Genomic DNA, 72,089 nt, shown 5'->3' on the forward strand with positions numbered 1-72,089 from the left:
TGGCTCTGCCTTGATCTTTAATGTTCTAAGAGCACTCCCAGCTCTGACCTTTAATGTTCTCCATTTTATAGTTTTTTTAAAAGCATCTGATCAAGGGTGGAACCAAGATGGTGGAGGAAAGGCAGTGAGCTCTCGAACTCATGACACAATTGCTCCAAAAAACCTCCAAATAATGACATAGGACAATTCCTGGAGCAGCAAAATCCACAGAAGAATGTGCTGAACTCATTCTCCAACCAAGGACAGCTTGGAGGGTCTGAAGGAGGGAGCTGCTATGCCAAGACAGAAGTAGAGCCCAACCCCCGCAGTCACACTGACACAGATCCAGTCCCAAGAAGGCCTCACCAGAAAAAGAGACCCCCAGAGCCTCTGAATCACTGTCTGGTGAGAGGGCTAAGCCCTTGGCAGGAGGGGAGATTGCAGGGGTCTCTGCTGATGCTGAGGCAGAACTTGGGTTTTTCATTCCTTCTGGGAACTAGGAGTTAGGCTTGAGTAGCAGTGGCCCAGGTGGGGGAAGGGCATAGGCTCATCAGAGCTGACAACCACAGCACACATAGCTGGTTGATTAGCAAGTTGGCATGGGGTCATCTATGGACCAGGGAACAGGCCAGGCAAGTGAAGAACTTGTCCCTCCTTAAATCATATAACCTGGGACCCCCTGAAGCTTGGAACAGTGCAGCCTGGAAACAGTGCCCTACTTTAAGGAGCTGAAAGTCAAGTAAAAGAAATGCAATATGAGCAGACAGAGAAAGGTAAGGACCATAGATAGTTTCTTTAGTGACAAGGAAGATCAAGGCGCACCCGCAGAAGAGGGTAGCAATATTGAGGCCCCTATATCTAAACCTTCCAAGAAAAATATTACTTGGCCTCAGGCCATAGAGGTGCTCAAAAAGGAACTTGAATATAAAGTTGGAAAGGTACAGGAAAAAAGTAGAGAAATGAGGGTGTGATGTAGGAAAGACATGGTAAAAAAGTCAACAGCTTGAAAAGTCAAATGGAAAAGGAAATACAAAAGCTCTCTGATGAAAATAATTGCCTAAGAATTAGGATTGGACAAATGGAAGCTAGTGACTTTATGAGAAACAAAGACACAATAAAGCAAATCCAAATGAATAAAAAAATAGAGGGCAATGTGAAATATCTTCTGGGAAAAACTGCTGACCTGGAAAATAGATCCAGAAGAGATCATTTGAAAATTATTGGTCTACCTAAAAACCATGATAAAAAAGATCTTAGATGTCATCTTCCAAGAAATTGTCAGGGAAAAATTGCCCTGATATTCTAGAAACAGAAGGTAAAATAGAAATTGAAAGAATCCACCAATCACCTCCTGAAAGAGATCCCCAAGTAAAAACTCCCAGGAATATTATAGCCAAATTCCAGAGCTTCCAGGTCAAGGAGAAAATACTGCAAGCAGCCAGAAAGAAACAATTCAAGTACTGTGGAGCCACAGTCAGGATAACACAAGATCTAGCAGCTTATACATTAAAGGACCAGAGGGCATGGAACATGATTTTCTGGAGGGCAAAGGAATTGGGTTTACAATGAAAAATCACCTACCCAGCAAAACTGAGTTTAATCTTTCAGGGAAAAAATGGGACTTCAATGAAAAAGAGGACTTTTAGGCATTTGTGATGATAAGACCTGAACTGAATAGAACATTTGACTTTCAAAGATCATAGAGAACCATAAAAAGTTGGAGTAAGGTGACATGTCTTGTGTCTGATGCTGGATTGGGGCTGGGGTCCTTCTGGGTCCAGGGTGGATACTTTGTCCACTGTGTCACATAGCTACCCATGATGACATCTTCAGGGTAAAATTGAGTGGTGAGAGGAATGTACTGGGGGAGGGGGAAAAGGAGAGGTAGCATGGGGTGAAATCCCACATGAAAGAAACAGGAAAGGGTTTATGGAGTGGGGGAAAAGATGGGGGAGGAGCAGGGCAGTAAATGAACTTTACACTCATCAAAATAGGCTCAAAGACCTTAATCTCATCAGAGTTGGCTCAAGGGGGGGATTAACACACACACACCCAATTGGGTGGAGTAATCTATTTAATCTGGGCAGTAAATGAGCCTAACACTCATCAGAATTGGCTCAAAGACGTTAGTCTCATCAGATTTGGCTCAAGGAGGGAATAACATACATACTCAATTGGGTGGAGTAAACTATCTAACCCTGCAGAAAAATAGGAGGGGAAGGGGATAAAGAGGGAGGAGCAAAAGAAGGGAGGGCAGATTGGGGGAGGGGACAGTCAGAAGCAAACCCCTTTTGAAGAGGGATAGGGTGAAAGAAGATAAATAATAGAGTAAATATCATGGGGAAGGGAATAGGATGGAGGCAAACAGTTAACAATAATAATTGTGAGAAAGAGGGGGAAAAGTTGTACAAAAAATATTTATAGCAACTCTTTGTGGTGGCTAAGAACTGGAAATCAAAGGAATGTCCATCAATTGGGGAATGACTAAAGAAGCTGTGGTATATGATTGTAATGGAGTGTTATTGTGCTGTGAGAAGTGACGGGCAGGATGATTTCAGAAAAACCTGGAGAGACTCATATGAACTGATGTATAGTGAAGTGAACAGAACTGGGAGGACATTGTGCATAGGGACAGCAGTATTGTTCTATGAGCAATTGTGAATGACTTGACTACTTTCAATCCCAAGGGACTAATGATGAAGCACACTATCCACTCCCAGAGAAAGAACTGATATTGATTGAACACAAAGTAAAAAAAAGAGCACTTGTAGATTGTACATGTATAATCTATATCAGTATATCAAATTGGTTGCTGTCTTGTGGAGGGGTGAAGAAAGGGAGGGAGGGAGAAAAATGTGGAACTCTAAATCTTATGAAAATGAATGTTGAAAACTACCCTTACATGTAAATGGAAAAAAATAAAATAAATGGAAATAGAGGGGGAAAGCATCTTTATATCTACTTTCTCATTCAATTCTCATGATAATCTAGAACAGGTACCAGTTATCCCTATCTTACAGAATAAGAAAACTATGGTTCATCAAGATGGAAGTTATTTATCCTATTTAACATGATTAGTTACTGAGACTCTTTTATTTGAAAATCCAATGTTCTTTCCACTATGTCATGGATTGAGAACACCCCTGGGAGAAAGGTAAAAGACCCCTAATTACCTCCCACTAGTCACTGCCTCTTCCCAGTCTGTACTGACAGGTAGTGTGTCTGGAATAAGGAAGGTGACCATTTTACCATACTTTGCCCAGGTAAGACCATGCCTAGAAAACTGTTCTGTCCTTGACACCATATTTTAGGAAGGATATTGCTAAGCTACAGAGAAGACAGAGGAGGACAAACAAGGTGATGGGAGGCCCCTTGATAAAGATCAGAGGAAGAAACCAAAGAAGTTTCACCTGGAGATGAGAAGACTTGAGGGGACAGTGGGGGGACAGGGAGCAGACATAGCACCTGTCTTCCGACATTTGAACAGTTATCACATGGAAGAAGGTTTAGATTTATATTGCTGGGCGGGGGTGGGGGGGAGCAGCTAGGTGGCACAGTGAATAAAGCACTGGCCCTGGATTCAGAAGGACCTGAATTCAAATCCAGCCTTAGACAATTACTAGCTGTGTGACCCTAGGCAAGTCACTTAACCCTCAATCCCCTGCAAAAACAACAACAACAAGAAGATTTATACTGATGGGCTCCCTAGAGCAGAGCTAGGACCAATGAATAGAAGGGACAGTAAAGCAGATTTAGGTTCAATCCCCAGATGTTATGGGCTATACCTCTGGAAGTAATGAGTTCTCCTCCACCACCCAGCCAAGGTACTCATGAGCATTTGTCAGGGATGTTGTGAAGGGGATTCCTACTTAGTTTTCCATAGGGTTAGGTGGCCTTTGAGTGTCCTCTCTGATTTTCTTGTGATTTTGTGATTTATAATTTGGGGGCAGTTGGGTCAAAACCTCTTTTCCTTCCCAGGAGATGCAAAGATGTGTTAGGTGGTATGAACCATTCTGCCCAATTGTTTCTGTGTATTATCAAGCCTTCTTGGGCCACTCACTGTTTCCTAGAAGTTGTGGGATATACTGAAGGATTCTGGGAACCTCATCTGTCAGTCACCAAACCTTTACTAAGAGTTTACTCATCATGCTGGCCCAGAGAGTCTGAGAGAAAGGAAGGAGGGATTCAGGGCATCAGCATAGGGACAGTCAAAAATAATTTGATGACTGAGAGGCCTAGACATGTCAGAGAAGTCGCAGGTGTTTTGGGTGTCCCATTTAGCAAGGCTTTAAGGCACTCCAAATCATAGCTTCTCACAGAATCTCCGTCTGAACAAAACCCCCAATTACCAGAGGTCAGTTACTTGAGCCAACTTGAACATCCACCAAGAAATCTGCACTTCAGCTAAAAGGGCAGTTATTCATGTTTCTGAGAATTTGTTCTTGACATGCTTCAGGGTTTCATAGAGAATGACAGAGGTGTTGGAGAGAAGGCCAGATTCAAATCCATGGTGCTAGAAGGTGCCAGCAGCTAGCAGGAAAGAATGACTAAGCAGCCCCCAAAGGGCTTTGCCGACAAAGAACCAAAGGGACCTTTATGAAGTGTTTCCTTAGTGGGCCAGACCATCTCCACTTGATAGGTTTCAGTTCAGTTGTGTCCAGCTCTTCATGACCCCATTTGGGGTTTTCTTGGCAAAGATAATGGAATAGTTTGCCATTTTTTTTCCATCTCATTTGATAGATGAGGAAACTGAGGCAAACAGGGTTAAGTGTTTTGTCCGGGGGTCACACAACTAGTAAGTATCTGAGTTTGGATTTCAACTCATGAAGATGAGTCTTCCTGATTCCAAGCCCAGTTTAAGCCTATCCTTAAGAAAATAAGTCTTGGGGCAGCTAGGTGGTGCAGTGGATAGAGCATCAGCCCTGGAGTCAGGAGGACCTGAGTTCAAATTTGACCTCAGACACTTGATACTTACTACCTGCGTGACCCTGGGCAAGTCACTTAATTGCCTCACAAAAAAATAAAAAAGGAAAGAAAAAGGGAAAAATTAGAAAATTAGTCTTCAGTTCTTTGTTCTATCACAGTGCACTGACTAAAACTGTGGGTGTCAACAAATTGTAAATAACACCCGATGTTATAGCCAAGAAATCATAGTCACCAGACACCTTCTCCCTCTACCTCTCTCCAGAACCTAGGAACTGGGCCATGTGGTGAGGTGGAAGTCAAGAAAGCAGGACTTCGGGTTTCCCAATCAGATTTGGTAATAACTCCTCCTTCATTCATCTCCTGGTTATTGAGTTCCAGCTGTGTGCACAGGTTAGCTGATTGGAATAGGGGAGAAGGAAGCTTCTAGAAAACAGGTCTACATCTCCTGTGGGAGATGTTTTCTCCAAGCCCACGTTATAGGATATAGACAGGCAAGAAGACAATGGAGCGGGGCAGAGAGTCACTCTTGGTGACTTGGTTCAAGTCAATCTTGATCTGAGGTCAAGGACATAGGGTTTGGCCAGGTTTTGGAGGGCCTTGAAGGCCAGGCTTCGGGGTATGAATTTAATGCTACAGGATAAGATGGTTTCTTCAAAAATACAAAAATGCAGAATCTTAGAGTTGGAAACCTCTGGTTCCCCAGCCCTCTCATTTGACAGAGGAAGAAACTGAAGCTCAATGAGTAAAAATGATTTGGCCGTGGCCATACAGCTAGTTACTGGCTGAGCAGAGACTAGAACTAGGGCCTCCCTAATTCTAAGAGGCAGGATTCAAACCCAAGTCCAGGGTTCCTATTACACCATGCTTTGTTGGTGGGGGGTATTCTTAATACTCATGCAGACCACAAGCCATCTCCAACTTAGTGGATGGTCTGCCAGCATTTCTGTGGTCTCCAATTAATCCGCACTGTGGTACACCTGGTGATGGGGCTCTCCATTTAGTTAGGTTGAGTCCTAACCATCCATCTGTCTCCCAACAGGCACATGATCAGTTAGTACCGATACTCAGTGACTCTGCTGCTGGGCAGGGCCTCCCAAAATTCATGCTCCATGGATATCATTTTCAAGAAACCAATATCACCTCTGTGCCACGATGGGGCTTCAGAGAAAGACTCGAGTAGAAGAAGGTCATATTATTTTCTAAAGAGATTCTTTTGGAGCCGTAGACTCCTCGGATTTGGCATTTCAAGGGACCTTAGATATCATCTAAAGCAATTCCTTCATTTTACAGACGAGGAAACTGAGGCCTGGAAATGTTAAGTCACAGAGCTGAAGTGGGACTCAAGCCCAGGTTTCCTAAGTAAATATAGTTAGTATAGACATACGTACATGTGTGTATACATGTATATATATGTATATATTCATATATACATACATATACGTGTGTGTGTGTGTGTGTATACAGAGAGAGAGAGAGAGAGAAAGAAAGAGAGAGGAGGGGCAGCTAGGTGGCGCAGTGGATAAAGCACCGGCACTGGATTCAGGAGGACCTGAGTTCAAATCCAGCTTCAGACACTTGACACTTACTAGCTGTGTGACCCTGGGCAAGTCACTTAATCCTCACTGACCTGCAAAAAAAAAGAAAAGAAAAAGAAAGAAAGAGAGACAGAGAGAGAAAGACACAGAGGGAGGACTGGGTTTCTCTAATGTCTTGCTCAGGCTGGACATGAAGGAGCCATGCATGGGCTTGATCCCAAAACTGCTCAGTTTTAACCTGCTGTGTTTCCTGGGCCTGGTGACCTGCCTTAAATGACCTGATAAGCCTCCACTTCCAAAGACATTTGCTCAGCTTTAGCCCTATTGCATCACAGAACTCCTGAACTCCAGAGATCTACCAGCCTCAGTCTCCCCTAGTAGCATGAATTATAGATGTGTGCCACTACTATGTCCAGCTCCTCCAGCCCTAAACCCAGGGCTCTTTCTACTATAACCACACCCTTTAGCAAATAGCCTCCTGTAACTCCTTCTTTAGAACCGTGTGAGTTTAGGAAGCTGAGGGCTCAGCTGGGAGCAAGAGTGGACTTTGAGGGTAGCCTGGAAGAGGCTAGGATCTTACTCTGGCCCAACAGTAGACCAGGAAGATCCCTTGATATAACTGGCCCCAGCCTTGACCTGAAAAACCTGTTCTTTTTTCCCCTGGACCCAGTGCCTCCTTCATATACCTGTTGATGATGATGGTGGTGGTGGTGGTGATGGTGGTGGTGATGAGGTTCTTGTTGTCGGTTTGGGGTTTTTTGGGAAGCAATGGGGTTAAGTGACTTGCCCAGGGTCACACAAATATGATATCACAGTGGTCAGATTTGAACTCGGGTCTTCTGGCTCCAGGGCCAGTACTCTATCCACCACAGTACCACCTAGCTGCCCCTACCTGTTTTCCTTGGTTTCTATTTTTAACCCAGCTTAGCCCCAGCCTTAACGATTGGCCCAGACACTAGAAAGCATTCTTTTTAGAGGGTCCTTAGTCCTTTTAATATCAACCAGTCCTGGTCCTGATAATGAGGCCCTTGGTACTCAACAGAGGCCATGATGCCCTTCTGTCCAAAAGACCAGGAGGTGCCTCCCACCAAAAGTAAGGGGATAAGGAAATCAATTTCATCGTTCTCCCTTCCAAAAAACAAAAGCAAATGTAGTGCTCTTCTCTCAATACCATGAAATAACAAAAAGAGAGAGATAGTCAGTGTAGTAGCTGGAATACCTGGATTCAAATCCTACCTGACACATGCTGACTAAGTGACCCTGATCAAATCAATTAACTTCTCAGTGCCCCAGGCAACTTACTAAAACTATCATTTGTAGGGCAGGTGCGGAGATGACTGAAAAACAAGATGACTGCACTTGTAGTCTGGAAGACCGGAGATCAGATCCAGACTCAGCTGCATACAAGCTCTGCAATGCTAAACAAGACCCTTCGCCTCTCTGTTCTTCAGCTTCCTGACCTATAAATTGAAGCAATTAGATTTGAAGACCTCGAAGGTCTAGCTCTAAAATTCTAACTCTCTGATCTGCATTAGTTGAGAATATTTCTTATAACAGTGAAATCTGAGGTCCATTTCTCTGTGTCTGTCCCTTACTCTCCCCACAAAAGAGTCTGGAATTTGGTATCAGAGGACTTTGGTTCTAGAGGTGGCCCAGCTGCTCATCCCCTGTGGGATGAAAGTTTTTCAGCCTCTCTGGGCCTCAGTTTCCCTATCTCTGTCTCAAGGTCCTTGTGTCTTTGACTTGTGGAATCATAGAATGTTAGAATGGAGCCCCAGAGTGGAGGTGACATAGCTCCAGGCTAACAAATTCCTGACTCAATTTGAAAAGATCCCATCCTGACTATGGGATCAAGATTGTTTATAGTGGAGAGGACAAGGAGGAGCTCATCTTCATACCCAAGAAGGATTATCGAAGAGGGAGAAGAGAATAGCTACTTCCATTTTCTGTTTCCCCACAGACCATGTGATAGAGCACATTGAGCGGGGCACACAAATGCTTATTGACTGTTGAGATGGTACACTGGACTTGGAGTCAATAAGACTAAGGTTCAGATCCTGCCTCAGACACTTATTAACTTCATAGTCCTTAACAAATCATCTGATCTCTTTAAACATTTTTCCCCATCTGTGACATGGAGATGATAACAGCACCTATCTATCTTGAAGCAGCTGGACCTGGCACTAGGAAGACTGGAATTCAAATCCTGCCTTAGATACCTCGTGGTGTGTGCCTGGCTATGTAACTACTTGACAAGTCACTTAACCTTCCTCGGCCTCAGTTTTTCTATCTGTAAAATGGGGGTAATAATAACATTTACCTCTCAGGGTTGTTATAAGAATAAAATGAGATGTTTATAAAGCTCTTTGTAAATCTTAAAGCATTATTTAAATGCTGGCTATCTATCATTATTATTATTATTATATCATTATTATTACTACCTATCTGATAGGGTTATAATAAGGATTAAATGACATTATGTATGTATGTATATATATATTTTTTTAATTTTATAAATATGAGCTATTACTACTGAAGACCAGAGGAAAATGGACCAAAATGGACCAAAGCATAAGGTTAACTCTAAGGAAGGTTTTACTAAGATGCCAAATTGAGAACCAAGAAGAGGTCTTCAGACTTTCTTCTTTGGAAATCTTCAGTGAAAAATCAGAGAGATTCCACTCCTATTTTGGATGGATAGCTTCCCAACCTAGATGTTTTTGCAAGGTCCCTTCCAGCCTTAAAAATGTAAGTGGATGGGCAGCTAGGTGGCACAGTGGATAGAGCACCGGCCCTGGAGTCAGGAGTACCTGAGTTCAAATCCAGCCTCAGACACTTAACACTTACTAGCTGTGTGACCCTGGGCAAGTCGCTTAGCCCCAATTGCCTCACTAAAAAAAAAAAAAAAAAAAAAGAATGTAAGTGGAGGGGCAGCTAGGTGACGCACTGGATAGAGTACCGGCTCTGGATTCAGGAGGACCTGAGTTCAAATCCGACCTCAGACACTTTACACTTACTAGCTGTGTGACCCTAGGCAAGTCACTTAACCCCAATTGCCTCACCAAAAAAATTAAAATTTTTTTTTAAAAAGAATGTAAGTGGAAGCAATGCGATGAAAGGAAAAAACAAATAAATCTAGAGTCCATAGAAACAGGGGTTCAAATCCCTCCTCTGACATTGGTGGTGTGACCACGGAAAAATCGCTTGAGCTGTCTGAGCCTCAGTTTCCTCTTCCATAAAGTGATTGGGAAAATGCCCTTAGTAATTGCCTCCTGGGCTTTCTGTGAGGACCAAGTGCGATCATGCATGTAAACACACTTTGTGGACCTAAAAGCCATATATTATCTCAACTATTACTATTGGAATTTGTGGTGAATGGAATAAGGAGAGACTTTCAGGCCAAAGAAAAAAATACTCCATTAAGCAGAATTTTCTCAATTACAATAAAAGTACTTTTTAGCCTCATCTGTGGCCTCTTTTCAAAGCTCTGTGATTATCACAACTATATGTCGACATCATCTATCACCAAAGGAGGAGGAGACTCAAATTCTTATGGGAGGAGTTTTCTAGTTTACTCAGAAGCTCCTCCTGGCTCTAGCAATAATAAAAGACAGATAAAAGCCAGCTCCCCAGCCAGAGTTTGCCTGGATGGACTCTATCATCCCCTTCACTGGTGTTCTACCAACATCAACTGGTCAAATCAGCTTGGTCAAGTCCTCTTTCAATCACTAGGAGAATGTTGCCATTGATGTGGATAAGCTTGTCCATCTGCTTCCCAGCTTTGGGTAAGACCCTTCCATACCTCCCTCAGTCAGATAGGGGAGAGGAAAAAAAAACAAGGCAAATTGCCATCTTGGACCTCTGGGCTTCAGCTTCTTTATCTACAAATTGGGGACATAGGAGATCATTTCTATGTTCTCCAGTTCTGACTTGTGTTCTAACTTTCCATGTTCTAAGGTCCCTTCTAGCTCAGAAATTCTATGTTCTATGCTCCCTCCAGTTCTAACATCTGTTTTCTAATCCTCCTTCCAGTTGTAATTTTCCAAGCTTTGTGCCTCTTCTAGCTCTAACATTCTATGTCCTGATGTTCCTTCCAGCTCTGTGCCTCTTCCTATGTTTGGTGCTTCTTCCATTTCTGACATTTTCTGTTCTAAGATCTCTTCCCAATCTAACATTCTATGTGCTAAATGCCTTTTGGATCTAACATTCTACTTTCTAATACTCCTTCCAGTTCTAACATTCTATGTTTCAAATTCTCTCCCATCTCTGACAATGACTCTGTAACAAAAAAACACAGAAAGCGGTGGCCCATGTTTAACTTCAAGCTTCTGTGGACATTTGGGGGTGGTGCCCAGACAATGAAGCAGGCCACCAGAGCACATTGTCCAAAGAGGAAAGCAACAGAGAAGTTAGGAAAGCCACCCAGAGAAAAAGAGTGACAGCATTTATTGTTCAGCCAGTGGGAGGCATCATGGCAGCTCTGGATACCCCAACTCAAAAGCTATGCCTGGAAGCCCTTGACAATTTAGCAAGAAACCCCCAAAGTTTTTGTTTGGTTGGTTGATGGGCGGGGTTCTTATCATTTAGAAGAAACTTAAAATTGGCTTTTAAGGGCCATTTTAGTTAGGGCTGCTAAATGCCTAATGTTTTAAGTTGTTGGCCACAGGATAGTTCACTTAAAAACTACTAAATCTTTTAGTACTTTACTATTAGTACTTTTTGTGTAAAGGTACTAATTAGTTCTCTAAGAAGGTCTGGAAGGTTCAACCAAATGATCTAATATCAAAAATATCAAGAATTATAGTAGTTTGCAGTGCTATTTGATCATGTACCACTGTGACCTTTATCTCATTTAGTCTTCTCAAAATTCCATGAGGTAAAGAGGGCAGGTATTCCTCTCCCCACTATATGGGAAGCAGGCTCATACAGGGGAATCCATTAACTCCAGATCATCATCCCATTCATGGAGAAAAAACAACCAGAAGGGAATGGGAAAGGAGAGACAGTACATTCAATGTCTCTTGCTCCCTAGTTTCAATTGACCTGCTGGTTCATTTGTAGTTTGTCCTTCCTGGATTTTAGTTCCTGGAAATCGAGTCCCAGAGAGGTCGAAATGACTTGCCCAAAATCATGCAGGTAGTAATTGGGGGCTCAAACTCAGGTCCTCTGGTTCCAAATCCAAGGAAGCTTTCTACTTCAACATGATACATAGATCATAAATACTGTTGTTGAGTCATTTCAATCGGGTCCTACTCTATGACCCATTTGGGATTTTCTTGGCAAAGACACTGAAGTGGTTTGCCATTTCTTTCTCCAGCTCATTTGACAGATGAGGAAACTGAAGCAAACAGGGTGAAGTGACTTGCCCAAGGTCACACAGTTAGGAAGTGTCTGGGGATAAATTTGAACTCAAGAAGATGAGTCTTCCTGCCTCCAGGTCCAGCACTCTATCAACTGTACCCTTATAGGTTATACAGTAGAGAAAAGAGAATGAAATATATAAAAGATGACTCATAGTTTACAAGATAGAGGTGTCAAACACATAGCCCATGGATTTCATGAGGTTCAGAACACTCCCAAGTGAAGCCCAAATCAAATCGAAATCTAATTGGAAAACATTTAACAAAATAAATAAAAATACAATAAAACATAGATAACAACATCTTAAAGCTAAGTCAAGGGGGCGGCTAGGCAGCACAGTGGATAAAGCATTGGCCCTGGATTCAGGAAGACCTGAGTTCAAATCCAGCCTCAGACACTTGACACTAGCTGTGTGACCCTGGGCAAGTACTTAACCCTCATTGCTCTGTCCTTCCCCCCCCCCCCCCGCCCCGAGAAAAAAAAACTAAGTCAATTTTCAGCCCACAAGGATCTTTACATACAGGTTGGTGGCCTTTGTTTCTATTTGACACATGACAACGTTGAATTGTTCAGCTAGAAGGGGAGTGTAGTGTGTAAGCACAACTTGTTCTGACTCCCCTACCATCTTAATAACTCCTCCTGTCCCTGAAGTTTGGCCCTTTCTCTCTACTTTCTGAAAGTTCTCCCAAGAGTAAGGTACTCCTATTTTTAGGATACTTTAAGATTTCTAAATCAATTTCCTTATGACAACCCTATGAAGTAGGTAATATGGGCATAATTGTTGCCATATTACAGATGAAGACTGAGACTGAGAGGTGGAATCACTTACTCGGGGTCACATAGCCAATGGAGAGCCAGGATCTGAACGCAGGTCACAGGATCATAAGTTGTTAGAATTGGGAATCACCGAATCTAACCTAATCTTATGGATAAAGAAACTGAGGCACAGGGGGCGGCTAGGTGTCTCAGTGGATAGAGCACTGGCCCTGGAGTCAGGAGGACCTGAGTTCAAATCTGGCCTCAGACACTTGACAATTACTAGCTGTGTGACCCTGGGCAAGTCACTTAACACCAAATGCCCCCTTAAAAAAAGAAACTGAGGCACAGAGGGAGACATTGACTTACCTAAAGTCATATAGCTAGTAAGTAGCAGAGCAGAAACTAGAACTCACATCTCCAGACAAAAGGCCACAACTTTTCTCTCTTCATCATAGGAATGATTTCATCATGAAATCAGAGAAAAATGGGGGCAGGTAGGTGGCGTAGTGGATAAAAGCACCAGCCCTGGATTCAAGAGGACCTGAGTTCAAATCCAGCCTCAGACACTTGACACTTACTAGCTGTGTGACCCTGAGTAAGTGACTTAACCTTCATTGCTCCACAAAAGAAAAAAGAAAAGAAAAGAAATCAGAGGAAAATGAATCCCAAGAGAACTTTGGACAACCAACTACCATATCAACCAAGGCAGCACCTATGTGGGTAGGGAAGGAGGGAGAGGTCAGTTGTGAGAGATGTTGTAGTAGTAGAAATGGAAAAATTGGATAGCTGGTTAAAAATGTGGGATGAGGAATAGTCAAGGATTCCATCCAGGCTATGACCCTGGGAACCTAGAAGGATAGAGATGTCCTCAATAGAAACTGGGAAGTTGGGTTGAGGGAAATTGCATGGGGATGGGGATGGGCATGGGCAGAAGATAATAGAGCCCTGTTTTGGACATGTTGGGTCTGAGTTGGGTCTGAGTTGTCTCCAGAACATTTAATTTGAAATGAACAATATGCTGTTGATGATTCAGGACTGAAGCTCGGGGAGAGACTGGGGCTAGGGTATATAGATCTGTGAATCATCTGCTTAGAGATGATAATTATACCCATGGGAGCTCATGAGATCACCAAGACAGAGTATACAGAGTTGCCAGATTCTCAGCCTCTTGAGGTATGTGTGACCAGAAAGACTACAGAGTGCTGAATAAGATTAAAATCAAATTTGGATAATGTTCAACATAGATAATGTTTAGTTGTGGTTTCCTAAGTCAATGTGCTGCCACAGGAATCGGTTTCTACTTGAGTCTGACTCCACTGGAGAGAAAAGAGTCCATCCAGGGGACCTAGGACAAAGCCTTGGGATACACCCATGGTTAGGGGCCATGATATGGATGACAAGCCAAGAAAAGGAGACTGAGAAATGGTCAGATAAATGAAAAAAGAACCAGGAGAGAGTAATGTAATGTAATAATGGTGCTTTAAGGTTTGAAAAGTGCTTTACAAATAGCATCTAATTTTTTATTATCACAATAGCCTTGGGAGGCAAGTATACCTATTATTCTCATTTTACAGATGAGGAAACTGAGTCTGAGAGAGGTTCAGTAAATTTCCCAGGGTTACATAGCCAGTAAGTATCTTTGTATCTCAGTTTCCCCATTTGTAAAATCAGGAGAAAAATAGCACCTACCTCAAAAAGTGGTTTATCTAGGGTCACACAGCTAAAGTATCTAAGGCAGGATTTAAACTCAGGTTTTCTTGTTTCCATGTTCAGCAGTCTACCCACTAGAACTAGTGAGTAATTTCATAAAAACACAGGAAACAAAAAAGATCCAGGAGGAGAGGGGTAGTCAACCAGATTCAGGAGGGAGGTCAAGAAGGATGAGAACTGGAAAAAAAGTATATTAAATTTAGGAATTGAGATTATTGATAACTTTGGAGAGAACAGTTTTAATTGAGTGATGAGGTTGGAAGCCAGACTTCAAAGGGTTAAAGAGTTGGTAAAAGGGAAGGAAGTGGAGGTAACAGGTTACTCGCTTTTTTTTTTTTTTTTTTTTGGTGAGGCATTTGGGGTTAAGTGACTTGCCTATGGTCACACAGCTATTAAGTGTCAAGTGTCTGAGGCTGGATTTGAACTCAGATCCTCCTGGATCCAGGGCCAGTGCTTTCTCCACTGTACCACCTAGCTGCCCCATTACTCATCTTTAAAAAAAAACAAATAGGAGTTTGGCTAGGAAATGGAAGAGAGATAGGGGATTGAGGGGATGGCAGGATTCAGTGAAGTTTTGTTTGTTTGTTTTTAAGGATGGAGAAGATGAATATGTTTGAAGGCATTCGATACTGAAGCCTGGGAAAGGTGATTGAGGGCACAATCTGCTAGAGAAGTTGAAAGGGCATGAGATCAAGGTCACACATAGAAGATACAGATTTAGCAAGAAGGGAAGAGGTATGTGAAAGCCAGTTGTTAAATGTTGGGTGTGAGCCCTTAATACCTCAGAAATAGGTAAACTCTAAAAATCAGGGCTTGATTTATTATTTTGTGGATTGTCTAAACTTAAGAAAGCGATGGGTACAATGTTAAGGATGCAGATGAAACTTAAAAGTGTGCCTTGGGTATATTTTCCTCCCTAGAGCTGGTTGTTAAACATTTCCCAGCACCTCCCTGGAGAAGGGCCAGCTTTTTGTCAAAACCTGGAGAAAAGGAGAGAGTGGGATGATGTCATGGGGTTCGAGGTGAGGAAAAAAGAGAAGAGGGAGCTCACAAAAGTAAAGATGGGGCAGCTAGGTGGCGCAGTGGATAGAGCACCGGCCCTGGATTCAGAAGGACCTGAGTTCAAACCAGCCTCAGACACTTGACACTTACTAGCTGTGTGACCCTGGGCAAGTCACTTAACCCTCATTGCCCCACCAAAAAAAAAAAAAAAAAAGTAAAGTAAAGGCAAAGTCCTCAGTGGAGAAGGTAGAGGGAGGGAGAGGAAGGAGAGACTTGAGATTTAGAACTGCTTCAGTGGGGAGCATAGTAGGGAATCAGCTGTGGAAACATGTAAGAAATTACTTGTTTCAGTTTAAATTAGATAACAGAAATGCCAATGGAGGGCAAGGAACATTCTGATTTCCCCTCTGGGGCCAGCATGAATTGGCAGAGGAGAGGGGCACTAGGAAAGGAGGTATAGCCAGTGCTGCAGAGGATGGGCACAGGTATGGAGACATCTGGGGGAAGCCAGGTCTCTGTGAGTGCAAGTCGATGAAAGGATGATGGGAAGAAGAGATCCATCATGACCAGAAGTGTTTTCATCATAGAAAAGGCATTCCAGTGGATCCAATGGAAGGAGTAGCCAGAGTTGGGAAGGGTCACTTTAGGAGGTGAAGAGCTAAAGAAAATGGGGGTTAAGAGCCATCCCCCCCCCCCCCGCAGCCAGCAATGAATTAACAGCAAAAGAGGGAGAGTAGCAGGTGGTGAGAGTTTGGACGCCGTCGGAGTAACAGTGGGTGGCCGATGGATGAGGACACTCACTGCCACCATTGCTCCAGTCACTGGGTGGGGCAATGATATTGCAGAGAAGCCTTGGGGGTGGTGGGGTGCCAAGCTGGAGAGTGTTGGGCCTCGCCGCTTGCTCTTCCTCTCTGATCATATTTCCTTTGGAAAATGAGGATAATGATGCCTGTGTTCTTACTTCCCGGGGTTGTTATAAGAGATAATGTAGAGTACTTGGCAGACTTTAGAGCACCCACATATATGTCGGTTATTTTTAAGACATTGACCAAAGTGAACTCACAGGATTTCAAGCTGGAAGGGACTGTGTATTATGGCACAGTTGGAGGAGTGTTGTCCATGGGGAGACCTGAGCTTTGATCTGAAGCTTATTACTCCCTGTGTGATACTGGGAAGAGATCAAGTTGTTTTCCTGGGCCACATCTGCAAAATGTGCTCAAGATATACTGCACTCACTCAAGAAATGCCTGTTGTTATTGCAAATGGGAAAAGAACCCATTGGGCACCACAACACCTTAGCTTATCTCGCCAGCTCTCTGTTGACTAGCAATGTACAAAGCACAGGCAAATTCTGATCCAAAAGGGAGAAGGAAGGAGGTGTGAGTCTCTGGTGAGAAGAGTAGATCTGGGAGAAGAGCGTCAGGGGTGCCCGTTGCACCTTGGGTGGCCAAGAATGGTCCAAAGCATTTGGAGAGCTATACTTTAGGAACTGATTGGGTGGCATTGTCATCATCACTGACATCTATAAAGCACTTTAAGGTTTGCAAACTGGTCTGCGTCCAAGCTACCCAAAAACCCTGTAAGATAGATAACACAGGTGTTGCCATTCCCATTTTACAGAGTTAGTAAACTGAGGTTCAGAACTGTAAAGAGATTTGCCCACGGTCCCATTACCTGTAAATTCCCAAAGTAGACTCCGAACCCAGGAATCTTCATGATTCCAGGTGCTAACGTGAGGAGGAGTGGAGGCCAATGAAAGCCAACTTAGGCTATTTCACAATATGACTAGAGAGCAAAGATGTATGGGGGCGTGCACATGCAAACACAAATGTATACAGGTGTAAATACATGTGCAAATGCAAACTCCTCCCAAAGCAGCAGAAACAATATTCCACTGCCTTTTACACTGAAAGAACTCTGTGAATCACAAGAGTCAAGTGTAAAAGTTGTGGCGATTTCATTTTTCAGTTGTCTGACTCTTCCTGATCCTATTTGGGGTTTTCTTGGCAGAGATACTGCAGTGCTTTGCTGTTCCTTTCGCCAGCTTACTTTACAGATGAGGAAACTGAGGCAAACAGGGTGAAGTGACTTACCCAGGGTCACATGGCTAGTAAGTGTCTGGGTCCGAATTTGAAAGTCTTTCTGACTCTAGACCAGGCTCTTAGGGCACCACCCAGCTGCCTTAAAAGTAACCTTAGTGGGGGCGGCTAGGTGGCGCAGTGGATAAAGCACTGACCCTGGATTCACGAGGGCCTCAGTTCAAATCTAGCCTCAGACACTTGACACTTACTAGCTCTGTGACCCTGGGCAAATCACTTAACCCTCATTGCCCTGAGGGGGGGAAAAAGTAATGTGAGAAATTATTTAATCCGATTCTTCATTTTATCTTATATAGCACACAACTTAAGCCCAGAGGGTGAGGGCAAATGACTTGTCCAAACTCACAAAGGTAACAATAATTCATATTTCTAGAGTGCTTTAAGGTTTCCAGACCACGAGGTAATATTATTGTTCCCATTTTACAGCTAGGGAAACCAACTTGCCCATGACCCCAACAGCTAGTGGTTGTCCAAGGCAGGATTTGAACCCAGGTCCCCTGACTCCAAGTGCAGCAATCTATTTACTACAGTGTACTACCTCTCCCTCTCCTTGCCTCCCTAGGTAACTCAGGCCGACCCGTGGCAATCACAAAGTATGGCGTCCTCGGAGGAAAGCAGACCCATGTGGGACGAACAGTTGTCAACATTTACCTAGGGGTCCCTTTCGCCAAGCCCCCCGTGGGCAACCTGAGATTTGCTCCCCCGCAGCCTCCTGAGCCTTGGGACGACCTAAGAGATGCAGGCACCTACCCTCCTGCGTGAGATTCTCACCTTTAGCTTTCGGGGGTGTTGAGGAGTGAGACGAAACTAGGAGAGGTCACCTGGCCCCATTCCCCACCTCCAGGCAGAGCTGCTGCTGATAATAATCCACTGGGTATCGAGCTGACTGGGGGAGCTCTGATGAGGGAGATGGCCTGAGAAGTCATGCTGGGTGCTGGGGTGACGAGAGGTTTCCCTGGAGGAGCTGAGCCTGGAGGAGAGGTCGGATTTGAGGGGAGCCGGGTGGGTGGCCATCTTTGCTTCGCCTGGGACTTTTCCCAAGCTGCGTGCTGTGTACGAACACCGCAGTTCTTGGACAGCCAAATGCTTGAGTATCCTTTCTACCATTCAGGTGCCTCCAACAGTCCTGGGGCCAAATCACGAACCTGCACTTTACAAACCAAAGACCCCACGCATGGCTGCAGTTCCGGGAAGATTGCCTGTATCTGAACATATACACACCTGCCCACGCCCAGAGGGGAGGTCGGCTACCGGTGAGTCGCTCTTCACCCCTTCCCAAACTTCCCCAATTCTCTCAGCTCAGGCATCTCCTTCAAGACAGACAGCAGCTTGATGTCCCAGAAAGCGTCCTAGACTTAACAGCCCTTTGAGGTACGTGCTATTTTTAATCCTGATTTTTTAGAGATGGGGAAACTGAGATACAAAGAGCTTGAGTGACTTGCCCAGGGTCACACAGCTAGGCAGTATCTGAGGCAGGATTTGAACTCAGGTCTTCTTGATTCTAAATCCCATATTCTATCCACTGCACCACCTAGCTGTCTAGCTAGCTCTTCTCTTGAAAAGAAGGGGATGGCCCGGAAAATAAGCCTTCCTTCCCATAAGATTTTAGCTGCCATTCATCAATTACAGATCATAGAATGTTTCAGCTGGAAGAGACTTTAGAACATAGTGTTTTAATTTTTTAAGTAATAAACACTTTAATTTATAATTTTGAGTTCCAATTTTTATCCCTCCTTACCTCCCTCCCCTCCCTGAGGCAGTAAGCAAACAGATATGGGTTATACATATACAATTAAGAACATAGTATTTTATATTTATAGCTGCTCTTTTTGTGGTGGCAAAAAATTGGGAATTGAGGAGATGCCCATCAATTGGGGAACAGCTAAACAAGTCGTGGTATATGAATGTAATGGAATACTATTGTATTGTAAGAAATGATAAGTAGGCAGATTTCAGAAAAAAAAAAAAAACCCTGTAAAGACTTACATGAATTGAAGCTGAGTGAAATAAGCAGAACCAGGAGAACATTAAACACAGTATCAACAACATTGTGTGATGATCTTCTGTAATAGACTTAACTCTTCTCAGTAATACAATGATTCTAGATAATTCCAAAGGACTTATGATGGAAAATGCTCTCCACATCCAGAAAAAAAGAACTGTGGAATCTGGATGCGTATTGAATCATACTGTTTCTACTTTTTTAGGTTTTGTTTTTTTTTTTTTTTTAGGTTTTTCTCTTCTGTTCTGATTTTTCTTTCACAACATGAAAGAAAATGCAGAAATATGTTTAATGTGATTGTACATATAAAACCTATATCAGATTGCTTGCCATCTTGGGAAGGGGGGAGGGAAGGAAGGGAAGGAGAAAAATTTGGAATTAGAAATCTTATAAAAACAATTGTTGAAAACTATCTCTACATGTAACTGGAAAATAATAAAATACTTTTATGATTTAAAAAAAGAACATAGTATTTTGAAGCTGGAAGGAACCTCAGAACACAGAATTTAAGACTAAGACACGTTGAAGCATAGAATGGTGGAAAATCTAGTCCAGTCTAGAGGGAAAGTGACCTCAGATAGGAAATCACTTACCTTCCCTCTTCCTCAGTTTTCCTATCTGCAAAATGGGTACAGTACATTGTCCAGTACAGTATAGATGGTCACTCAGGAAATGCCTGTTGTTAAAATGAGGAAGTAGGGGGCAGCTAGGTGGCTCAGTGGATAAAGCACTGGCCCTGGATTCAGGAGGATCTGAGTTCAAATCCAGACTCAGACACTTGACACTTACTAGCTGTGTGACCCTGGGCAAGTCGCTTAACCCACATTGTTCTGCAAAAAAAAAGAAAGAAAGAAAGAAAGAAAGAAAGAAAGAAAGAAAGAAAGAAAGAAAGAAAGAAAGAAAGAAAGAAAGAAAGAAAGAAAGAAAGAAAGAAAGAGGGGCAGCTAGGTGGCGCAATGGATAGAGCACCAGCCCTGGAGTCAGGAATACCTGAGTTCAGATCTGGCCTCAGACACTTAACATTTACTAGCTGTGTGACCCTAGGCAAGTCACTTAACCCCATTTGCCTCACTAAAAAAAAAAGAAAGAAAGAAAGAAAGAGAAAAAAAGAAAAAGAAGAAGAAAACCCCATGGACAGTATTAAAATGATAAAAGATGACACCAGAAGATGAGCCCCTCAGGTCAGAAGGTGTCCAACATAGAAAGAAAGAAAGAAAGAAAGAAAGAAAGAAAGAAAGAAAGAAAGAAAGAAAGAAAGAAAGAAAGAAAGAAAGAAAGAAAGAAAGAAAGAAAGAAAGAAAGAAAGAAAGAAAGAAAGAAAGAAAGAAAGAAAGAGAGAGAGAGAAATGAGGAAGCAACCCAGTAGATGCCAAAACTGGCAGCTCTTTATTCAAAAGTAAAAAAATGAAAGTGACCTTTCTCACAACTTGCCCCCATTCAGCTGGCTGGAGTTCTGTTTCTAGGAGTGTCTTGAATTCTTGTGCCAGCCTCCTCCTTTGTCTTAACAACTCCATGTCTCAAGATCACCTGCCCAAATCTTCCATTTCCCTAGAGTAAGGAATGTTCTTTCCCTTCTCCTCTTCGTATTTGGAAGTTTTAAATAAAATACACACAGAGCTTAGCATTTCTGCAGTCCAATAGAATTTTATGGCAGGTGCATCCAATCTACAGGAAAGACAACAGATTTAAAAAAAAAAAAAAAACAGAAAAGCTACAACCTAGAGAAGCTGGCCAGAAAGGGGAATAGCAGTTTCATTAGGCAATGGAAGAGGTTCTCCAGGTCAGTCCCATACCTCAACCAGGCTATCACTGCCCTGGGGCCACAGATCCTTCTAGCTCTCTCTGGATCATAGTACCAGATCACTACAGACCTTCTTAGAAGCTCTCTCACTGGTCCTCTCTAAGTAGTGGCTCATTTCTATCTCTGCTCTCAAATCCTTTCTCCCTATTTGCTTGCCCAGCTCTCAAGTCTACTCCTTCTGCTTGAGAGTCAAGGTAAGACACCCTCCTGAGGTATTTTTTTTATTTTATTTTATTATTTTCCAGTTACATATTACATATAAGGATAGTTTTCAACATTTGTTTACACTGGGAATTGGGAAAATTGTTTCCAATTTTTTCTTTTCTCCCCACCTCTCTTCCCTCCCTCCTCCCCAAGACAGAAAGCAGTCTGACAAAGGTTGTATATGTACAGTCACATCAAACATATTTCTACATTGGTCATCTTGTGAAAGAAGAATCAGAGCACAAAGGAAAAGCCTCAAACAAGAAGGAAAAAAAAAAACAGTTCAAAAGTAAAAACAGTATGATTCAATCTGCATTCATAACTCACAGTTCTTTTTTCTGGATGTTGAGAATATTTTCTATCATGAGTTCTTTGAAACTGTTTTGGATTGTTGCACTGCTGAGAAGAGCCAAGTCTATCCCCATTGTTCATCAGACAATGTTACTGTTACTGTGTACAATGTTCTTCTTGTTCTGCTCCTCTCAGTCAGCATCATGTAAGTTCTTCCAGGTTTCTCTGAACTCCTCCCGTTCATCATTTCTTACAGCACAATAGTATTCCTTTACATTCATATACCACAATTTGTTTAGCCATTCCCTTATTGATGGGCATTCCCTCAATTTCCAATTCTTTGCCACCACAAAGAGAACTGCTATAAATATTTTTGTACATGTGGGTCCTTTTCCCTTTTCTATGGTCTCTTTGGGATACAGAATTAGAAGTGGTACCACTGGGTCAAAGGGTATGAACAGTCCCATAGCCCTTTGGGCATAGTTCGAAACCTCCTGAGGTCTTGAAATAAATCCTTGTTGGGTTGGTTGAACTGGATTGCTCACTTTGGTTAAGTGCTGATCGCTGCCTGTATCTGATGCAATACGTCTCACTATGGGTTGTGAAGTCCAAAAGAAGCATTCCTTCCATTCTATATGGGACATAACCGGCTGGGTAACCCAGTGAGTTAGTCCATCAGTGCATATATATATATATTGATGATTGGGCCTAATTTGGGGGCTAAAGCTGACTGGAGGACTAATTCGGGGACTTTTGACTATTTGGCTATCTGACTTCGTCAATTGAATGTGGGCAGTTTATAAAGTTCCACCACACTGCTCCACTCCCAAATTGATAAGCAAAATATTAAGAGGCCTCTTAGCGAAATAATCAAAGCAGAGTTTATTTATGAGATACTATTTAAAGTTAAGAATACAGGGAAATAAAATGTACAACCTGACTGCTTTCCTGCGGTCTCTTTCCACTTGTCTCTTTCCCACCTGCTGCTCTCGAACTTTTTGAATTCAATAAGGGCCTTAGCCGCCTCTCGCCTCAGGGCATGTTACACTTTCCCTGCTCAGCTACTTTCTTCTAACTCCTCTTAATCTTCACTTTCTCCAACCTGTGCCCTGTGCTGACCCTTCTGTGCTCTCCGCTGCCTCCTGTTCTGTCTGTCTGTCTGCTCCGTCCTCTGCCGCCTTTGTCGCCCCTCTAATCTTGTCCACCTCTCTTAATCTTGTCCGCCGGCCTTTCCTCCTTGCTCCTAGTCCTGCGTTACTGTTCGTCTCATCCCCCGTCTCCTTGTCCGAACCTCTTCTCAGCCTCTCTCGTCCCTCCTTGTCCACCCCCTGTCTGATTTCTCCAACCTTTGCTGTCTCCTCAGCAGCCTCTTGACCTCTTCTTGTCGTCCGTACTTCTTCTCAGCCTCTCTCGTCCAACCCCTCCTTGTCCTCCCTCCTGAGTCTAACCTCCAGGTCTATATATACCTTTTCTTCTCTCCACTCAAATCTCGGGGCTTTCTGCACCCACACAGACCAAGCTAATCCGCCAGCCAGGGCTGCCGCTGGTGGGGAGGGGGGCTGCGCTTGAGCCTCATGTGCCCCAGCACAGGTCACGACAGAGCCCAGCATCTCTCAGATACCTCCGCTCAGGTCGGAGGGAGCTGGATGCTTCTTCCCCCCAGCTGTCTGACCGGCGTCTTGCACAGCCCACGGGGCTTTCTGGCTCAGCTAAAGCAGAGGAGGTGGGGCACTAGCCCCTCCCACACAGAAGAGACCCCGAGGGCCTAAGGCTTTCCAATCTCAGCCCAAAGGTAGGGTCCCCAAATCAAAATAAATTTCCACTATATATATATATATATATATTCATATTCAATTCATTCAAGCAATCCTTAATAAGAACCTGCTATGAAGACACTGTGCTAAAAGATGGGGATATAAAGAAAAATGAACAGACTTTGCCTTTAAGGAGTTTACCATCAGCTAAGTGGGTACTGCAGATGGGCAATGAGCTGAGATCCAACTTTTTAACACCAGTACTCCCCGGGAATGTTATATGGAATACCCCCAACTCCAAAGAATCAAAACTGGTTGCAGATGATCCCCAAAAGGTAATGGAAAGGTGACCAGTAGGCATAAGAAGACTACAGCTGGTTACATGTGATAACATGGGCATGAGAAGTGATAGAAAAGATATTTTCAAGATCACATATGAAAAGTACGTGGGTCACTCACATAGCAAAAGCAAAGGGATGGCGTTTTCTGCCAAAGATGAAAAGAACCTAAGGAAAGTTTCCAGCAGATTGGCTATATTCTCATTGAAGGATTTATGGAAGGACATGAGCAAGAATCCTATAGAATGAAAAGACATGGGTGGGTTATGATCTAAACCAGGGGACAGAGTGGGTTTCCCTGATAAGATCACAGCTCCACTAGAGTATTGTAATAACAATGATAATAATAACAATAATAGCTTGCATTTATATAGTACTTCATGGTTTTCAAAGCTCTTTACAAATATCGTACCTTATCCTCACAACAACTGTGAGAGGTAAATATTATCATCCCCATTTTACAGAGGAGGAAATAGACAGATGAAAATGAAATTATTTGTTTAGGGTCATATGACTAGTGTCTGAAGCTAGATTTGAACTCAGGTCTTCTTGACTCCTGGTCTAGTGCTCTATCTACTGCACCACCCAGCTGGCTGTATGGTACTGGTTTCATACTTCAATGAAGCTCGTAGATGTAGATACTCCCTCCAAAAGTGCAGATTGAAACCCAGTCATGTCTTCTCATACTGTTCCACTTTTATCCAGGTCTTCCTATAAACCGTCCACAGAGTGGGTCTATGTAACAAGACTGGGAGAACTTCTTCTCAATCTCCTGACATTACATGAATACCAATGGAGCATACAACTTGTTCATTGTTTATCCCTTGCGTTTGATTAGCCCTCCTCCTTTTACTGTCTTACACTTCTCTGATATCTTTTGCACAACTTCTCCTCTGCAATTCTTGGGATTCCATTTGGATAGTAAGGTGCTCTAGTGATACCTGTAGATGACATTTTGCTAGTTGCATCAAACCCTGGAGCACTGCAAAAACTCCTAAAAGAGTTCTATATTCATTCAGAAGAGTTTGGTGTGGCAATCCATAGAAGGAAAACCAAGTGGATGACAATCCCTATTGGGAGAATTACAAAATTCAATCGAATGAACTCATCTCTCTGTACATATATCCTGAAGAGCCACTACAGATGGACAGTGAACTATCTCCCTTCTAGTTCTAAATCTATGGCCCTATGGCTCTTGATAGCACATGGGAACAAATACAATGGGTAGTAGACTTGTCCATTGGACCTAGAGTCGGGAAGACCTGAGTTCAAATCTTCCCTCAGATGTGTGACCCTGAGAAAATCACTTAACCTCCACCTACCTCAATTTTTTCCATCTGTAAAATAGGAATAATAATAGCACAAAAAACCAAGGTTGTTTTGAGGATTAAATGAGACAATAATTTGTAAAGTACTTTGCAAACCTTAAAGAGCTATATAAATGCTAGTGATGATGATGATGAAGAAGAAGAAAAAGAAAAGTTAGTTCTATGCATCAAACACTGTACTAGGTGCTGTGGATACAAGTCCAAATTATGAAACATTCCCTATTCACAATGAGATTATGGCCAAAGCATTTATTAAGCACTCACTGTATGTCAGTCACTGTGCTATACCTTTCTATAATATGAAAATGAGAATGTAATTTGAAGGAGAAGAAAATGAATACACACTCATCAAGAACATAAACTTCATGAGGACAGTCTATTTTCTATTTCTGTCTATGCATCCCCAGTACCTAGCAGTGCCAGGCGTTCTTTAGGTGATTTTGAATTAAATTGGCATAGTTTACAACCCATGTCTCTTGGCTTTTGGACCAGTACTTAAAATTCAGTTCAGTAAATATTTATTAAGTGCCTACTATGTTCTAGGCACTGTGCTAAGCACTGGAGATAGAACTTACGATTGAATAGGGGAAAACAAGACACAAAAGAAAGCTAGAAAGTCACTTTTTAAAAATCCTTCATTTTAGCCTATGATGGACAGGCAGAAAGGTCATAGGGTGGCATATGAGGCAGTGCAAATGGTCAGTATGGCAGAACAGCTGTGTAGGTAGGGGCAACTGCCTGCTTGGCCCTCTGTAGGTGATGGTCTGGTTTCCTGGTGGTGCCTTCCTTGTGGGATCAGCCTCTACCTATGATGGCTCCGTGCTATCTGCCCATGAGGACGTGGTGGTGGTTACCATCCAGAATCGACTTGGCATCCTGGGCTTCCTCAGGTAAGAGTTTGGAGGAATCGCGAAAGAGGGCTGGAAAATTTATATGTGGGACAGGGTCCAACAGAGATGGGCAGCCTGGGACTAAGGGTGGAGCCATGTGGTACATGATCATGTGAGGATGGAGTCATGTAGGGGTGGGGTCATGGGGGCCAACAAAGCTGCAGGACGGTGGTAAAGTTGTACTGGAAGCAGAGGCTGGTCTTCAGTCTCTAAATCCAGTGGATTTTGACTCTCAGTACTGGAGATGCCCATGCCCGAGGGAACTGGGCACTGCTGGACCAGTTAGCAGCTCTGCATTGGATACAAGAGAACATTGCAGTTTTTGGTGGAGACCCCGGCTCTGTGACCCTGTTTGGTCAATCCTCAGGAGCCATATGTATTTCAGGACTGGTGAGTAGGTTAATGGGAAGTAGGCCACAAGGGGGGGATAAAGAGGTTAACTCATTACTTCCAGTTCCTGGGCCCAGTGTGAAATGGTGTAAAGCTCATTGATTCAAGAGTTAGAGGACCCAAGTTCAAATCTCGACTCTGATGCCTATGCTCTGTGTGACTTTGGGCAAGTCATTTAAACTCCTTGATTCTCATTTTCCTTAATCTATAAAATGAGATAGTTGGACTAGAATTCTGTGGTCCCTTCAAAAGTCAATTTATGATCTATAATAGGAATAAACTGGTCAGGGCACCACAGATACCATGGTCAAGTGATTCCCCCCCTTCCCCCAGCCCAGTTGATGAAATTATAGAAGGGGAAGGTAATAGAGATAACAAAGTATTAGGGTCCTCAGCAAAGCACAGATATGCACTCTTTTAACCTTTTTTAAGTTGTGAAGATCTTCAGTCAAGCTTGAAGGTATTAGGGTGAATGACTATTGCTAGGTCAAAGGATTGGCCTTGCCTCTTGAGTCCTTTTAAAAATAAAGCGACTTGGAGCAGCTAGGTGGCACACTGGATAAAGCATCGGCCCTGGATTCAGGAGTTCCTGAGTTCAGATCTGGCCTCAGACACTTGACACTTACTAGCTGTGTGACCCTGGGCAAGTCACTTAACCCCATTGCCCCATTTAAAAAAAAAAACTGTAAAAAAAATAATAATAAATAAATAAATAAAGCGACTTGGGGCAGCTAGGTGGTACAGTGGATAAAGCACCAACCCTGGATTCAGAAGGGCCTGAGTTCAAATCTGGCCTCAGACACTTGACACTTACTAGCTGTGTGACCCTGGGCAAGTCACTTAACCCTCATTACCCCACCAAAAAGAAAAAAAAAAGCAACTCTTTAGGAAACAGAGAGTTCTGAAGAGTGTGAGCTTTGGGAGACAAAAAGAAAGCCTGATGTATAAGAAGAACCCATCTTCTGAAAAGGAATCATTTCTCTCCTGGGGAGGAAGGGGATTTTTCCCTCCTTCTTCCCCCTTCCCCAGTAGGAGATAACCCATTCATCAGGGAGCAGGCCCAGGAAGCCCGGTAGAGCAACATGCCAAGCAGAACAGCAGTGCTGCTTGGATTAATAGGAGGGGATTTGGGGAACAGAAAGAGCATCACATCAGGTACCTGCAGCACTGGAGGCACAAGTTGACTTGGCCCATATATGTTCCCTAAGTAGATGTCTCTCTATTTTTATGCTATGTGTGTGCCTACTCTTCCCACTGATGCTGTGTGTTTTTGTGGTAGAGCGTGTACCAGGTTTATCAGAAAAATATTTTGTAGCTACTGTTTTTACCATAATATGTAGGTAAATGCCTTTGATGTGAGATAATTGTGTCTACTGACCAACTATTAAAAGTAAGTACATGGGGGCAGCTAGGTGGCGCAGTGGATAGAGCACCGGCCCTGGAGTCAGGAGGACCTGAGTTCAAATCCGGCCTCAGACACTTAACACTTACTAGCTGTGTGACCCTGGGCAAGTCACTTAACCCCAATTGCCTCACTAAAATAAAAAAAACAATTAAAAAAAAAAATTTTAAGTAAGTACATGAACAGGGGCTCATGAGTTATCATTGTAAAAGTGTAGGCCCACAGAGCACTTTGAATCTGGGCTAGTATCTACCACTCCCCCTCCCTCAGGAGACCTAACCTGTGAGTTCAAGTTGGAAAGAGGTCATGAGGGGGCCCTACAATCCTATTATGTTTTGAATAGGGAGCACTTATGAACTTCCTTCATGCAGACCCTTCTGAACACTGGCAGGCATTCATAAGGTCAGGCCTGGATGGGCTCCAACTGGAACAAGGAAATAAGCCAACATAGAGAAACAAGCTTGCCCACAGACATGCCGTCCCATAAATATCTTAATATGAACACTCATGCATACCGCCATACCTCCACACTGATGCTTTGGCAGAAATAGCATGGTCAACCTTCTGAAATCACACTTCTATCATGTTCCAACCTCCCAGCTCCTACATAGGATGTATAACTGGAAGGGCCCAACTCCCTAATTTTATTTTATTTTTTGTTTGTATGTTTTTTGAGGCAATTGGGGTTAAGTGACTTGCCCAAGGTCACACAGCTAGTAAGTGTCAAGTATCTGAGGCAGAATTTGAACTCAGGTCCTCCTGACTCCAGGGCCAGTGCTTTATCCACTGTGCCACCTAGCTGCCCCCCAACTCCCTAATTTTAAATGAGAGTCTGGAGATGTTGTTACCAGGGGTCACCTAGATAGTAGTAACAGAGTATAAGTCAAGTACTCTGACTCCAAATTCAGTGATCTTTCTACAATAGCATCCTCCAATGCACACCCCTGCTCTTTACCTGTTGTCTTCTTGGTTTCTGTAGATTCTGTCTCCCTTGTCCAAGGGCCTCTTCCACAGGGCCATCTCTCAGAGTGGAACAGCCCTTATAAAGATCTTCATCTCTTACGAGCCACTGAAGATTGCCAAGGTCAGTACCCTCCATCCCCAGAGTAACTAAGAAGGACCGCCCCTTCTCCTGAAGGAGAGCACCATTGTTAGCCCCAACAGACAGGCTTGGTGACACTTATAGAGCCCCCAGTGTGCAAAAAGAATTGGATGGAAAACAGATCTCTCTGCAGAGATAGACTTCTTTAATTCAATCCCACAAACATTTTAAATTTTTTTCAATTATCGAGCATTTCTTTTTTTTTCTTCCTCCCATCCCCCCATGAAAAAAATAAGATCTTTGTAACAAATATGTATAGTCAAACAAATGTCCATATTGGTCATATCCAAAAAGTATGTGGCAAATATTTTTATGTGCCAACTATGTTCATAGGTATAACTAGGAAAAGGTTGGAGGGAAGGAAGAAGATGTGAAGTTTATCTCCCTGTGGTGTGGTTACAGGATAAGTGGAGAAGAAGGAAAAAAGTTTACCCTAGGACATATTTTCTACATTTTTTTAAAGGATGATGTATTTTCTAAAGGACTAACTGATGCTTGTGGGTAGGGGTAAATGCACCCTAGAATGAGACTGACATCACTAAGGATGGGATTGGGTGAAAAGGATCAAACTTGAGGTGTGGCCCTAGGAGGAAGGAAGAACAGCCCTGAATGTTGCTGTTGGTCATCTTCTAAATTTGAGCACCCCATCTTTAACTAAGGTGGGGCAACCAAGGCTTTGTCCCACCCTAGTCCAGGCTCTCACTATGGGTATGGTCCTGTGCTCAACACTGAGATACAGGGGTGAAAAATAATAAATGCTACCCTCAAAAGGGTTAATCAAAATAAAATAGGAAAAATACAACATGTATGCCAATAATTATACAAAGTAGAATGGTGACAGGCACAAAGTGAGATCCAGGCAAAGTACCCTAGAAAAATATAAGTGGGGAGAGAACATTTTTCCAATGGCAGACTCAAGGAAGGCTTCCTGGAGGAAGTGCCACATACAGGTAATAGGGTGGGATGGGATTTTAACTGAGTCAAGGAAGTCTGGAATCTGGATAATTAGGAGGAGGATGGTGCTGTCAATGGAGCCAGGGGGAATTCATGCCAGTAGGGGAATAGGGAGTGACAAGTTTAGTAAGGAAGATGACTAGTTTGGACATCTTGAATAGATGATGGTACCTGTAGAATACTATTCTGCCCTAGATTAGTCTGAATCCCAACAATACACTGGACTGGGAGCTCCTCCCAGCCCTCTGATGATTAACAGCCAAACCCAGAGCTACTTTGGACTGCCAGAGACATCTCTACTTAGATGTCCTCATTAGTAATTATGAATAGTTCACATTTTAAGTGTTCAGCTCACTACAATCTGGTGAGGCTGGTCTTATTAATATTCCTATCCCTACTTCACAGATGAAGAAACAAATTGAGAAGCTTAGTGACTAGTTTGTTACACAAATACTGCAAATACTTAGGGGTCTCCTCAGGACTTGGGGAGGCACAAAGTTTACAAAAGAGATAATCCCTACCCAAAAGCAATCTAGGCATATCTAGGCCAAGATTCTAATCTAAGTGTCCTGATTGTGTACTGTTCTTTACATTAAATCACACTTCCTTTCATTAGAAAACAAGACCTCAGCTTCATAGAAGAGATCCTGGCCCCCTGCACAGGATAGGGGTAAAGGCTGGAAGAACTCAGGGCCTCAGCCCTACCACCAGCCCAATTTGGGGCTGTCCGTCCCAAAGAATTGGGATGTAGATGGGGATAAAGAGAATGGGACTATTCCATAGATTCAAGGACACCTCTTTTCCAGGAAGAGAGCTGTCCCCGGGGTCACAAAAATTGAGTTCACAGACCAAGCAGCTGCCCTGGAAGGAGCCATTGGAGCCAGAGATAACTAGGGGTAGGTGAGTAAAACCAGGGGCACGTATTGATGACTTCTTGTTCCCTCTACCTACAGAGAATTGCTAAAGCAGCCAATTGTGATACCAACAGTACCCAGGCCCTGGTGCAGTGCCTCAGATCAAAGACGGAGCAGGAGATCCAGAAGGTATCTGATGAGATGGTAGGTGGTCCTGTAAAGAGAGGAAAACAATGTCTCTAGTTAAGCAGGGGCTGACTCTGAACTGATGCCCCAACCCTTGTCACATGACTCACAAAAGTTTGACTTTAGCCTGGCCCCCTTCCACCTTCCTGGGACATCAAGAAATCCATGGTTCCCTTGGACATAGTTTTCCTACTGTTCCCCCAAAGACCTCCTAAGATTTAGAGCATTTATTTATTCATTCATCCATTCACTCATCCATTCATTCATTTATTTATTTATTTATCTAGCGATCGATTGATTGATTTGTTTATTCATTTATTTGTTTGTCCATTCATTCATCATTCATTTGCTTTTATTTGTTTGTTTGTTTATTCATTTATTTGGACCTCATAAATTTAGAGCATTTATTTACTAAGCACTTGCTGTGTACCGGGCACTATACACTGGGGGTACAAAGAGGCAGTCTCTGTTCTCGAGGAAGGACATTAGAGATCACGTAGATCAAATCCCTCATTTTACAGCTTAGGACCCAGCTAAGGCCAGAGGTCAAATGACTTGACCAAGGTGACGCAAGTACAATTGGGATCTCACCGGGTCCTCTAAACTCCATTCCAAACCTCCTCTTCCATGATTCTGTGTCATCTCAGAATCATCCTGTGTCTCTGAGAACTGAATCCCCCTCGATGCCCCGCCCCAGCGTCCTGGCTGTCAGGTCCCCTCATTGTGGAAAGGAAGAACATCATCCCTCTCCCCCAGGGCCTCCTGCACCACTTCCAGAGGTAGCACTGCCCACAGGATTTGTAGCCAAAGGATCCGGGTTCGAGTTCCCATTCTGCCCATATGTATGCTGTGTACCCTACAGCATCTCTCATTCCATCCCTGACCCTTTCAACGTCATTATTTGTAAAATGAGGAGAATGGACTAAATCTCATGACAGCCACTCCTCCCTTTGTCCATTCCACGATGCCCAAAGGTGGCACTTCCCCTGCCCTTGGCAGGGTTCCTGAATTGGGAGCATATGGCCCCTGCCTACCACTCCCTCTCCATAGAGCCCACCATCCCCCATCTTTGGGATTCATTTGCTCCCCAAGAAGATAAGGCCAGTGGTTTCTGGGGATGACTGATCACTAAGGTTAAAGAGGGCTCCCTGTCTGACTTTGGCTTCATCCTGACCCCTGCCTTGGTCTGGGGACCCCAACACAGATTCCAACATGGAGAAGGCCTTAGAATTTGGTCTTTGGATTGCGTTTTCAATTTGTATCTATTAGCTTCTCCGGGTCTCCTTCCTTCTCCTTCTTTTCTGTTACTCTCCTCTCTCCCTTTTTCCTAGAGTCTAAGGGTTAGAGGGGACCTTTAAGACCTCTGTCCTTCTGAGTCTGTCCCTCAGTCTCTGTCTGCCTCTACCTGGTGCCTCTTTCTACATCTCTCTTTATGTGTTCATTCACCTACCTCTATATGTCTCCATATGGGGGGCAGCTAGGTGGCGCAGTGGATAAAGCACTGGCCCTGGATTCAGGAGGACCTGAGTTCAAATCCAGCCTCAGACACTTGACACTTACTAGCTGTGTGACCCTAGGCAAGTCACTTAACCCACATTGCCTGGCCAAAAAACAACAAAAATATATGTCTCCATATGTCCCTGTTTCTGTCTGTCTTTCTGCCCTCTAGTTTGTGTGTGTCCCCCACTTCAGTTTATATTTCTATCCCTCCATGTGCCAATCTTTCACCCCTCATTTCCCCCTCCCCCCTTCTGTCCCTTTCCCCTCTCACTCTCTTTTTCTCTTCCCCCTCTGGTTGCTCAGAAACTAAGTATCCCCAACCCCAACAACCCACCCTTCCCCCAGTACTCATATTACCCATAATTCATCCAGAGTGAATGTACTAAACCCAAACCTGTGCCACAGGAAGTCTTCCCCCTCCCATATAGGGTAAATGAACTGTCCTGCTTCTTTGTCTCAGGCTAGTCCCCAAACCTGTTCATAACCTACTTCAACCTCTCCACCTTGTCTTCTTTTCACCCACAGAAATTCTTCAAACTGAACCCCAACAATAACCCTCTGGAGGTACGTTGGCTGTGATTTACAGACCTTAAGGTGACTCCTGGGCTTGCCCAGGTTGTCCGTATTATCTGGCTCAGTGGAGGTGAGGCAGAGACCAGATGCAAAAATTACCTCTTTGCGGAGATTCCTACATAGGCCTGGGGGAAGGAGCTCAGTTCAGATCCTAGGTGTGACTCCGGGAGGTTCTACCATTAAAAGGCTGCTGCTGGGGGCGGCTAGGTGGCACAGTGGATAGAGCACCGGCCCTGAATTCAGGAGTACCTGAGTTCAAATCCGGCCTCAGACACTTGACACTTACTAACTGTGTGACCCTGGGCAAGTCACTTAACCCCTATTGCCTCACCAAAACAAAACAAAACAAAAAGGCTGGTGCTGGCTTGACTAGAGAATGTTTATATATCTGTCTATCTAAATAGCTATAGCTATAGATATATACACATATATGTATGTGTATATAATTACATGTGTGTGTTTTGTTGTTCAGTCATTTTCAATTGTATCCAATGTTTTATGACCCCATCTGGGAATTTCTTGGCAAAGATACTGGAGTGGTTTGCCATTTCCTTCTCCAGCTCATTTTACATATGAGGAAACTGAGGCAAACAGGGTGAAGTGACTTGTCCAGGGTCACACAGCTAGTAAGTGTCTGAGGTTTTCCTGGCTCCAGGACTGGCATTCTATCCACTGTGTCCCTGGCTGTTCTTACATATGTATATACACATGTATACATGTATCTATATGTGTATATGTACATATGGGTATATAAGCACTTATGGGCATATACATGTGTGTATATGAGTATATCTATATGTGTATATGTACATATTTACTTATGGGTATATATCTTTATGTGTATATATAACCAGTATATATATACATATATATACATGTATATATATACATGTATGTGTGCAATATACACATGTAGATAGATAGGTAATGGGTATACATAATTGTATACACATATGCCTACATCTATATGTATATTTATTCATGTATACTCATGTATATGTACACTTGTGTATATATGTATTTTGCACATATGCACTTTATCTCTACATATGTATGTATATACATAGGCATACTATGTATATAACAAGGGTGGATTGGCCTACAAAGGGCTAGTGCTTGAAGCATGCATGCACAGATATTCCCTGCCGAGTGTCAATCCAAGAGATTATGTAAAAGCCTGGAGTAAACCTGTTTCTGGCCATGCATTCCTGAGGAGTTGTTACAGTGTGATTATGAAAAATTTTCTAATTGGCTGCAGAGTTGGAAGACAGGATGACTCAGTGGTCAGGCATACAAAATGGGTGAATTCCACTGCCATTGACCACATCCGCTCTGATGACCACATCTACTAACTTCCATTCAGTTTCATTCAGTGATGGGACCTGTGGTTGTCCCAGACTCACAAGGTCATCTAGAAACTTCCCTTGCAGGGGAAAAAAAAAAAAAAAGAGCAATCAAAAAGGCCAGGTGGGGCAGCTAGATGGCGCAATGGATAGAGCACCGGCCCTGGAGTCAGGAGTACCTGAGTTCAAATCCAGCCTCAGACACTTAACACTTACTAGCTGTGTGACCCTGGGCAAGTCACTTAACCCCAATTGCCTCACTAAAAACAAAAACAACAACAAAAAAAAAAGGCCAGGCTACTGTCCCTCCTTGAACCCTCAGGAGCAGATCTAAGTAGTCTTGCCTTAAAGCCACAAAGGAAAAGAGAACTATTAGGGGGGTGCTGCCCCCCTTTTTTATGCTGGCTCCACAATCCCTGGATCATCCACTCTTCTGGTGGTGCCATAACTTTTTGTCATCTCTTAGGGTGTACCCCTAAGCTGTCACATGACCGCTTGGACTGAAACCAGGCAGGGATCACCTGCACAGGCTTCAGGGACCTCTCCCCCCTCCCCTGGGCCAGTTCCCTCACGCTCTACCCACTACCTGCGTTTCTTTGGGCCAGCCACATGTCCTCCTCACTGGGTTTGTATTTCTTACTCTGTAAAATGAGAGGAGGGGAGAAGCAGATGAGGGCCTGTTAGGTCTAGATTTCACTATCTTATGTTGACCACTTCAGGCGGAAGGGGTAGAGGAGATATTGGGAGGTGGGTACAGGGAACACTGAAGGGTAGGGGGACTCTCACCACTCACTTGACAGAGCAGCCTGTGTCCACCAGAGGGCACTAGCGGCCTGCAGACCCAAGACCCGAGGCTAGCCCCGCTCAGTCTGACCAGAATGATTTAGGAAAACTGTAGCAGCATTTTATCTCTGCCTTTAGTCCGGGACTAAACTTGAGTTGTCTCCTAGACCATCTGGTTTGTACCTGCTGTGGTGGATGGTATAGTTTTCACTGACAGCCCTGAAGCGCTTCTGGCCCAAGGGGAAGTCCAGCAGATCCCCTACCTCCTGGGTGTGAACAGGATAGAATTCAACTGGCTTCTTCCTTTTGTAAGAGACTGAGGTGGGGGGGGTGGGGAGTGAAGGGGATGGGGAGGGAAGGGAGAGGAAAGGGAGAGGGGAAGGGGGGCTCCCAGGCTCCTCAGCCTTCACAACTGAGCCTAGCTCATAACACAGACATGGGGGTTATTAAGAAAATAGCAAGGGGGCAGCTAGGTAGCGCAGTAGATAAAGCACCGGCCCTGGATTCAGGAGTACCTGGGTTCAAATGTGACCTCAGACACTTGACACTTACTAGCTGTGTGACCCTGGGCAAGTCACTTAACCCTCTGTTGCCCTGCCAAAAACAAAACAAAACAAAAAAAAAGAAAGTAGCAATATGGACAGAGTCCCCTCCAACGTCAGAGGCTCACCAGGTACTAAGTTGCTGAAGGTACCATGGTCCAGTGGAAAGCCAATTCAGACTGTCAGGAGGCCTGAGTCCAAGTCCCTAATCTGCTACTTACTAATTGTGTGGTATTGGGTAAATTACTTCCTGTCTTTGAGCCTCAGTTCCTTCATGTGTCAACTGAGAGGATTATACTAGGTGAGCTCTAAGGTCTCTTCCTGATCTCACATTCTCTATTCTAAAGTTTCTTCTAGATCTGACTTTCTGTATTCGAAAGTCCCTTGCCTCTCTCGCATTCTGTGTTCTAAAGTCCCCTGTGTCCCTAATGTTCCATGTTCTAAGCTTCCCTGTGTCTCTGACATTCTATGTTCTAAGCTTCCCTGTGTTTCTGATATTCTATGTTCTAAGCTTCCCTGTGTCTCTGACATTCCATGTTCTAAGCTTCCTCGTATTTCTGACATTCCACGTTCTAAAGTCCCCTGTGTCTGACATTCCATGTTCTAAAACTCCCCTGTATCTCTGACATTCCATGTTCTAAGCTTCCCTGTGTCTCTGATATTCCATGTTCTAAGCTTTCCTGTGTCTCTGACATTGTTCTAAGCTTCGCTGTGTCTCTGACATTCCATGTTCTAAGGTTCCTTACCTCTCTGACATGCTGTGTTCTAAAGTCCCCTACATCCCTGACGTTGTATTCTAAGCTCCCTTGCCTTTTCTATGATCTGGACCAGAAATTCCTGAGGGGAGAGGGAGTGACTGGAGTTTACCTTAATGTTAGATCTATCCAGCCTGGTCAGCTGCTGTCCACATTGTAAAATTGGCCCCAATGCCCCCTTTCTGTGCCCTTCTCAGCCTCTCCAGTATCCTCCCCCTCTATAATGAAAGGCCCATCTATGTCCCCCCACACCCCAGGACTGATGAACCAAAATAACGCAAGTTTCCTCTTCTATAATATAGCAGAGTGTACAAAACTCATTACACTATTTGATTTGGTCTATGCAACAGCATTATTATAATTCATTATTATCGACATTTTATGGATGAGAGAACTAGAGACTCAGGAAGAAGTGATTTATCCAAGGTCACACAACTAATGATTAAAGAGCAAAGACTTGGACCCTAGTCTAGTATTCTTTCCACTCCCCTCTTTTTATATTTTAGGTCGATTGAATGCCAGTGTTCTCCCTTCCAAGGGGAACTTTGTTCCTGATATCCTCCCTCACTATGAAACATAAGGCATTGTCTTTTGAGGGAAGTATTCCAGACACCAACAGGCAGCTAGGAGAGGCATTGTAAAAGCACACAGGCCTACAGGGAACCCCTTCCCTGGGCTCTCCTCATAGGTGCTTCCAGGCGATAAGAGTCAAGCCCATTTCCCTCATGTTGATCCGGCAATGCTTCTCCAAGAGTGGCATGAGGCACTTTCTGAGAGTAAAAGCGTGTCACAATGGAAAGAGTCCGGGGCTTGAATCCAGCCTCAGTCATTTTTGACCATGGGCAAGTCATCTGTAAAATGGGAGTCATAATCCTTGCCCTACTTTCTTCCCAGTTGTAGTGAGGAAAAGTGTTGAAATATGAGCTTTTGCAAGACAGCAAACGCACCTGGCCTTTGTCCCTGGAAATCCCTAGAAATGTGTGCTTATAGACAGGGAGGGGCTGGGGCCAGCCCCAGAGCCCATTGTTAAAATTTCAGTGTAAGCCCTTAGACTTCTGAAATTAGCAAATGCTCCAAATTAGGGCTTGATTTATTGTTCGTTGATCCATCTAGATTTATGAAAGTGATGAAGAAACTGTTGATAATGCAAATTAAACTTAAAAATTGGTCTTATGTGCTGTTTTGTTTTTTTCTGGAAAGCCAGTTGTTAAACATTTACCAAAGCACCTCTGCTTATAGGGCAAGGTGTGTGTCTGTCTGTGTATGTGTATTGGGAGTGGAGTAGGCATTGACTATGTTCTTACTACTGGTAGAAACTTAGATCAATCATGGCCCCCTTGGACCTCTTTTCTGTTCTGTAAAATGAAGGGGTCAGACTGCATGATCTTATCCTATCACTATAAAACCTCCCCCAGCTCTATTCTAAACCCAGAAAACTGAATTCCAGCAGGGTTTTAAAAAAAAAAAAAACAGGCTACCTCCTATATCTCTTTGACTTCACCATCATTACATGCATATGCATTCATACCATATCTGGTCACCTTAGAGATTCTGTTTCATTCTCAGATCATGAACGTTCCTCTCAGCCCTCTGATAATAACTAGATCCAAAATCATTGACCTGCTATGGGAGTTCTGCTTGATACTGGTAAGAAGCCATGTTATGGGGCAGGGAGATAAGACGGGGCAGGGGGGGGGGCATCCAGGGGCCACTGATGGAGTATCCCATGAGATGGGCTCCTACAACGTAGTGAGCATAAGACTGTCTGGAAACTTGAGTCAAATTGCTTTCTTTCTGGAGCTAAGTAGCTAAGTTTAGAGGCCTTCTACTTCTCGGGGCCTCACTTCGCAGAGGCTCACCTGCTTCTGTTTGGTAGGGTAAAAGGGACCCTGGATTTAGAGTCAGAGGACTGAGGGGTTTGGGACAAATCATTTCCCCTCTCTAGGCCCCCATTTCTCATCTGTAAATTGAAGAAGTTGAACGGGATGGTATCTCAGATCCCTTCCAACACTAAATGCTAAGAGCTTTCTTCAGGGCTTCCCAAACAATCCTAGGCTGTGTCAAGGCTGGACTTAATCTGGGTGTTGCTACAATTAAGAAGGAGTTTAGGCGGTGATTGGCATAAGGAAGTGACAGGGGGAAGGCAGAGAAGACTTCAGCACCAACTTAATGGGTTTTTTACCCCCATTCATTTTTTCCCCTTTAAGGATCAAATGAGATATTTGTAAAACAGCTTAGCACCGTGCCTGGCACTAGTAGGTGCCTAATTAATGTTTGTTCCCTTCTCCTTTACCCCTCTGGTCATTATAACTAAATTCAATAACCATCAGAGATGCTGCATATACAGCTAGGTGCTAGTTTGTGAAGTGGATGCATATATTTGAATTCACACTATTCCAAATTATAATTACATAAAATATGGTCAGTGGCTCTAACCCAATGGAACTATGCAGTGTAAATTTGAATTATGGGCCCACTTTAGGGGATTCCTTATTTGCTACAATTGGAACCTAGATAATGTGGTGGGGAGGGGGAAGCATAGGATTTGGAGTCAAGAGGGCCTTGGTTTGGACCATAACTCTTCTTCCTATCTACATGACCTTGGTCATTGAGCCTCTGGAACCCTGTTTGTTTGGACTGGATGACCTCTAAGGCCGCCGGCTTCCAGCTAGGAACATGTATTAGCGTTCTGTTCTGCTCAGCGTTCTGTACTGAGTGCTAGAGGAGATAACAATTTTAGATAAAATAATCCCTGTCCGTGCAAAGCTCTGTGCCCATCAGATAGTGAGAGGCTTCAGCGCTTGGAGGAACCATGATTTCACGGATGTGCTTACTCATATTGTGTGATCCCTGTCCATGGCCTTCAGTAAATCCTTCATAGAAAATGTAACCAATGTGTTGGAGCCTCTCTCTAGGTCCTCCTCTTATCTTTCATGAAACAGATAACAGCAGAAGGCAATAATATGTGATGAATGCGGGTTTAAAGAGGTGCCCCCAAAAAGGGCTGGATGAGGAAAAGGTTATTTCCAACCAGAAAGATTGAGAAAAAAGATCCCGGAGGAAGTGGCCCTTCAGTTGGGCTTTAAAAGCTAGCCAGGGGGCAGCTAGGTAGCGCAGTGGATAAAGCACCAGCCCTGGATTCAGAAGGACCTGAGTTCAAATCCAGCTTCAGACATTTGACACTTACCAGCTGTGTGACCTTGGGCAAGTCACTTAACACTCGTTGCCCTGCAAAGAAAAATAAAAATTTAAAAAACTGTAAAGGGGGGCAGCTAGGTGGCGCAGTGCATAAAGCACTGGCCCTGGATTCAGGAGGACCTGAATTCAAATCCAGCCTCAGACACTTGACCCTTACTAGCTGTATTACCCTGGGCAAGTCACTTAACCCTCATTGCCCCACAAAGAAAAGAAAAAAGAAAAAAAAGCTAGCCAGAAATTAGTGAGTAAAAAAGAGGAAGGAAGGCAGTCTAGGCATAGGAAATATCATTTTTAAAGCACAGAGGTGGGGAAATTCAGGGCACATTGAGGAGAAAGAGTAGAACCCAGCTCACCTGTACATTAGAGTATTGAGAAAGGAATGGCATAAGATCAGACTGGAAAGATGGGGCAGTGCCACATTGTGGAGGGCTTTGAATGCCAGGTAAGAAGTTTGAGTTTTACTTAGTTGGCAGTTGAGAGCCAGTGAAGATTTCTGAGAAAAGGATTGATATAACCATCCATGCATAAGGTCGATTATTCTTACAATGAATGGTCTAAGACATGGTTTGCAGGAGGGATAAAATGGAGGTGGGAAGGAGGTAGTCCTGGGCTGTCTTAACCCCATTCTCTTCATTTGTCCTTCCAGAACATCACCAAAGACCAAATCCCTCTGGTGATGAAAAAATACATAGGAGACCTTAAGGACCAAGGAGGAAACTTTGGGCAACAGGTCCTGATGCGAAACTGTGTCCTGGAGCTGGCTGGAGATGCAACTTTTGTGACATCGGCTATTCAGACAGCACGTCATCACAGAGGTGATCATGCATCCCCAAAACAACGAGGCCCAAAGTGGATCACTTCAGGCACCGGATACTCTTACTGAGCACAAAACCCAATGCTTGGCACTGGTGCGGGGGGAGGAACATAGAAATTAGCAAAAAGAGTCTCTGTTGAGAGGGAAGGAGCTAGGGAGACAAGACATACACACACGTGTGTGTGTCATGCATGGCATATATGGTATGTGTGTCATAAACACACATGAATGTATGTGACTATTTCTATTTATAAAGTATATCTCATTATCTATGTGTATATATAGTATATATAGTAGTAATGATATATAGATATAGGTATAGGTGTAGCTATAGATATAGTATAGTGTATAGTACAGATTTGGATATCGATATGGACGGTCCCCTCTACATGTCATAATCTATGGTCTAATAGTCTCTGTCTGTTCTTAGGTCTCATCCAAAGTTCTACATACTAATGTTCTCTACATGAAGATCCCTTCCAGATCTAACATTCTATGCTTAGGGTCCTCCTCATACTGATACTCTACCTTCTAACACTCTAGGATCCATGGTCCCTTCTAACTCTCATGCTCTGTGTTCTAATTTCATTCCAAAGCCCCTCCCAACTTGAATTCTAGTGATCCAAGATCTCTCCCAGTTCTAACAGTGCTTTTTTCCACGTTCTGACATTTGGTGTTCTAAGGCTCTGTCCAGCTTTGATATGTGATAAGTTCTATATGCAGGGTTCATGGGGTGTTATTGGAGATGTAAGCAGAGATCGTCATCAGAGGCACAGAAGGGAGCTTGAGTTGGGCTTTGAAAGAGGATTGGGTGTCACAGGTGGAAAAGGTCAACAGGTATGACTGTAGAACCTCTCTGATGGGAAAGCCACCCATGCCGCTGGGCCCCTGGCTCCAAGAGGCATTGTGCTTCAGTGGAAAGAACGTTAGATTTGCAATCAGAGGAGACTGGTTCAAACCCTAACTCCAACATTTACTCACTGTGTGGCCCAAGCAAATCAAGTAGCTTTATCTCTTAACCTAGGTGAATTTAAGTTTCTTTCTCTGAGATGGGAATAATATTTATACCACTTAGATTCCTGCCTTCATGTAATATGCACTTATTAAGCCCCTACTGTGTGCTTAAAAGTTAGAAAGTGTTAAAAGGGGGAAAAAACTCAAACAGTATCTGTCCTTATGGCGCTTACCTTCTACTGGGAGGAAATAACATGAACACAGATAAGTAAATACAAAATATATTATTGTTGCTGTTCAGTCATTTTTCAGCCATATTTGACTCTTTGTGACCCCATTTGAGTTATTCTTTGCAAAGATACTGGAGTGGTTTGCCCTTTCCTTCTCCAGCTCATTTTATAGATGAGGAAACTGAGGCAAACAGGGTTAAGTGACTTGCCCAGGGTCACCCAGCTAGTCAGTGTTTGAGGCCAGATTTGAGCTGAGGTCTTCCTGATTCCAGGCTCAGCACAGTGTGCACTGGGCCACCTAGCTACCCACAAAACATATACAAGGTAATTTTGGGCAGGGAGAGCACCAACAACTGGGGTGATCAGGAAAGGCCTCTTGTGGCTGATGACTATACTTTAAAGGAGCTAAGCACCCCAAGGACAGCTAAGTGGTTCAGTAGTTAGGGTGCTGGTGGGGCCTGGACTCAGGAAGACTTGCATTCAAATCCAGCCTCAGACTCTTGCTAGCTGTGTGACCTTGGACAAACCATTTAACTTGTATACCTCAGTTTCCTCATCTGTAAATTGAGGATAATAATAGCACCTACCTTGCAGAGTTGTTGTGAGGATCAAATAAGATAATAATTTTAAAGCACTTAACACAGTTCTTGGCACATAGTAAGCACTAACCAAAAGTTACCTATTATTTTTTTTTTCCTAAGAGGTGGAGATAAGGAGGGGAGTGTATTCCAGGCCTGTACAAAGACCCAGAGGCAGGAAATAGAATCTTATGCACGGGGAACAGCAAGTTGGGCCAGTTTAGCCAGAACTGCATGAAGGGAAATAATATGAAGCCAACAGAAAAATGGATTTGAGCCACATTGTAAGGAACTTAAATGGCAAACGGGAGAGCTGTCTTCAAAGCACCAGGAAACCTCTGGTGTCTGCTGAGCACAATGACACGGACGGAGCTGGGCCTTAGGAATATGAATTTAGCTGCGAGGTGGAGGTCCTGCAGCAGGCTGGTGGCTACATGAGAGGGGAGGGAGGAAAGGACCTTAGAGGAGGGGTAGGTATAATCAGTGACACTTGGCAATGGATTGGATGTGGTTGGTGAAGGTGGATGAGACTTGAGGATGACTTTGCAGTTCTGAACCCGAGTTACTGGAAGGACTAGTGCTTACTCACAGGGTCGTTGTGGGTAAACATACTGTAAACTTTAAAGGCATCACGAGATGTAAGAGATTCTCATTTGGTCTTGTATCCGGGCAGATGCCGGCCTTCCTGTCTACTTTTACGAGTTCCAGCATCATGCCAGCTCGGGGATCATCAGCAAAACCCATACTGATGTGGCCGACCACGGTGATGAAATTATCTTCATTCTTGGGACTCCGTTCACTAAAGGTTGAATGTCCTTCCTGCCCAGTCCCTCAAGTAATAAAGACCTCTGGCCATTTGGCTGGAAGGGATGGGGGCTTGCTTGAGTAGTGGGCATTGTGGTAAGAAGAAGACTGGGGTGGGGGGGGCAGCTAGGTGGTGCGGTGGATAAAGCACCAGCCCTGGAGTCAGGAGGACCTGAGTTCAAATCTGGTCTCAAACACTTGACACTAGCTGTGTGACCTCAGGCAAGTCACTTAACCCCCCATTGCCCTGCAAAAAAACAAACAAACAAACAAAGAAGAAGACTGGGCACCCGGTATCCAGGTACCTTCTGTACTGTCGCTATGAGTTAGTGAAGAGACCCGCAATTAAACAAAGTCCTCAAAAGAGAACACGACAAATCTAGAGCCATTGATCTCAAAGCCATCCCTACAGACTCAGCTGGGGAGTGGCTTAGAGGGGTAGCCGAGAGGAGAGAAGGAAGCAGCCGTAACAGCTGATCTTAAGGGAGGAAGGAGGCACAGGGCACGATTTTCTCCCCTGTCCATCCTCCAACAAGAACAGAATGTTGTATCACAGAATGTTAGCCCTTAAGGGATCACAGAGCATAGACTGTCAGAGCAGGAGGGACTTTAGAACAGAGAATGATAGAGCTGGAGGGAACCTTAGAACACAGACTGTTCTTGGAGGGGCCTCAAAAATTATTTAATCTAGTCCTTTCATTGGACAGATAAAGCAGCTGAGGCCCAGAGTGAAAAGCTGAGTAGTCAGTTAGTCAGTTAGTATCTATTAAATGCCTGCTGTGTACCAGGCATTGTGCTAAGTACTCAGGGTACAAAGAAAGGCAAAAGATAAGAGTCTGCTCTCCTGAAGCTCACACTCCAATGGGGAAAACAACATGAGAAATATTATATACAAATAAGATAGAGATATGGGCGAAATCGGGCATGATCTCAGAGGGAAGGCTCTAGCATTAAGGGCGATCAGGAAAGGCTTCCTATGGACAATGGAATCTGAGCTGTGAGATGAGGGAAGCCAGCAAGCAGAGATGGGAAGGGAGAATGTTCAGGCATGAGGAAAAACAAGCTCGGTCACTGTGTAATCAGTAAAATGAGGTAGACTAGGGCACCTCTAAAGTCATCCTTCCAACTCTCAATTCCATGATCCTCGGGGAAATGACTGACCCAAGGTCACAAAGTTACTCGGTGGGATAGCTACTCTTGAATTTCAGTTTCCCAATAAGTCCAGTGCTTTTTTTCCCAAGTCAGGCGAAGTTTTTTCTTTTGTCCTCTCACCTTCCCTGCCACTGAAGACCTAACACCCTATAACTATACTCCCAGTTACTCAAGGCACCCCATCCCTAGCCTGCTCACTCAGGCTCACCTATGTCCCAGATGTGCCCTTTAGCCAGCCTGGTTCAAAGCCCTCAAAGTCAGGCTGTCTAAGTCTCCCCCTGACCCCAGCCCTCAGGAGATCAGTCAATCTGATTAATTGTTCCACAATAAGATGGCAGAGGGTGCTAAGATGAGTCAATGAGACATAAATCCAATGTGATATTGGGAGGCAGAGTAAGAGAAGCAACAATTCCACCATACTCTACCTGGTCAAACCCTTGGATCACCAGTACCAAGTGAGCTCTCTCTCTCTCTCTCTCTCTCTCTCTCTCTCTCTCTCTCTCTCTCTCTCTCTCTGTCTCTCTCTCTCTGTCTCTCTCTGTCTCTCTCTCTCTGTCTCTCTCTCTGTCTCTCTCTCTCTCTCTCTCTATATATATATATATACATACATACACACACACACATACATATACATATACATATATATATATATATGTACACATACATATACATAGGCAGCCAGGTGGTACAGGAGAGTCAGGAAGACTCATCTTTCAGAGTTCAAATCCAGCTCCTGATGCTTACTAGCTGTGTGATCCTGGACAAGTCACTTCACCCTATTTGCCTCAGTTTCCTCATCTGTAAAATGAGCTGAAGAAGGAAATGGTAAACCCCTCCAGTATCTCTGCCAAGAAAACCCCAAATGGGGTCCTGGAGAGTCTGACACTTCTGAAAAAGGACCCCGACAACAAAGATAAATGTTTCGAAATATATATTAAATGGGATATGATCTCAGCAGGAAGGCACTAACAGCTGGGGACAGGGAGAAGAAGGATGGCAGAGTCTTCCTGTGCAAGGGGAGGTCTAGAAAATGTACTTACTGTACAAGAATCAGTTGAAGACACTGGGTGGGATGTTTGGTCTCAAGAAGAAAGGATTTAGGAAGGGACACAGTTGCTCCTTCAGAGATAAGAAGACGTATCAGACGGGAAAGGAATTTGTTTTATTTTTTCTGCTCAGGTTGAGAGGAGGAAGGGGTGGAAGCTGGAAAGACACAGATTTCAGCACCTAACAATTAGAGCAATATGAAAATAAAAATGGGCTGCCTTTCGCCGCTAGGTGGCGCCATAGTGCATAGAGCGCTGGGCTGGAGACAGGAAGACTCAGACCTTGCTTATTAGCTGTGTGGCTCTGGGCAAGTCACTTAGCTGCTATCTGCCTCAGTTTCCTCGTCTGTAAAACAAGAATGATAATAATAGTGCCTACCACTCTGGGTTGTTGTGAGGACTAGGTAATATTTTTTTAAGTATTTTGCAAACCTCCAAAACTATTGTTATTGAAAGGTAGTAAAAAAAAAAAAAGAAAAAGAAAAAGAAAAAATTTAAATTAAAAAATAATAAATAATTTAAAAATTAAATTTTTTTTTAAAGTAAAGTAGTGGGAGGGCAGCTAGATGGCGCAGTGGATAGAGCACCGGCCCTGGAGTCAGGAGGACCTGAGTTCAAATCCGGCCTCAGACACTTAACACTTACTAGCTATGTGACTCTGGGCAAGTCACTTAACCCCAATTGCCTCACAAAAAAAAAAAAAAGTAAAGTAGTGGGGCAGCTAGATGGTGCAGTGGATAGAGCACCAGCCCTGGAGTCAGGAGTACCTGAGTTCAAATCCAGCCTCAGACACTTAACACTTACTAGCTGTGTGACCCTGGGCAAGTCATTTAAACCCAATTGCCTCACTTGAAAAAAGAAAAAGAAAAAGAAAAGTAGTAAGTTCCCCATCTCTGGGCTTACTGAAGTGAAGGCCAGAAAAATCATCTGTCAAGCATGTGAGTCCTAAGTTCATGTGCTCCAGATGGTACTAGGACTAGAGAGGCAACGTAATACAGTAGATAGAGAGGTGAACGTGGAGTCGACAAGACCTAGGTGCAAATCCTGACTCATAAACTAGCTGTGTGACCCTGGGCAAGTCCCTTCATCTCCCCATGCCTCAGTTTCCCCATCTGTAAAACAACCTCTCTGGTCTCTTCCAACTCTAAATCCATGATCCAACTCTCCCTTCCCACTCGAGAGTCTGTAATTCTATAATTCTAAAGGAGTTCCTCTCCCAGGTCACACATTTTCATTTTAATGTGGACCTTTTCTGGAGACAAGTGCTTTAGACCAGAGGCATGATTCCATACCTGAGGGGTGGGAGGGAGGAGGCCGCGTGCAGATTTAATGGGCTACTTCCTCTCAACTAACACGTCACAGGGCCCCCTATTCCTGCCCTGATGTGTCATGTGAATCTGGCTGGGTCATCAGCCTCAGAGCACCGGCTGGAGCTGGACCCATTCCTTCCTCCTGCCTCTAACCAGACTTCATTGTCCTCTATGCCTCTCTTTGCTCTTTCCTCAGGGCTCGCTACCATAGAAGAGAAAAAACTTAGCAGAAACATGATGAAATACTGGGCCAACTTTGCCCGCACAGGGTGAGTGCAAAATCTGGGCACAGAAGGGATGGGGCTGGTGAGAAAGGGCTTCTCTAATGTTTCATGGCGCTCTCTCCCACTTCCAGGGATCCCAACGGCTGCGGCCTGCCAGAATGGCCACGCTATGAAAAGGAAGAGAAGTACCTTCAGCTGGATTTAGAACAGAGGGTGGGAATAAAACTGAAGGAGAAAGAGGTGGCTTTTTGGACGAGGATCCAGAGCCAGCACCACAAACAAGACCAGCACGGAGGGGAGGCCTGAATCTGGTGGTGCCGCTGACCCTGGCTTAAGCCTAAACTATAAACAATATTTTTCTAGCAACCAACCAACAAGCACTTATTAAGCACCTTTGGTATGTACCAGACTGGGCACTCATTTATGCTGGGATACAAAAACAACAAATAGAACCAGGCCAGCTTGAGTTTATATTCTACAGCCAGGATGTATATCAGTACGTACAGTATAAATATAAAGAGACTAAATATCAAAAAGTTCAATTGAAGGCAATTTGAAAGGGAGGTCACTAGCAGCTGAGGGGAAGGAGGGAAATATCAAGAACGGCATCACGAGTCTTGAAGGAAGGGGGGGAGTACAGCGACAGCCAGTGAACAAAGACATGGAGGTGGGAAAGACTTGCCATCCATGAGGAACAGGGAGAAGGTCAGTTTAGTTTGATTGCAGAGTACAGGCAGTGAAGCAACAGCATTTGTATTTACAAGATCCTTAGAAGCAAAACCCTATTGGAAAGGGTCCTGGAAACCACAGAGGAGACAGTATGGAAAACATTGCAGAAATATGTCCTGGCTGTGTGACCCTGGACAGGTCTCCTTACCCCTCTGAGTCACCAGTTTCCTCATCTATACAAGGCAAGGATTATCATACTTGCACTACCTCTGTTGAAGGATTGTTGCAACGTCTCATAGGGTTGTTGTGGGAATTAAATGTCAGGGCAGCTAGATGGTAGAATAGAGCACCGGCCCTGGAGTCAGGAGTACCTGAGTTCAAATCCAGCCTCAGACACTTAACACTTACTAGCTGTGTGACCCTGGGCAAGTCACTTAACCCCAATTGCCTCACCAAAGAAAAGGAAAAAAAGAGAATTAAACGTCAAAATATGTCTAAGGCACTTTGCAAACCTTTCAGTGCCACATAAACGTCAGCTATTGTTTTTTAATAACAATAATCCCTGGGGTACTATAAAAATGTGATTCATAACAATCACAGAATGTTAAGATCAAAAGAGCTCTTAGAACATAACTTTATAGTGCATTGGACAGTTGTTCCCAACCAATGGGATTCATACTCCTGAAGACCACAGGTTGGGGCAGGGGGACAGAAAGGGCCAGATAATCCCCACCCCCACCACGTAACATGAGAGTTATAAGGGGTTCAAAAAGATTTACCCCAAATATGTACCCCAAGCACTGTCATTTTTTATCTTTAGCTCTAATGGATATATATGTATTACTGTTAGTCAAATGTATTTAGATAATGTTATGATTAATAAAATATTAATTCATTTAAAAGCATTATGCATGTAGAGTATCTTTTTCATTCCGTGTTTTCTTAATCAACAAATGCTAATAGTACAATTATCATCATGTGGATCTACCAAATAAATTATTGGGGGAGGGATCCCCAAATGGCTGAACAAATTGTAGCATATGAATGTCATAGAAAACTATTGTGCTGGGGGAAGCCAGGTGGCATAGTGGATAAAGCACTGACCCTGGATTCAGGAGGACCTGAGTTCAAATCCAGCCTCAGACACTTGACCCTTACTAGCTATGTGCTCCTGGGCAAGTCACTTAACCCTCATTGCCCTGCCAAAAAAAAAAAAAAGAAAGAAAGAAAACTATTGTGCTTTATAAAATCAAGAATATAAGGATTCAGAAAAACATGAGAAGACGTATAAATTGATACAGGGTGAAGAACCAGTAGGACAACAATAATATAAACAAAACCCCAAAAGGCATTTGCACTCAGATTAATTGCAATCAATAATCCTGTTCCCATCAGATCAACTTATATAATATTTGTAAAAAAAAAACTCATAGCAAAGTAACAGGTGCTGTATAAGTGTTTATGCCCTTCCTTATCCTTCTCTTCCCTCTATAGTGAAGCTGATGAAACTTCTAGGTGGTCCTTGGGCTCAGGAAGTATGGGAAGGTGTATAGGTGGACCTCGAATCGGGAAAGCCTCAATGTTCAAATGTTGCCTCAGAGACTTAGCAGCTGTGTGACCCTGAGCAAGTCACTTAACCCTGTTTGCCTCAATTTCCTCATCAGAGAACAATATGAGGATAATAATAGAAAGAGGATATAAAATGAAGATAATAAGAGCACCTACCTCCCAGAGTTCTTATGAGGACCAAATGAAATATTTGCAAACTATATATATAGAAAGAGAGACACACATACACATTATATTTACACACATATATAGATATATATGCATATGCATATGTATATACACATATATGCATATATATATTTGTATGTATGTATGTATTATATTAGGGCAGCTAGATGGCATAATGGATAGTGCACTGTTCTTAGGATCAAGAAGACTCATCTTCCTAAGTTCAAATCCAGACTCAGATACTTACTAGCTATGTGACCCTGGACTAGTCACTTAACCCTATTTGCCTTAGTTTCCTCAACTGTAAAATAAGACAGAGAAAGAAATGGCAAACCACTCCAATGTCTTTGCCAAGAAAATCCCAAATGGGGTAACAGAGAGTAGAACATAACTGAAAAATGACCAAACAACAAAATTATTATTTTTTATGTTCCCTCCTCTCAGAAGAGAAACAGTAGGTTATATTGCATAAATTACCAGATAAGAATGTTTTGTTGTTTTGTTGGGTTGTTAGGTTGGGGTTGTTTTTTTGTTTTGTTTTGTTTTGTTTTGTTTGCCTATTTTTATTTATTATAAGGGAGAATCTAATGGCTATGGGGGAATATACTGGGAAATTATGATGAAATTATATAGACTGGCAACTCATCCTTAAATCAATAAGAGACAATGTCAACATAATTTGAAGGGGGGGAAGAGCTTTTAAAATAACAAATATTAAAATAATAACAAAAAGGCATTGCATTCATTCCTCTCCTACCAAAAAAAAAAACAACACCAGGGTCTTCATATTTGTAAAAGTTACCTAATCCCTGAGCTGACATCTTTTCTTTATCCTACTGTATATCAGATTTAGTTGTATATATCACATGACCCCTTTGTAAATGATGTGCTTGGTAGGTGTTTAACAACTATCTTCATATATGTGTATATGAGTATATATTATATTTCTATATAGTATATGTATATTTATAAATAGTGTATATACATTTATATATAGTGTATATATATTTATAGTATATGTATATATTCATATATATATATATATATATATATATACACACACACACACACACACGTATATTTATGCACCATATACTGGGGGTGGGCAATCAGGGATAAGTGACTTGCACAGAGTCATACAGCTAGTGTCTGAGGTGAGATTTGAACTCAAGCCCGCCTGACTTCAGTGCAGGTGCTCTATCCACTGTGCCACCTAGTTGCCCTAACGTGTACTTCTATATTTAATTTACATAACATTTTTCTCCATCACACTGTTATGTTTAGATAATCAACAAAACAGTAAAATCAAACCCTAATTTGTAGTGTGCCATTTCCTTAGGCATAAATACTCACATTGAAAACTGAACAATTGATCCTCACAAGTTGCTCCAAGCTTGCCCTTAGTGGATTGTAAAGTCCTTGAGGGCAGGGGCTACGTAATTTTTCATCTTTGCAACCTTAGTGCCTTTCCCATGGTAGGGCTTCAATAAATATCAGTTGAATCGAACTGAATGGACTCTTGGAGCTCAAGGCAACCCTAGACTGCCAAATATTAAAACAGAACACAGAATATTGGGTCTAGAAGAGACCTTGGAAAATAGAACATTAGAGGGGGCAGCTAGATGGTGCAGTTGTTAAAGCACTGGCCCTAGATTCAGGAGGACCTGAGTTCAAATCCAGCCTCAGACACTTGACACTTACTAGCTGTGTGACCCTGGGCAAGTCACTTAACCCCCATTGCCTGCCAAAAAAAAAAAAAAAACAGAGAAAGAAAATAGAACATTAGAACATGGATTCTAATTTTAATTTAGAATTTTTTCCAAATTACATGTAAAAACAAATTTTGACATTAATTTTTTAAAATTTCGTGTTCCAAATTCTCTTCCTCCCTCCCTCCTCACCCCACCCCCCGAGCATAAATTCTAAAACCGTGAGAGAGCTTTAAAAATCTTCGAGTCTAAGACCCTCATTTTACAAGCAAAGAAACAGACCCAGGGAGGAGGAATGACCTGCCCAGGACACCCAGCTAGTAAAGGGCAGTAAGAACTGGACTCTATATTCCAACTCCTCTTTATGCTATACCATGCTTATCATTCAGTTCTTGAGAGATAGCATAAGGCAGTGGATACCATGACTTTGAGCCTGGTAGTGGTCATGGTCTGGGTTTGTCTGACATAGTATATGCTTAATAGATGCTTGGGGGGTTTTGGTTTATTTTGTTTTGCTGGGCAATTGGGGTTAAGTGACTTGCCCAGGGTCACACAGCTAGTAAGTGTCAAGTGTCTGAGGCCAGATTTGAACTCATATCCTCCTGAATCCAGGGCTGGCACTTTATCCACTGTGCTACCTAGCTTCCCCTGCCCCACCTAGCTGCCCCCTTAATAAATGCTTGTTGACAATAATGCTTGTTGCCTTAAATTCCTTTCTCTGAAGCATCCTAATATATGATCATGGATAATCACTTAACCCCTCAGTGCCCTGGGCAATTCTCTAAGACTATGAATTAAAGATGAGTCTCCAGTCTATATCAGTAAAAGGATGGGCCACTTCCAATAGGTTGATCACATATCCATTGGGACCATTCCACAGCCTCCACTTTGAAGAATATTAATGAAGTCCAACCCCTCCATAAATTTTTTACTGTTTAATTTTTTTTCTTATTTTAATTCATTTTCAATGAACAAACATTTATTTTCTGAAGAAGAAAAAACCCTGTAACTAATATGCATAGACAAACAGAACAAATTCCACATTGCCCTGTCCAAAAAGGGTTGTTTCATTCTGAATCTTAAATCTACCACCTCTCTGTCAGGATGTGGGTAGTCTATTTCATCATTGTTCCTCTGGTTGGAATCATAGCTGTTCGTTGCATCGATCAGAGTTCTTAAGTCTTTCAAAGTTGTTTATTTTGATAATGTTGTAATTACTTTATACTTTGTTTTTTTGGTTCTGCCTGCTTCACTCTGCATCCATTCATACAATTTTCCCAGCTTTCTCCAAATCCATCCCTTTCATAATTTCTTATGGCATAATAGCATTTCACTACACTCATATGGGGCAGCCAGGGAATACAATGGTTAGAATAGTGGGTCTGGAGTCAAGAAGACTCATCTTAGGGGCAGCTAGGTGGCGCAGTGGATAGAGCACCGGCCCTGGAGTCAGGAGTACCTGAGTTCAAATCCGGTCTCAGACACTTAACACACACTTACTAGCTGTGTGACCCTGGGCAAGTCACTTAACTCCAATTGCCTCACTAAAAAAAAAAAAAGAAGAAGAAGAAGACTCATCTTTCTGAGTTCAAATCTGGCATTAGACACTTACTAGTGTGGTAAAAATTATTTGTGGCATAGGCAGCTTTTGAAGGACCTCCCCTTTTGGGGGAGAAAAGATTGAACACTCTGAAGGGAGGTTAGAGGGCACTTCTGGAACGCTAGCTCTAGAGTCACTTCCGGAATGCTAGTTCACTCTCTTGGGGTGGCGACTGCTGTCCTGGTGGCCTGTGCTGGTTCTCAATCTGGCAGGCTGTTGAGATGTTTGGTGAGTTAATGATGGAAAACCCTAAATTCCTTTGAACTAGCTTAATTGGAAAACAGTCTGGGGATTGCATAGGCTAAGTTTAGAGTCAATAATATTTATCTGTATTTCTATTTTCCTATTTCCTTATCTTTGGTTTTTATTAGTTTCACCTTTGTTGTTTAATTAATTTCCAAGTAATAAAATCTGATCCTTTTGTGAACTAAAGCTTAGAGGCTCCTTTCTTATTGGCCTGGGACAAATATTTAAAAAGGGCAGTTCAGAGGGGAGGGTAAACCTTAAAGGTCCCTCATATTTCCGGGACCCCAATATTAAGGCCAGTCACCCAAATAATGCTCCTCATATCAAATTTTGGCCCTCACACTAGCCATGTGACCCTGGGCAAGTCATTTCACCCTGTTTGCCTCAGTTCCTCATCTGTCAAATGAGCTGGAAAAGGAAATAGCAAACCACTCCTGTATCTCTACCAGAAAACCCCAAATGGGGTCATGAAGAGTCAGACACATAACTGAACTGGACAATCTTATAGCATAATTTCCCCAATTGATAGGCACCCTCCTTGGTTTCCACTTCTTCACCACTACAAAAAGTACTGCTATAAATATTTTTGTACACATACAACCCACTCTAATTTTACAGAGGAGGAAACTGAGGCCCACAGAGGTTGAGTGGACTGCCCAAGACCAGAGAACATTAAGTAGGAGAGCCATGGTCTGACAATAGTTATTGGGACTCCAAGTTGGCAATTTCTCCTGCCCCGATGATGTCTTGTAGTCAAGATGTGCACAGTCTGATGGGTTGGCACAGTGCTTAAAAATGTAATGGAAATAGCTATTATAGGCTAGAAGCCTGAGTTAAAGACATAAAGATGACATAATGGATGATAATAGCGATGATAGCAGCCAGCATTTATATAGCACGTTAAGGTTGGCAAAGCGCTTTATATGTGTCATCTCACAACAACCTGTGTAGACCCAAATTGGCAGTGAAATATGGCAGAGAGCAGTGATGTCAAATTCAAATGGAAAGATCCCTACAAACTGCATACTGACTCAGAAAACCAGAAATTAACATTATGCTGTATATATGTATGTATTTTTATTTATTTTGTAAAAAAAAAATCCCAATTACATTTTAATCTGGTTAGGGCTGCCCTCTAACAAGGAATTTAAACGCCTCTGGAAAGAACACTCTGGAGAGAGAATTTAGAGTGGACATGGAGTCGAATTCCAGCTCTGATATTATATTTTGAGGCTTTTGACAAGTCATTTCCTCTTTTTGTGACTCAGTGTCTTCATCTGTAAAATGAGAGGGTTGGACTAGAAAATCATAACTAGAATTCTTATACCACTTTAAGGTTTATCAAGGACCATATATATAATGTGTTTATGTGTATATATATACACACACACACATATATACATTTGTATGTTTATACATGAACATACATATACAAATGTGTATGCACATATGTGTATGTGCACATATACATATCTTACACATATACATATACTTACGATTTCATTTGATCCTTGAGACAATTCTATGAACTAGGTGCTATTAGTACCCCCACTTTACTGATCAGGAAACTGAGGCTGAGCATTATTAAATGACTTGTTCAATGTCATGTACCAAGTGTCTGAGGGAGGATTTGAACTTGGGTCTGTCCTGGATCCAAGTCCAGAGCTCTATGCATTATGCCACCTACATGCTACCTAAGGTCCCTCCCATTTCTAAATGGATGTTCCGAAGTAAAGGACTTAGTAAAGGAACAAGTAAAGTCCCTTCCAGCTCTGAATTCTATAACTTCAGGGCAGGACTGTCCTAAAGGTTCGGTCAATCAGCCATTGGAACACTGGAGAGTCAAATCAAGAAGCATTTATTAAGCTCCTGTTGTCGATCAGTCGTGTCTGACTCTTCGTGACCCCATTTGGTAAAGATACTGGAGTGGTTTGCCATTTCCTTTTCCTGCTCTTTTTACAGATGAAGAAACTGAGGCAAACAGGCTTAAGATCTTAAGGGACTGAGGCTAGATTTAAAGTCAGGACCATGAGTCTTCCAGACCCAGCACTCTATCCGCTGCACCACCTGGCTGCCCTATTTATGTGTAATTCACTGTGCTAAGCATTAGGAATACTAAAGCAAAAACCCAAAAACCCAATTCCTGTTCACAAGGCATTGTCTACTAGGTAAGACACATGCAAACAACTAGACGCAAACAAGCTTCATACGGGATAAATTAGAGATAATTAACAGAGGGAAGGCATTCAGATGGAGGACTGGAAAAGGGTTCTCGCAGAAGACGGGACTTCAGCTGAGACCTGAAAGAAGCCAAGAGGCAGCAATGAGGAGGGAGAGAGCTGCAGGCATGGGGGAGAGCCAGAGAAAATGCTCCAAGTTAGGAGACAGGTGAAAGTGGCCTCAGCCGCTGATGTTAAACACATGCCAAAGGGTCATAGACACCCTCCCTGGCAAGAAGTCAGTATCCCCGGTCTAGGCACAGTCTGACGAATAGTTATAACAACGTTAGCATCCTAAGATCGTGTGGGATCGTAGAAAGAGGGGTGAATTTGGATCTAGATTTGAATCTCGGCTTTGCCACTTACAATTTCTATGAGCTGGGGGACCATGTCATAAAAACCACTCAGAGCCTCAATTTTCCTTGTCTGTAAAATGGGGGAAACAATACTTGCACTAACTACCTCCCCAGATTGTTACAAGGAAAGCACTTTGTAAACACAAGACCACCCCTAATAAAGTGTGACCTTGGACAAGTTGCTCCCCACCGCCAGGGCTCAGTTTCCACATCTGTAAAATGAGGTCTGATCATGTCTAAAATCTCTTGTAGCCCCACACTCTCTCAGGGGTGGCCCTCAGCCATGTACCTCCTAGAGACAATTCTGGATCCCACACACCCCAAGGGAGACTGAGCTGTTCCCAAAAAGCCCTCTGGCCATAGGTCCCCTCAACTTTGCGGGCAGAAGACGTGTCCTTTTGGGAAGGAGCCTGTGTTAAATGAAGCCCCACCATGTCCCTGGCCCAGTCTCCCACTCCTGAGCCCCCAATTTCCCTCACACCCTGCTCCGCATGGTACAACTCACTCTCTCCTCGTATGTGGTTTTCATCCCCTATAGGGCCAGCATGGGATACTAATAAGCCGGCTTTTTACTGAAGCTCCCGCCCAGAGCCAGCCCTTAGAGAGAATGGGGTCTGATGTAAGAAGCTTAATGGACTCTAGTTGTTGTCTTTCCTGAAACCCAGAAAGGCTTCGGGGAATCCATTTACCTGAAATGGCTCAACCCATCAGGCTCCGGGCCCACCCACCCTCCTGCCTGCCTGCCTGCCTGCCTGCCTGCCTGCCTGCTTCCATGGCTGGGATGGCACCTCCCTAAGAAGGCTGGTGACCTATGGAAGTTATACAGCCTCATCTGACACCCTCCCCCTCAGACGGAGAAGCCTTGAGCTCTTTATCTCACAGCTCGAAAAACTCTTTCTTGCTTTGCTTGCCCAAGACGAGCCTTTCAGAATGGGTTCAGGACCTCTCCAATCTGAGTCTTCATTAATTCCATGTGGATGGTGTCAGTGCTAATTAGCTGGTCCACCCAGTCCTCTCAGGCACCTCCTGGCTGACTTTGGGGCTTCTGTGATGTTTCCTGTTCCCTTTCATCCTCTCATTGGCCATTCTGCTCACTTGTCTTTCAGACGGCCTCCTCCAGAGGCCTAGGCTCGGGTCCTTACGCCTCTCATTATCTTGTACTGCTGAACAAGGCAAGAAACACCAAGGTCTTTCCTAAAGTTTAGTATCTAAGTCACTTCTCTTTTCTGGCCCTCAATTTCTCCATCCCTAAAATGAGAAGGAAAGGAGAGATGGTCTCTAAGGTCCCCTTCCAGCTTTAAACTTCTTTCTTTATTCTACCATTCTGTATTCTAAGCTTCCTTACCATTCTGTGTTCTAAGCTTCTTTAGTCTACCATTCTGTGTTCTAAGGTTCTTTATTCTATGTCCTAAGCTTCTAGCTCTGACGGTCTAAATCCTATCATTCTATGTCTTGAGAGCCTTTCTGTTTCTAATTAGCAACATTCTTAACATTTTAAGTTCTAAATATTCTATGTTCCAAGGTCCCTTCCAGTTCTAATATCCTAGGTTTCCATGAGTCTATTTCTTTGAAGAAAAGAAGCACACATCCACTGACCCACACATAGTCTGCACCAGCTGCAGTCCTGAGCCACATTGTAATAATAACTCACCTCTCCATAGCACTGGAGCAAGTACCAGCTATGGAGTTGGGAAGACCCGAATTCAAATCCAGCCTCAGAAACTTCCTGTGTGACCCTATGTGATATATGACATTTAAGCCCTGCCTGCCTCAGTTTCTTTAACTGTAAAATGGGGAATGATAATAATACCTACTTTCCAGTGTTCTTGTGAGGATTAAATGAGATCATATTTCTAAAGTGCTTAGTGCCTGGTACATAGTTGGTGCTTAATAAATGCTCATTTCCTTCCTTCTTTTCTTCCTTCCTTCTTCCCTCCCTCTCCCTCCTTCCTTCTTTCCTTCCTTCCTTCCATATTTAGGATTCTTGTCACTTTACTATGCTCCCTTATCATAGCCTCATGAGGTAGGATGTGACAAATAAGGAAAGTGACTCTCAAAGGAGTAGAAGCAATTTGCCCAAGGTCACACAGCTGGCAAGGGACAGAATGAGGATTCCAACCCTATCCTAATTCCAAGGCCAACCCTCTCCACACTATGAAACCAGCAAACAAACACAAACACACACACCTTCTGAGATAATAATAGCCAGCATTTATGTGAAACTTTCATGATTTCAAAGCATTTTACATACATTATCTCAATCTTTACAATGGCCCTAGGAGGCCCAGAATTCGAGTGTTGTCCCCATTTTACAGATAAAGAAACTAGGATCCAAAGAGATCATTACCCCCCTGAAGGGCACACAATGAGTTAGTGGCCCCTTCACACACCCCTCTTCATGCCTGCTTGCCCATTTTTGCCCAACAAGGGCTGAGCTCTGCCCTCTGACGTCAAAGAACACTTTGATTCCCAGAGGCCAGTGTCAGGCAGGCACTGGGAAAAGTGCCTCCTGCCCTCCCCTCTCTCTGGCTGCTGTAATTATCCATGCCTGGGAGAGAGGAGAGGAGGCTCCGGGAAGGTCCAATTAGACCAAATGTAGACTATGAGCTGTCATTCCATTAGTAACCCAGGGAGGGGAAACAAACCACACTGCTGGCTGCTCAGGGCTACTCAGGGCTGCTCATTCCACTAGCGTCAATTTGATAAATCTCAAGGCTCTTAATGAGACACTTGGGGAGAAGGGTAGGGAGAGGGAGTTGGCAAAAAAAAAAAAAATTAAATAAAAATAAAAACCAAGAGGTGGATATTCATCAGAGCTGGCCTCCTTGCCAATGGCAGATGGATCATGGGTTCCCAGATCGGACCTTGGTCAATGGAAGATGGTCACCCTGGGGATGCTGTCACTGGCCTCATTCAACTTTAAATGATTAGTCCTAGTTTGCCAGCAACCCAGCAATCCCACCTGCAAAAGAAATCAGCCCCTAATTGGCTGTGGACTTTAGCCAAGTAATTTCACACACACACACACACACACACACACACACACACACACACACACACACACCCCTCAGGACCTCAGTTTCCTCATCTGTCAACAGAGAGGATGACAGAATGTCAAAACGAGAAGAGACAGTAGAGGTCATCTAACTCATCACGTGTCCTGTTTTATAATGTGAAAATGGGAGTTTAAAAGTGATTTGCCGGGGGCAGCTAGATGGCGCAGTGGTTAAGCACCGGCCCTGGATTCAGGAGTACCTGAGTTCAAATCCGGCCTCAGACACTTGACACTTACTAGCTGTGTGACTCTGGGCAAGTCACTTTACCCCCGTTGCCTGCAAAAAAAAAAAAAAAAAAAAGTGATTTGCCCAAACTAATAGGTGGAAATGTCAGGTCTTAGATCCAGAATCACAGACTGTAACCAGTTATTTGTTCAATTCACAGTAAGATTTAACAATTCAATGGCACTTGTATCCCTGCTTTTCCCCAAAAAATAAATGGACTTTTTAAGGAGGGTCTTCCACAGGAAAAACCAGAGCAGTGACTAATGGGAGAGAATAGCTTTGGGTAGAAGACAGAATTGGGGGGGTGGACTCTAACTGGAAAATTGTCTTCCTACAGTTTCTAACTGGAAAACACCTAGGTGCTTCCTCCATCACCATCCTTATCTCTAACTGAGCACCTGTGTAATGGGGAGGGGATGATTTTCAGGACCTCAAGCAGGGGAGTTACTTGAGAGAAAAGTGAGCAAACTCCTAACTTAATTGCTTGAGAAGAAATTAATCTGGTGAAAAGAACTCTTGGCTTAGAGTCCAAGACCTTAGTCCAAATCCAGTCTCCAGTTGTTGGCTCCGACTCTGACATGCCCTGTCCCTTCTCCACTGACTACATCTCGTGCTTAGAACACTATCCCACTGTCCATCCACTTCACTTTCCTGACTTCCTTCAAGACTCACTTCAAATTGTTGAGATAGAGAAGGCCAGTTACAAAATGGAGTTGGTTTGGTATGGGAATCAAGAGAACCAACCAGGTTCTATCTCATGCACACTAACTCCATCGTGTGCTGCCACGTGTATTCTCCTCTATCTTGTTGCTTTTTCTGCAAATCATCTGAGGGGGAAACTAGATGGCATAAACCTTCTATTGTTTCATAAATGCAGGTGGATGCAATTAATCACCATCTCTCAATTCTGGGAATAGAAAGACACCGAAACCTACTCCCAGCTCCACAAAACTCATTCTTTCCTCCTTCCAACTCGGAAAGCCCCTAATCTTTCCTCCAATTAGAAATGAGATTACCTAATTTTGTATTCTGGTTTGTATCCTGGCTGGTTGTTTTCTTATAATTAATTGGTTTTATTTGATTAGTTGTTTTTAATACACAAAAATCTGTCTTGGTATTCAGGGTCTTTGGACTGACTGGGGAGTCCGCTGACCTGTTTATTATGCCTGCCATGATAAAAAAAATTATATTGCCCAGACTATTTCCTCAGTTATTATTAATTAACCACCACAAAATCCCACCTTCATCAGGAGGCCTTTCCCATTTCCCTCAATGACTAGTATCTCTGAGAATACTCTCCATTTCCTGTGTGTGTATCTTATATGTACCTATTTTTTTTTAAAGCACCTGCAGGGGGCAGCTAGGTGGCCCAGTGGATAAGGCACTGGCCCTGGATTCAGGAGGACCTGAGTTCAAATCCAGCCTCAGACACTTGGCACTTACTAGCTGTGTGACCCTGGGCAAGTCACTTAACCCCCATTGCCCCACCAAAAAAAAAAAAAAGCACCTGCAAGGGGCAGCTAGGTGGCACAGTGGATAGAGCACTGGTCCTAGAGTCAGGAGGACCTGAGTTCAAATCTGGCCTCAGACACTTAACACTTACTAGCTGTGTGACCCTGGGCAAGTCACTTAACCCCAATTGCCTCACTAAAAAAAAAAAAAGCACCTACAAAATTTAATTTTTTTTTTTTGCGGGGCAATAAGGGTTAAGTGACTTGCCCAGGGTCATACAGCTAGTAAGTGTCAAGTGTCTGAGGCCAGATTTGAACTCAGATCCTCCTTAATCCGGAGCTGGTACTTTATCCACTGTGCCACCTAGCTGCCCCTAAAAAAAATTTTTAAATAAAAAAACAAAAAATAAAATAAAATAAAAAACAAAACAAAAAGCATCTGCTATGTGCTAGGCCCTGTGCTAAGCACTTTACAAATATTATCTTATTTGATTCTCACAACAACTCTGTGAAGTAGGTGTTATTATTCGACTTACCTTTTTTGAGGCAGAAAGAGGTTAAGTGACTCATCCAGGTTCACCCAGCTAATAAGGACCTGATGGGAGATGAGATCTTCCTGCCTCCTGCACACTTTATTGTCTCCTCCATTAGAATGAAGTTCTTAGAGGCAGGGACTCTTTGGGGATTTATTTATATTTCCAGCGTTTAGCTTGATGCCTCAACACCCACTCAATACCCATTTAATAAATCCCTTTTAAAACTATATTTAACTACTTTGCATATATTTGCATTTATTAACTTTATATTGGTGTCCATTTTTATTTGCTTGCTTATTCATTTTACATGTCCTTTTTGTCTCCCCAGTTAGAACACAAGCCCCTTGTGAGTAAGGATTACTTCATTCTTTAGGTTTCGCAATGGATATCATACTAGATCCGGAGTCAGAAAGACCTAAGTTCAAATCTAGCCTCAGACTCACTGAGTGACCCTGGGCAAATCACTTCATCTCTGAGCCTCAGATTCCTCATCTGTGTAATGGGGACAAAATTAACACCTATGTCCAAGGGTTGTTGTGAGGAACAAATGAGACAAGATTTGCAAAAATGCTTTGTAAACTTAGGGCTATGTGAACTCTTGCTGTTATCATTATTTTTTGTATTTCTATCTGAAGTCTTCACTTACCCTTATTCAGTCTCCTAACATGGCACTTGGCTTGATCAATATTTGTTGATGGGTATATAGACTAACTGACTAACTTTCTGAACCTCAAGACAGATATTCTGCCTCCACGTCCATTGATCTTTCCCCTCTCCTCCTGTACAAAATCTTACTTGCCTGGAGATGTGGATTTGACCCCTGGCCCTTACCCTCCCTTACCAGCTGTGAGCAAGTCACCTTCATCTACAAAATGGAGATCATAGTATCTCTCTGTTCGTTACCTCACGGGGTTGTTTTGAAAGATGTGTTTTATACAACTTAATTAATCACTAAGGTCATTCTTTAAAGGCTCAGAGGTTGGCAAATAGATTCAAGGGTTCTTGACCCATGAGAGTTTCTTACTAAAGGTCATGGAGGAAGAAGCATTGATTTTGGGAATGGAAAGACCTGAGCTTCTAAATTCAGGTTAAATTCACATTTAGCTATGTGAGCTTCAGTTTTCTCATCTGTAAAATGGTGATAATAATATAGTATTTGTACAACCTCACTCACAAGGGTAGATTTTAAGAAAATCAATGGAGGACAATCTGATACAGAAAGGTCTCCCTTCCTGCTTCTCAATTCTGGCTCCAATTCAGTCTTCATCTGAAGTACCCAAACTAACTTTATAGGCTGGAGACAGATTTACTTGTAGCTTAGGTTTAGGCTCAGTTTCAGGAATTCCCCCCAAAAGGAAGAGAAGAAATATATTTAATGTATAAGATCAATCATTTATGAGATAGGTAGTTTATTACTACACACTCACAAAAAATGCTAAACATAAAATCAAGACTCACATTAAAAGAATGATTTAAAACAGTATTCAGTATTTTTTTTTTGCGGGGCAATGGGGGTTAAGTGACTTGCCCAGGGTCACACAGCTAATAAGTGCATATTCAGTAATTTAATTTATAGCTACTACTAAAAAATATCCTGGGAAGCTAATCTTTAAACCTCATCAGAACATATAATGATTTGCAGAACTGCTAACTAGGCATTTCACATTTTACCTTGGCTCTGTACTGATCCAACAACTGCTGGTAGAACCCCCAGCTTGAGCTAATCCTTTTCTTGACCACCATTCTCTCCAAGAGCATTCAGATAGTTCCCAGGGACTGAGCCTTTTGCTGTTATTCAACACCAATTAGATGGGACTGAGGACTTCCATATCCCTCACATGGTCTTTTCCAAGTCTGAACACGTCCAACTCAAGCATAGAAAATTGTATATACAAAAGAGGAAGCCCAAACCCACACTCAGACTTAGTTTATTCCATGTTGGATGAGAAAGCTCCTTCCCCTACCTCCTCTTGCATGGAGTTTAAAAATAGAACCCATGGGGGGCAGCTAGATGGCACAGTGGTTAAAGCACTGATCCTGGATTCAGGAGTACCTGAGTTCAAATCTGGCCTCAGACACTGGACACTTACTAGCTGTGTGACTGTGGGCAAGTCACTTAACCCCCATTGCCTAAAGAAAAAAAAATAGAACCCATTACTTGCCCCATTGGAGATTTGAAGCAGAAAGATGCAGCCAGGAACTATCTCTTCTTTTACTCGATGTGGTATCCTACCTTCCTACCACCATCAAGAGGCCACTCAAGGTTTGCAATGTCCTACCAGTCAGCCATGTGGAACACACTGTGTTAAGCACTGGGTATTCAAACACAAAAGAGAAAGACAGTCGCTGCCCTCAAGAAGCTTATAATGTAATGGGGGAAGACAACACACAAAAGATAACCTAAAATATGGGAAGGGGAAGATACCTGGTTCGAGGACATAATGGAGAAGTCCAATGGAGGGCAGCTAGGTTGGACACCATAAATCCAGAAACAAGCAGCAAAACTTCCACACACTAATCCAGAACCAGGAATCATGATTCTGAAGATACTCCAAGAAATGGCTCTGTTTACAACAAGATAAATCATCCGAGGCCCATATATATGACTGAAAAAGGAGGTGAACCTGTTAGAGCACTGGCTAGCTCTCTAAAGGATTTATGGAAAGACATGTCTAAGACATGAATATGGGCAAGATCTGTTGTAATACGTGGGCAAGGCTTTCACAAGATTAGAAGAAATTTATGAGTCGAAACCTGCATTGGTGGGAGAGTTGCCATATCATCGAGATTATTGGGCCATTGTTGTATTAATAAAGTAATTGGTTTAAAGCCAAAGTGCTAAGTAAATGTCAGCTCTTATTATTATTTTTTAAAATCCTCATCTTGTATTTGATGGCATCCAGATAGAAATGGTCCAGGGATAAGCCATCATCTTACTTATTGTTCTTGTTTAATAAGTGGATAAAATGACTGTTTTGTGATTGCATCAAAATGTTGTCAGCCCAAATTTTGTAGGCTCACTGAAAACATCCATATAAAAACACACACATATGCACATATCTTATATATAGAATCATCTCCTTTGTTTTCTGTAGTCTCACTGAAAACATTTCCAAGACAACTCCAGTAACACTCTGTATCCATATCCATCTATCCATGTATGTATGTATGTATGTATGTATTTTTTTTTTTAGTGAGGCAATTGGGGTTAAGTGACTTACCCAGGGTCACACAGCTAGTAAGTATTAAGTGTCTGAGGCCGGATTTGAACTCAGGTACTCCTGAATCCAGGGCCGGTGCTTTATCCACTGCGCCACCTAGCCGCCCCTGTATGTATGTATTTGTCTAAAAATATTCCCTTTGTCTCATTATCACCCATTTCATTGGCTCCATAACATCAACATCATTATCAAAATTTATTATCTTGAATAAGATAATAATATTCAATGGAGTTCAGATAGAAATTGTCTTGTAAGAAGCAGCTGTCATGTTATTATTATTCTTTTCATACTTAATATGCACATATATGTATAATCTTGTTCCATCCTGATATTGACATCTTCCACGAGGTCTCTATATTCTGAAGGCTTTCCATTCCTATCCTTTGGAGGATATGAGTATTTGGCATAGTGAAATCTTTTTAAAATTTTGTTCTTAAATTTTACAGAAAAATGTTATGTCCAGGCATTATTATCAATACTTCTTGTTCATGATAACACTCTCATATTCTAGTACAATTTACTTGGTCAATTCTCAAGGATATTTTGAGTTTAGTCTTTGTAGTATGGGGAGTTGCTGGCTGTTGTTCTGTGAAGGATGGAGAGTTTCCAATGTATATTTTTGGACATATAATCAGGTCTTGCTTAGTATTTGGTAGGTGCTAAATTACTGTAACCTGCAGTACTATAGTTTCTCCACAAAATTGATGTCATCGGTCCTCTTCAAAAACAAAGGACAAGGTGCAGCTAAGTGGTGCAGTGGATAAAGTGCCAGCTTTATTTATTTATTTATTCAGGAGGACCTGAGTTCAAATCCGGCCTCCGACACTTAACAATTTCTAGCTATGTGGCCCTGGGCAAGTCACTTAACCCCAATTGCCTCACCAAAAAAAAAAAGGACAAACAACAACCATTTTTTTTTAAAGTCCAAGTTCCTTCAGAACAACTTTTCTGTAATAGCAATAACCTAGTACCCTATCACTATCATAAGCCACTATGTTTACATAATCAAATTCATGTTTTAATCATTTGTTCATTTTGTTTATTGCTTCTTCACCCAAGTATTATTGGTTGAATTTATTCTGACCCATAGAAGTCAGCTCTGTTCTTAGATTTTCACCCATTTCATTGGCTCCATAACATCATCATTGTCATCGTCGTCATCATCAAAAGTCATTTTAATCATCTTGTTCATTGAGCTCAGAGATAAAAGTAGCTGTCATATTATTATTCTTTCATATTTAATATTTTATAGACTATCACACTGTGGTAAAAAATGAAAGTTTTTAACTAAAATTTAACCGCCAGTTTTTGAAGGACCGCCCTTTTGGGGAGGAGACCATGACAAACAGCCGTGCGCCTGCTGCTGCTCGGGAGAGCGTGGCCAAGCACGCCACTTCCAGGGCGCGAGCTTAAAAATGAGGAGAGAATGGAAGTGGTCTCTCTCGCTCCCGCTCTCAGCACACACACGCTGGCTCAGGTTTGACAGCGTGTTTGGGTAATAGGCTCTGGTCCTCGGTGGCAGCACGTGCTTGACACTGTTTCTCAGCCTGAGAGGTAGCTTTGGGATTCGGTGAGTTTTATAAAAGAATATGGACTAAGCTTAGATCTAAGACTATTCATTTGCATTTCTACTTTCCTATTTCCCTAATCAGTATCACCTGTTTGTTGGCTAATTAATTCCCAAACAATAAAAGCTAAGTAATCCATCTCTAATTAAAGCTCAGAGGTTCCTTTCTCTTACTGGTCTGGGAGATATATAAGAGAAAGGTTAAAAGGGAGTTTAATGCTCTTATATCTAATTTTAAATCTCACAACACTATCCGATGATAAAATGGCTGCTTTTTTGTAGTTGCATAGAAGTGTTAGGATGGTAGACTCATCATCTGTGGCTCACTTGAACACTTCTTTGGTACAATTCCAGTAGCCGACAGAATTATGTGGATGATAGGGACCTCATACCATTCTCATGTTATGTTGATCTTTTATGCCAGATCTCTTTATATTGAAAGGGGTTTTTTTGTGTGTTTGATACAGTTTGGAGACTATAAGTAATAGATATAACAGCAACTATTAAGCTGTTTTTTATTGAGGTTTTTGTGGGTCATCATTATTTCGAGACAATTAGGGGCAATAGTATGATCAGTGATAATAATTCAATTTCAATATAGTTTATTGATAGAGTTCCTGAGGATATTTTGAGGTACATATCTATAATATGGGGGTTTATAGTCTATCAGTCCATGCAAAATAGCTGGTTTCTGATGTGTAATTCTAGACACCTACTTCATATCCTCCTTGGTAATTTTTGCTGCCCACATTTATGTTTTGCAAAGGTTTTACTATTTCTTTGTATAATCTGCTTTACTCACCTAATTCAAGCTCCTTTAAGATAACTTTTATATAAATTCAACTGGTGATGACCTAGTCCTTAATAACCACCATTGATTCCTCCATTTACAGAAATAAATCTGAATGACTTGGTCATTTGTTCAATGCTTCTTTATCAGCATGTTGTTATCTGAGCTCATGCAGACATTGCCCACAGAGGGCCTTTTGATTCTATTCTTGTATCTTAACCATTTCATAGGTTCTATCCAAAGATAAATCTTTAAGTTACATTCAACGAGTTCAATGTCATGTACCTATTATCATATCAGCCTTTATTATTGCTTGGTAAAGTGATATCTGTTGGTTGCAATAAGTATTTCTGTAGATTTCTGACCTGTTTATTATGTGTTCTAAGAAAGCTTATCACTCCTCTTCTTTTTGGAAAGTATTCATACTTCTATGGCTGTTTTAGGCTGATATAGGTACAATGTTTTATTTAGAATTTTTATTTTCCAAATTACATGTAAAATACAAATTTTGACATCAATTTTTAAAAAAATTTTGTGTTCCAAATTCTCTTCCTCCCTTCCTCCCTCCCCGCCAAGAAATCAAACAATTCAATACAAGCAACATATGAGCAGTCATGCAAAACATTTCCACATTGGCCAGTTTGTGAAAGAAAACAGACAAAAACAAAACTTCAGATAAAGGAACTAATAAAAAAAATTATGCTTCAATCTGTATTCAAATACCGTAAGTTCTCTCTTTGTAGATGAACTGCATTTTTCATAAGACCTTCAGAGTAGTCTTGGATCATTGCATTGCTGAAAATAACCAATTCATCCACAACAGATCATCTCACAATATTGCTGTTGTTTTGTATACAGTACATTTCCCTTTGCATCAGCTCATGCAGGTCCTTCCAAATCTTTCTGATAGCATCCTGCTCATCAATTTTTTATAGCAAACTACATTCATATAGTACTTTTTAAAGAGAGATTTCCTTACAATAAACACATGAGGTTGATTATTGCAACAACAGGAATACATAACATTTATATAGTACCTTATACCTGACAAAGAATTTTCTTCACAATAGCCCAGCAAAGTACCATACGTTTTGCCATCATTGTCAATCAATCCTCATCTTCTTCATTCAATCCAACGCTTTATTAATCTTATATGTTGTTTTGTTTTTTAGGATATTTTCTAGATCTGTATTATAGTACCAAAGAAACACATTAATACTGATATCGCATAAGTGCTAGTTAGTTTCAGTTCTTCCACTTGGAATTCAGGATGTCAATAAGCCTCTTAATAAATTCTATGACATCTTTCTCCTTTGGGTTGGATGTGTCTTGCTTAAAGGAGACCAAATAATTTGTAGATACTACCACCATCTGCAGGTTCATTATAACCTCTAGGTTCAAATTCAAAAGTCTTCAGACTCTCTTTTTCCCTGGTGCACATTAAAATTCTTATACTTATGGAGTCCAAATAATAGCTTTATATCATTGGAGATGAAGATGAGCTGTTCGTGTTTTGGGGGGAGCCATGCTTTACTCACCAGACTTGGCCACCAGGCTTTGGCGGTCTTCTCCCTCTGCCTCTATAGCCCCCTTCTCCCATTGGTGAGTTCCTCCTAGAACCTCCATTCTGAGGAAGGGCCCAGATTAGGCACGTGTCACACTCTAGGTTTGGCCATCATGCCTTGGCATGAATACCTTTCCTCTTTGTCCCCTTTCATCCCCCTTTTATCTTTTATTTTACTCCCATTGGAATATAGGCTCCAGAGATCAGGGACTGTCTTTCTATTTTGCCTGTATTTAAATTCTCAGCACTTAGCACAGTTCCTGGCACATAGATGTTTGTTAATTTGACTTGACTTGAGCCATATGACTTGATGTCATCCCTGTACATCAAGTGGTTAATAAGATGTTTTGGTTCAACTCCTTTAATTTTATAGGCATATATTGTTCTCTTTAGGAGAGAAAATAATGGATTTCAGGTTATGCAGAACCACAATGCGCTTAAACTGTCTCCCCGAAAAATACCATGTTTTGTATCAATTACTCTTGACATTATCTTGCGGGTGGTCTGTTTAAATTAAAGGAAAGTTTTCCATGTGGACATCAAATACTCTAGCATTCTCACTAGTCCAGTATATTTTACACATTTACAGTATGTGAATAAGCCATGAGTGTGGAACTTAATGAACAGAACTTAATCAAAATAATTGACAGAGGTAATGTAAACTCCACAGCAATTTAGAACAGCTTGTTCAATAATTACTGAACCAATAATAAGTTGCTCTTAATAGTCCTGGATATTTTAGCATATGCTTTTTGTTTACATATTGTTTTCCTGTGTTATAGGGGCTTTTTTAAAGGGAGACAAGCTATGAATGCTTGATTTAAATTGCATAATGAATACGTAATTGCTCAATATTCGGAGAGGCCACTGGTGTTCTCATCATTTGGTAATAAATATGTGACACCTTCTGTTAAGAAAAGCAGTATCATAATCCACTGTTGGTGGAGTTCTGAACAGATTCAACCATTCTGGATAGCAATTTGGAATTATGCCCAAAGGGCTATCAAACTGTGCATAACCTTCAATCCAGCAATACTACTCCTAGGTTTATATCTCAAAGACATCCCCAAAAGGAGAAAAAGACATATTTATACAAAAATATTTATAGTAGCTCTATTTTTTGTGGGGCAATGAGGGTTAAGTGACTTGTCCAGGGTCACACAGCTAGTAGATGTCAAGTGTCTGAGGCCGGATTTGAACTCAGGTACTCACAGGGCTGGTGCTTTATCCACTGTGCCACCTAGCTGCCCCTGTTTAAATTTTTAATAAATAATTTGGAAAATGATATATATGTCATCACCAAATTTTCAGATGACACAAAATTGGGAGAAATAGCTAACATACTACATGACAGGGTAAGAATATTAAAATAACTTTTAGGGGGTTTGGGGGGGTTGGTTTTTTGTGTGTTTTTATAAAAACAATTTGACTCATCAAAAAAAATTTTTTTTAATAACTTGACTGTCTAGAGCATAGAGCTAAAGCTAATATGAAATTCAATCATTTTAAATGTAAGGTTTTACAACTAGGGTTCAAAAAGTTAACTTCACAAGGATAGCAGAGAAATGGTTAGGCAGTAATCCTATAGCTATAAGTTAGCCCATAACAGAGCTGTGAATAAATTCCCTGCAGGAAATATTCTTCTAGCAACTATAAATGAGCAGGAAAGTCTCAGAGGACAGCACAATCTGGATACTCTCTCCTCCCTTGGTGGACATGTCAATCCTCTCTCTGAGTTTGCCTCCTATAACTGTCTGACTGGTGCTACTCAGTTTTCTCCTGCTTTCAACACACTAAATGTAGTTATCTCCCAAGAAGGCAGCCCAGCAACTGACATTAGCAGCACTATGGAACCTAGCAAGAGGCAGCTTCAGAGACAAATGTTTCAACTGGAACACAGCCTTGGGATGGTGAATTATCTGGGTTACACATAGTCCATTTCCTTCAGATAGTGTGAAAATCTATGGAAGAGTAGGCATTTGCATATGGGAGATTTTGCTTATTATTTGCTTTGCTGATCTGTTTTAATTAAATACATTTTGCTTTGAATTGCTGTGTGATGTTTTTGACCAGTAAAAGGAATGTATCAGTAGGAGCACATGAGATAGATTTGAATAAAACACCCAAAAAATACCTGGTTACAGCTTGCAGGGGCCCATGTTGAGAAGATCAGGATTATATGGATTATAAATTAGAGAGCCAGGCACGTACACCAGTCAAGTGGTGTATGGCTGGAATCTGTGTTACCGTGGAGGCTGAAACTAGTGGATCACTGAAGCTCTGGAGTTCTGAGAATCAATGGGCTAAGCCAATCTGGCTTCTGTACTCTCTGGCACCAGACTGGTAACACTTCCCCACCCCGAAGCAGGGATAGAGCCACCAGACTGCCCAAGAAGGGGTGAACTGGCCTAGAGCATAACAAAGTTCCCATGCCAATCAATAATAGGCCCATTAGTGGCCACTTCACTTGCAGCCTAGGTAAACTAGGGAGATACAGTCTCAAAAAACAAAATGTCGTTAAACAAAACAAAACAAAATTTTACAATTCCCTTAAAGAAGTACTAATAAAGTGCAATGTGAGCTTCCAGTGTGATGGTTATCAACAAGAGGAAAGGCTTCCTAGAGGAGGTAACATTGCAGTTGGGCTTTAAAGGTAGAAATTTAACAGATAAAGAGGTGGGGCAGTTAGGTGGCACAGTGGATAGATCACTGGCCCTGGATTCAGGAGTACCTGAGTTCAAATCCGGCTTCAGACCCTTGACACTTACTAGCTGTGTGAACCTGGGCAAGTCACTTAACCCCAATTGCCTCACCAAAAAACAAAACAACAAAAAAAAAAAACAACAACAACAAAAAACAGATAAAAAGGTGGAAATTGGGCATTCCAGGCACTGAAAATAACAAAACAAAAAAAAACTGAAGGAAAAGAGATGAGTTCAGGTCAAAGTGTAGCATAGTACCTCTCACACATGGGACCCCCCAGAATAACCACCCTAAGTTTTAGGAACTCCATAGACTTGAATCCATTCCAAACCATACCTCCTGAGTCCCTACTTAATGACTCCTCTTCAAGCAGAAAATACAATTAGTTCAAAGACATTTAAGGAAATAAGTGAGAAGTTACAATAAAACATTTCCTGGGGCACACTCTCCCATAAATACACCAGCCATAAATGGAAAGGGTGGATAGCCTTAGTGATCACATAAAAGGAACACATGTCGCATACCTATAGGTAAGCAACTTATCTTCCAACCCTGAAGGATCATTTATGTCTTCTGTTGATGTCATCTTATTGCTCTCACCAGGCCTCCTTTTTACCATATGGGTGCTGTTTGGCACAGTAATCTGCTAGATTTTATTGGATGCTATCAGATGATCTCATGGTAGCTTCTAGGCATCTTTGGAAAATTTCCCCCTCTGGGTTTCTTCTCTTCAGGTCTACCTGAAGGACATCTCATTTCCAGCCTGCTGGTTTACAGTGGCTAAAACCAATTCCTTCTTAAGATAGGTTGACACCTCAATTCACAACACCCACACCCAGTTAACAAAAGCCAGGAAGAATATGCCCAGTCTAAGACTAAATCCTTTGTTTTCAATCCTTGTGTCTTTGCCAGGATCACAACCTTCTCTTTCTGCAACTGTCTCACTTTCCTAAGATCCCTCTGGGCTTAGCATGCAAATATATTTCAGCCAAGATCAAAGTTAAACTTCAAAAACAAGGTTGTCCTCCATCTACATAGCCAGCATTTCTGACTTATTATGCATATCTATTAGCAACAGATTTGTTGATATATTTTGTCCAGGAAAAAAAAATAAAATACTTCATTGTCTCTCTACAATAGAATATGTAGAGGGAAGTAACATGAGATGGGGCTGGGAAAGGTGGCACCAAGTTGTGAAGGGTCTGGAAAGTCCAACAGAGTAGCTTGGATGTCAGTCAGCAGAGAATGGGACGAGGTGATTGAGAATCAGACATTTGAGCTAAATGAATGTGTTTCTTCATCTGTAAAATGAGCAGAGTCATTCTTGCATCCTGCCCTCACAGAGTAGTTGGTGGAGTTGAGCTTCACAAGGTGTCAAGCACTAAACAAATGTTATTATTATTTTACTCAGTAACTCTTCTCTCCTTGGAGAAGGAGAAAAGGTATATTCCCAACCTAATGATAATAGATGATATTTGTATTGCACTTTAAGGTTTGCAAAGTGCTTGACACTTTAGTAGCTCAAACCTGCCCTAAGACTTTTGGAACATGCTGTATTTATCTTCTTTGATCAACTAGTATTTTTAGTCTATTCTTTTCAACATATGAGAAAAAAAGGATGGAAGAGCTCTCTGAAATGGGTGGAGGGAAAATACTTGTGGGTTCAGGGAGGGAATGAAAAAAAGAAGGGAGACTGAGGAGAAAGAGACAGAGGGAAAAACAGAGAAAGATAGGGAGAGACAGGATCAGGGGAAAGAGGTCTGGGAA

General features: G+C 42.4%; 1 protein-coding gene across 1 annotated transcript; it reads left to right on the plus strand.

Moving 5' to 3' along the window:
* Positions 1-10,176: 10,176 nt before the first annotated feature.
* Positions 10,177-46,979, plus strand: LOC122743243 (carboxylesterase 4A-like). Its single transcript, XM_043988047.1, has 14 exons — positions 10,177-10,225; positions 17,934-18,129; positions 18,483-18,624; positions 25,846-25,979; positions 26,216-26,369; positions 28,751-28,855; positions 30,781-30,885; positions 32,893-32,931; positions 35,234-35,374; positions 37,930-38,010; positions 40,208-40,376; positions 42,811-42,942; positions 46,646-46,718; positions 46,805-46,979. The coding sequence occupies exons 1-14, from the start codon at positions 10,177-10,179 to the stop codon at positions 46,977-46,979; spliced, it is 1,695 nt and encodes a 564-aa protein (XP_043843982.1).
* The last annotated feature ends 25,110 nt before the right edge of the window (positions 46,980-72,089 follow it).

The sequence above is a fragment of the Dromiciops gliroides genome, chromosome 2 (genome assembly GCF_019393635.1).
Source record: "Dromiciops gliroides isolate mDroGli1 chromosome 2, mDroGli1.pri, whole genome shotgun sequence".
NCBI classification, from domain to species: Eukaryota; Metazoa; Chordata; class Mammalia; order Microbiotheria; family Microbiotheriidae; genus Dromiciops; species Dromiciops gliroides.

What these genes read in the sequence shown, in the direction of transcription:
- LOC122743243 (XM_043988047.1), top strand. Translation starts at nt 10,177, where the DNA reads ATGTTGCCATTGATGTGGATAAGCTTGTCCATCTGCTTCCCAGCTTTG. An exon ending in GCAGGCACCTACCCTCCTGC is followed by an intron (nt 18,130 to 18,482) that starts GTGAGATTCTCA and finishes TCTACCATTCAG; the next exon opens with GTGCCTCCAACAGTCCTGGG. An exon ending in GGCATCCTGGGCTTCCTCAG is followed by an intron (nt 25,980 to 26,215) that starts GTAAGAGTTTGG and finishes TTTGACTCTCAG; the next exon opens with TACTGGAGATGCCCATGCCC.